Here is a 72,089-nt window from a genome sequence, read left to right as displayed (position 1 = left end):
GAGACAGAATCAGATGATGATTCTGAAGCCACCCCATGATCATCAGACCTTTATGTTTGCTTTTACTGTTATTAGTTAAAGGGGCATGTCCCTTTGAACAATTTGTTTACTATGGGTCTGTAATATTTGCACATTAATTTCATGCATCCTACTTTTGCCAAATTTATGTCTAAAAAGGGGGAGTAATAGTATTATGCTTGCTATTATGCATGATTATGTTGAATGTATGATGTATGGCAGTAGGATAGTAGGATACGATGTATGCATGATTCATGATCTTGAGGATACGGTGTATGCATGATTCATGATCTTGAGGGGGAGTTGTATGAATATGATTTTTGAGGGGGAGACTGCTGCTGATGATGAATGTTGTAAGCTACTAGAAGATGCTGCAGTAAGAGCATGAAGACAGGGGGAGCAGATAGCGGATGTCACATGAGATGTCTCGACATCCTGGAAAAGACTAGTAGCTGATAGAAGATGCTGCAGTAAGCATGGAGACAGGGGGAGCAGTAGCAGAAAGCTGATGTCACGAGAGATGCCTTGACATCCTGGAGAAGACTTGTAGATTTGCAACTTGAAGAATTTCCGCTGTGCTTGATTACTCTGATAATGAAAGTTGCTGATCCCACTTGCATAACTGCTCGCACCTGCTCAGGAAGTGTCTAAGTATGTTTTAGACAAAATTTGCCAAAGGGGGAGATTGTTAGTGCTTAGCTCTACTGAGTGTTTAAAAGGTTGGCTAAGATTTTGTTAAAACATAAGCACTTAGACAATGAAGGAAAGCTGGAGTTGCTGCACATGATGTCCAACGTTATGTCAAGGAATAAGATCGGGCTGCACAATGCACAAGGCAAGATAAAATGTCAAATGAAGAATTGAAGTTGCAGGATCCACGATGTCGGATACAATGTCCTGACATCCTGCCCGAGAATACTGGAGTTGCTGTACAATGCAAGATAAAAGTCAAGTGCAGAAGTGAAGTTGCAGGATCCACGATGTCGGATACAATGTCCTGACATCCTGCCCGAGAATACTGGAGTTGCTGTACAATGCGAGATAAAAGTCAAGTGCAGAAGTGAAGCTGCAGGATCCACGATGTCGGACACGATGTCCTGACATCCGGCCCGAAAATACTGGACATATAAATCTGTTATATCTTTAACAGATTATTGTGCAGTTAGCAAGAGATTAGAAGATCTATCTTTAGGAACGAATTAAAAGATCATTAAAGTTCGAATTTCAAAGTAGAAGAGTTCGTTCAGGGATTAAAGATTAAAGATTAAAGATTCAAACTAAAAGATCAAAAGTTATCTTTTAGTTCTTTAACTGCAGATTTTTCAGAAGAAGATAGATCTCCTCCAGCATCAAGGAGTTGCAGTCCAAAAACGCAAATTGCTATATAATCATGGAGGCTGCACGAGTTCTGTACCAAGTCCGGGATCGAAGAGTTATTTTGTGAGTTTTGGGACTTGAGTGATTTGTGAGCCACCTTGATGGTACCCTAACATCAAGTGTTGGACCTATGTGTGTAGAGTTGATCTCTTGTGTCTAGAGTTGATCTCTAGTGTGTAGAGTGGATCTCTTTTGTTCAGAGTTGATCTCTGGTGTGTCTTTGACATAATTGTAAACACGGGAGTGTGAGTGAGAGGGAGTGAGCAGAGGTTCTCATATCTAAGAGTGGCTCTTAGGTAGAGATCGCACGGGTAGTGGTTAGGTGAGAAGGTTGTAAACAGGGGCTGTTAGACCTTGAACTAACACTATTGAGAGTGGATTTCCTCCCTGGCTTGGTAGCCCCCAGATGTAGGTGAGGTTGCACCGAACTGGGTTAACAATTCTCTTGTGTTATTTACTTGTTTAATCTGTTCATACGGACACATATAAACTGCATGTTCTGAAGCGTGATGTCGTGACATCCTGTACGACATCTGTCCCCTGGTATCAGAATTTCAATCACTGATGTGATAAAACCCTCCAACTTAAGATTAGCCACATTGATTAGCCCTAAGAACAATGGCCTTCTTGATTAAGATAAGATCAGTAGTTTCAGCTCTATTTTTCAATATTCAAATATTTAGGACCTATAAAATGCTCCAACTACATCAATCTATTGTTTTTTTCACATGATTTTGGTTTCCTTTGTTATTATTCAAAGAAAGAAAGCATCTAAACTAATTTACTACTTTCCCGTATGAGTAAAGAATAGGCCTACCTCGTCCCCTATATATGAACAATATATTCCTTGTTTAATTCCCTTTTAAGTTGGCACCAAGTAAACTGTGATTGTTTGCAACTACTAATATAAAAGACCGATGGTTTCAAAGTTGTTTGTAGTGGAAAGACAATTCTTTGAGGACAAAGAAAACTCTAAGACAGGGAGTATTGATAGGTCTGTTATAAAATTAAGGTCTAATGTGGAAGGAAGGCCCAAACGTAATTAAAGACTACCAACCAAGTTTAAGGGATTTGAACTTAAATGAATGTTTTTTTTATTTAAATGGAGAATTTACAATTTTGCTAGTTTATGCCAGTTGTCTTACTCCTTTGTGCTTGCCAGCTGTGTAGGAATGGCATCTTTGACCAATTTCCTTTTATTTAACTATAGATGGCTTGATGAAATAATACATTGGACAATTCCAATAATTTTATAGCATAGTGTTGTTTTATAGCTTATTCTCTAGGTTTTGATAGATCTTTAATCTATTAGAAGCTCTTATGGAAAAGATTACCAACTTGAGAGGCATTGTTGCATAATGGAATGGTTGTTAATCATCCTGGTTGTGTGCTTTGTCATCATGAGCTAGAGAGCTTGAATTATCTTTTTGTATAGTGTAATTTTTCTAATCTGTTGTCCAAGGTAGTTTTTATGTGGTTGGGGTTTTAACATGGTTCAATCGAATCTGGTGTAGCAACACTTTTCTGAGTTTGGTTCTTTATTTCATGGAAAGAATATGTGAACTGCTAGATTTCTTTTGTGGCATGCAACATGTACAGACCTACAATATGTGAAAGCATGTGTCTCAATCTGCCCTCTGACGGGGGCGCGATCCGAGACTCGATGGGTGCGTCTTCCAAGGAAGGAAAATGCACGGAGTTGTCACCAACGTTTATTCGAAGAAAACGTCGGAAAAACCAAAATGGAAAAGGTCGAAGGTCTGCGTATTTTGAAAATGAGGGTTCAAGAGTTTTTTATGCATGGGGAAGGTATTAGCACCCCACGTGTCCGCCACAAGGTATGACAACCTTTAATCAAATGTGCAAAATCATGACTTCAAATTTGTTTTATTTTCCCTTTTTACGTTTTCTTATCTTTTTGGGTCGACAAGAGCGGGGCTCTTGCTCCTACGTATCCTCAATTGTGATGAGGAACTCAGACCTACGTAGTTTTTTAAGTCAAAAAATTTGTGGTTTACATTGTTTTTATCTTTTTTGAAAGATTGATTTTAATCGAACAAAAGTCATTTTAAGGCGTTGGATCTTTGAAACAATCTTTTGATTTTTGAAAAGAGGAGAGAGTCGTTAAGGCGTTTGACCTTGAAACGACTTCTTGATTTTTGAAAGGAGAGAATCGTTAAGGTGTTGGACCTTGAAACAACCTCTTTATTTTTGAAAGGAGAGAATCATTAAGGCATTGGACCTTTGAACGATCTCTTGATTTTTTTATGAAATGAAGAAGTTTATGAGTTAGTTTTATTTGGTTTTGGCTCACTAATCTTCAATCCCCTTTTTAAGATAACTTGCGGCATTAATGACCGGTTAGCACTTATTTTACATTGATGAAAAGAGTTTACGACAAACGATCGGTCAAAATTTATTTAAATGGTGATTAAGTGAGATTACAACACAAACGATCAGTTAAAATTCATTTAAACAATGATTAAGTCAGATTATAACACAAACGATCGGTTGAATTTTATTTTAACGGTGATTGAACAAGATTACAGTATGAACGATTGGTTGAAACTCGCTTTAAACAAAGAAAAAGATCACCAATGATCGAAGAAGGAGATGAAGATGCATAAACAATAAAGGGGAACCCTAAGGGTTCATAAATCAAATTCAAATCCTTAAAGCAAGCACTAACTGGATGAAGAATGAAGAATGGATGAAGAACAAATAAAGAACGACTGAAGAACGAACGACGAGCGGTGTAGGAATCAATCACGGATGCGATTCGGAAGCGTTTCAGCCTTGTTTTCTCTTCATTCTTCTTCCTTTCTCTTCTTTCTTCTTCCTTTCTCTTCTTTCTGGACCTCTGGACCTCACGGAACTCAGGGGCCCTTTACTTCAGCCTTCCTACGCCTATTTATAGCAAAATGAGGGGAAGAGGTTGCACAGCAGCTCGCCCAGGCGAGCTGGTTGCTTCAGCATTAAGCCTTCTAGTGGGCCCAAGGGCTGAAAAATGCCCCAAAAGTGACCCTTTTGCCGCTCTTTAAATATTTTGCACATTTCCTTCCAAAACGTCACAAAACCCTAGGAATTGCATGTCAATTGGTGTTAAGCAGCTCAATTCAGTTGGCAAGAATCCAAATGTTTGCAAATGATCATCCTCGGACGAAATTAGGGTATGACAGTTGCCCCTCTTTACTTATCTTTTATTGAAAATAAAAGGGAAGTAAAGATAAAGTCACTAATTTCATTCGAGGGATCTTACCATCCTAGCAGCCACTAGCGGAAGTTCAAGCAGTAAAACCTGTGAAAACATAAAGACCTTGGGGTTCTTCTTTTTCTTTCTTTTTCTTTATATCTATTTTTTTTTATTTTTTTACTTTTTTTAAAAGCATAGAAATAGAGGACGTCGAGTCCTATGAAGCACAAGGACAAAAAATGAAGACATTGTCGTCTTCAAAATGTAAAGGAGGGCATTGTTGCCTTTTGAAGGCATGCAATGACTGAAGACAATGTCATCCTCGAAATGTAGATGAAGGCATTGTCGCCTTTTGAAAGCATGCAATGATTAAAGACATTGTCGTCTTCGAAATGTAAATGAAGACATTGCCGCCTTTTGAAAGCATGCATCGCCTTTTGAAAGCATGCAATGACTGGAGACAATGTCGTCTTCGAAATGTAAATGAAGATATTGTCGCCTTTTGAAAGCATGCAATGACTGAAGACATTGTCGTCTTCAAAATATAAATGAATACATTGTCGCCTTTTGAAAGCATGCAATGACTGAAGACATTGTCATCTTCAAAAAGAGGCAGATGACCATAATTTGTCTCTGTGTGCCAACGGACTTGATTGTCTCTGGAAGGCAAAGGAGACTGCAATAGTCTTGAAAACAATGAAAGCGAATGACCATGATGGTCTCCGTATGCCATCAGACTTGATTGTCTCTGGATGGCAAAGGAGAGTGAATGACCATAATTTGTCTCCGCGTGCCAACAAACTTGATTGTCTCTGGAAGGCAAGAAAAGCAGATGACCATAATTTGTCCTCGCATGCCAACAGACTTGATTGTCTCTGGAAGGCAAAAAGGGTGTGGATGACCATGATTGTCTCTGCATGCCAACAGACTTGATTGTCTCTAGAAGGCAAAAAAAGGTGCAGATGATCATAATTTGTCTCCGCGTGCCAACGGACTTGATTGTCTCTAGAAGGCAAAAAAGGTGCCGATGACCATGATTTTTCTCTGTATGCCAACAGACTTGATTGTCTCTAGAAGGCTAAGGAGAGTGGATGACCATAATTTGTCTCCGTGTGCCAACGAACTTTATTGTCTCCGGAAGGAAAAGAAAGCGGATGACCATAATTTGTCTCCGCGTGCCAACGGACTTGATTGTCTCTAGAAGGCAAAAAAAGGTGTGAATGACCATAATTGTCTCCGCATGATGAAAGTCTACGATAGTCTTTGAAAATGTAAATGATAGAGGACTTTGAGTCTTATGAAAACAAGCCAATAGGTACTAGTACCAAAGGGCTCGACCTTATGAGAATGCAAGAGGTTGACTCTTTGAGAGGGCCTCTCATCCTCAAGAGAAATCTATGCACTTATGAACATGTTTTTTGGGGATGCAGGTGCATGCCACCTTTATCTTGAAATGCAGTAAATGCAAGCTTTGTATGCAACAATGCAACGCAAATGGAAAATTGTACAATGCTCATGACATTCTTTCCTATTTTTGGGATTTTGATTTTGATTTTGATTTTGATTTTGATTTGATCCTTTTTGTAGAGAACACAAATTGACTGTCTCTCATTTTTTTGAAAGATGTGATAACTCATGTAACCTCATCCTATCTTTTGCAAATCGCCTCGGGGACTCCCTTAGAGTGTATGTTCTGTTTGATTTAGTTACTTTACAATTTTGGGTGACGACAGTGGAGTCATTTGACATTTAACCAATCAATCGAAATATGGATCCTAGGGTTTTCCCCTGTCTTCTTTTTTGTTTTGTTTAAAACATCGATTACTCTGCAAAGCAAGAGAAATATAAGGCCTTGGGATCAATCGCATGCACCATTGAAGGATGGCAATGGATCATTGCACTTTGGTATATGACCAAGTGAAACTTTCTTGATTTAAGGTTGTCACACCCTAATTTCGTCCGGGGACCATCTGTTTGTTGGGATGCGAACATCACTTGACCGCTTCGAGGAACTTGACACCCATCGTTAGGCAATCTGTGAAGTTCTGCGACATGTCGGGAGTCGAAAGGAAGCATTATTGCGCAATCTGAAAAGTTCCGTAACATTCCAGAAGCCAAAGAAGGGATGATTGCGTAATCCGTAAAGTTTAGTGACATTACGGAAAGAAAACAAGTATCCTTACGTAATTCATGAAGTTTCGTGTCGTTACGGAAAAAGAATCAGCAAAGAAAGGGCAAAGGGGGTGTATTTAGTAAAATGGGGGGTTGCAAAAAGCAATTATCAAATCTGGGCCCTTCTTGAGGATTCTGGGCATTTCCTTGCTTAAGGTGGAAGCAATCTAGCTCGCCTAGGCGAGTTGAGCTCGCCTGGGCGAGCTGGGCGGCAACCACCACCCCCGTTTTGTTAAAAAATGGCTTCCGGGGCTTCCTGGACTCCCGTAATGCTTTCGTAAAATTCCCATAACCCTAAATAAGCATATTTTCACTTAATATGGGTGAGAAGGAAGAGAAAAAAAGAATAAAGTCAAGTCCTATATGCTTCCGTAACTTTTCCGTAAATTATGAAAGAAGGGGGGTGAACTTATCGAAATGGGGGGTGCAAATAGCAATTTTTGAAATTTTGAATTTGGGCCTTCTAGAGTATTTTTGAAGCAGGGTTGCTTCTGGAGGAAGCAACCCAGCTCGCCTGGGCGAGCTTGGCGGTAACCTCCTCCCCATTTTTCCTATAAATAGGCGAAAGGGGTTGTTTTAAGGATCCCTAATCCCCTTGGCTATGCATTTCAATTGTTTTGGGTGAAAAAAAATTGTTTCCGTGAAGAAAATCCAAGGCGAGATGCTTCCGTAACGCTTCCAAGATGTTTTCGTAAGCAAATCCGTGAAGGTTTTCCTCCGTTGTTCACCGTTCTTCATCCGTTCTTCGTTCTTCAACGGGTAAGTTTCCAAATCCGAGACTTTCAATTCATTTCTTGTTTTTTGGCTTTCATCTTTATTTCGTTCACTTTCGGTTTCTTTTCTTCCGTTTTTAACGAGCTTTAACCGATCGTTTAAGCCATTGTCTCGCCTAATAAATGATAAAATGAATTTTAACCGATTATTTGCGTTGTAATCTCGTTTAATCATTGTTAAAACAAAATCTAACTGATCGTTCACGCTGTAACCTCGGTTAAACTAAAAAGGCAAAATAATAATAAAATAATCAAAATATCTTTAAATAAAATAATCAAAAAATCGATCGGACATTTTTCTTTGGAAGTTTCCTTGAATGAATTGACTAATAATCAAAGTGAAACTAAAGTTAAAATCAACTCACGAATCAAGCTTTGTCCGCAAAACCGTTTATCCAATTGTTTTATTATTAAAAATTTCCAAGTTTGAAAGTCATGTATGATTATGAATATCAGGAAATGAAAACCGTTTTCCCGTTTCCCACGTGTGATCCAAAACTAATTGATTGGCGATCTCGGTCAAGTCTGTACTATGTTGACTGAAATACATTTTTCATTGACCATAAATGAAGCCAAATTCTTGGTTGTTGGAATCAAGACCACTAATTTTCATTGGCCATAGGAAGCCAAATTCTTGGTTGTTGGAATCAAGACCACTAATTTTCATTGGCCATAGGGATTATCTGCATTTTGCAGTACAATGGGTGAATCAAGACCACCTTTTTTGTGTAGTTTAATTTTGGTTTGTCTATTGATTGTGAATTCCTAACTTTGCTATGGTCCCTTTCATGGATGACTTATGCTGTATTTCTTTTCATTGTGTTCATTAATTGATTGCCGGGTAGGGGCTTTATCCACCATTCCGAAAAAAATAAAATAAAAATTCAAGTAACCTAAACTTGTAGATGCGTCATAAACACGATGGTATGGTTATTTTAATATAATATTTCATTGTTATTTTACAGTTAAATGATTTTGGGTAATTATAGTTTTTAAACTTTAAAATTGTTTTAAGGTTGAAAAAATCATCTAAATTATGAATATTGGTGTTGAAAGTATCCCATCATGAATAACCGCAAACAAATGGAGACATGTTAGTTTCATATTGAATAAAAAAATTGTCCAGATAAATTATATAAATAAAGAGTAATTCTTATTTTATAAATTGTGGTTTTACAACTAGAGTTAGCCTCATAATTTTCTTTGTCTATATCTTAAATGGATCCATTAAAATAACAACATAAATACATTTTTCATTGGCCATAAACTGAGTGAAGCTAAATTCTTGGTTGTTGGAATCAAGACCACTAATTTTCGTTGGCCATAGGAATTATCTGCATTTTGCAGCAAGACCACATTGTTTTTGTAGTTTAATTTTTGGTTTTGTGAATAACTTTGCTATGGTCCCTTTCATGGATGACTAAGGCTGTATTTCTTTTCATTGTGTTTATTAATTGATTGTCGGGTTGGGGTTTTACCCACCATTCCGAAAAAAATAAAATTAAAATTCAAGTAACCTAAACTTGTAGATGCGTCATAATAAACACGATGGTACGGTTATTTTCATATAATATTTCATTGTTATTTTAAAGTTAAATAGCTTTAGGTAGTTATAGTTTTTAAACTTAAAAATTGATTTAAGGTTCAAAAACTAATTGTGGATATTTCTAGACAGAGAGATGTGTTAAAAGTCTCACATAATAGGTTACCGAGTATAAATTATAAGAACATGTTAGTCCCACATTAAATAAAAATAATGTCAATATAAATTATATAGATGAGAAATAATATTTACCTTAAAAATCGATTTTATTGAGTTAGTTTCATAATTCACTTTTTGACATAGTGTTAGAATATATCCTAAACGGACTTCAAGTTATGGTCAACCTATGCCTTCCATTGGAGCTTTATGAACCACTTTGAATAAAGAGTGTAAAAGTTAACAAGACAATATTTTTTTACTATAGTTTATTTGTTGGTCCTATAATAAATTTGTTTATTTTATGGGAAAAAACATCTTTAACATAATAATAAGGATATTTTAGTAATTATAATTTATATTTTCAAGAAAAATTATTTAACCAAACATACATCTTAATTATTCTCAGGAATAACACATTCTTTATAATTAATCAAACACATTCTTTATTAAATACTTAGGAATAACATTCTTATATTTTATTCTTAAGAATAATATTTTTAGCAGTAAAAAAGTTATCTCTCAAACGAACACCCCTACAATTAGTAATTGGTAGAAAAATATGAAGCACAATTAGGGGACTAAACGTAGGTCATAATTGATGCTAAACCAACAAATTATTTGTTGGTTTTATAATAAAGTTGTTTATTTAATGAAAAAACATCTTTAACATAATAATAAGAATACTTTAGTAATTGTAATTCATATTTTCAAGAAAAATAATTTAACCAAATGTATATTTTTTTTAGTATAGTTTGTTTGTCATTTGTTGGTATTAAAAGTTGTTTATTTTATGAAAAAAACTTTAAGATAATAATAAGGATATTTTAGTAATTGTAATTTATATTTTGAAGAAAAATAATTTAACTAAATGTATATTTTTTTAAGTACAGTTTATTTGTCATTTGTTGGTCTTATAATAAAGTTTATTTTATGAAAAAAAACTTTAACATAATAATAAGGATATTTTAATAATTGTAATTTATATTTTCAAGAAAAATAATTTCACCAAACATATATCTTAATTATTCTCAAGAATATAAAAAATAGTACCCACTAATTTTATAATTAATCAAACACATTCTTTATTAAATATTTAGGAATAACATTCTTATATTTCATTCTCAACAATAATATTTTTGGAAGTAAAAAAGTTATGAGTGAAACAAACACCTCTACAATTAGTAATTAGTAAAAAAGTATGAATCACAATTAGGGGATTAAACGTAGGTCATAATTGATGACTAAACCAACAAATTCTTGGAGCACTCTTCTCTATCCCTCTAAACTTTTTATTAAGTGTTAAAGAAAAAAATTGTTGCAAGTGTATAAAATATGTGCTGAGTACTGTTCAAAAATTTCTACAAAGTGTTAAGAAAAAAAAATGTTGCAAGTGTATAAAATATGTGGTTGTTCAACATTTTCTATAGGCCATAAAGCAAGTAAAGCCAAATTCTTTGTTGATGGGACAATTGTTGGTAAAGTTAATGTTATGGAGTTTTAGGGCTTGTATGTTCGTTCTGTAATGCTTCAACAAGACATTATATTCTGATTTGATACATCATTAATTACGTGTGCACAAACCAATTAAGTAACCTAAGATGGGTATATTTCCTTGCGATCTTAATTATATAAGAAAATAATTTTGAATTAACATTTATTAAAACATAGTTAATTTTATTAAATTATATTAGTTATGATTAAAAACATTTTTTTTCTTAAATCACCATTGATTAAAACTTCATATCAAACATAAACCTTTTGTTAAAGGAATGGTATTTTAATAATAATTTTATTAAATAAAAAAAATTAAAAAAAATCTATATTTGAAACCAAGATACAATAATTTTTTTTACTTATATGTATAATCCAAAAGAGTACATCATAAACTCAATTGTATGATTTTTTTCGTATAACTGAATTACTTTTTGTTTGTCAAGTGATAAAACTTCATTTTGTACTTATACACAAGTTATTCATGACTTGGCTATGCTAGACTTTTACCTAATACTATTGTACTTACCAAAATTTAGAGTGGGCCGACATTAGGGTTGATGTGGCCAAGGCGGGTTTCATGATCTAACACGTCGGGCTATGGGTATCCTTTGTTAGCAGGACAAGAGGAGGGACCTAAAAAATACATGACTCCAACACTCAAGTACTAAGTTTGGTGAGAATGAGAGATAAAAAGGGTGAGATAGAACATGGTACCTATAGAGTAAAGTAGGAGATTTGTGTCCTTATGTTGTAGGATTGTTATGGTGGTGTAACAACCCTTGAAAATAATTACTAGCTTGTAGATAATAGCTACTAGATAATTGTAGCTTATACATAATGTGTATCTTATAGATAATTGAGTACTTGAAACATAATAAGGAGGTTGTAACATTATCGACAGCCAAATAGCCTGACTGCCAAGGGCGAGGTGTCTATACTCCTATGCCAGGGCTGACATGAAGGGTTGATGTGTTATTGGAGTGCCATGTCACTTGTCACATGTATTTTGTGGGACCTGGACTGTACATAAGCCCCCCAATCTCTGAGCCAGCTTGTGGGCAAAAGAGGTTGTCTAATGTCAATGGAGGTTATCTAGTGTCGAGGGCAGTAGCCTTGACAAGTAGAAGGGTCACAAGTTTATCAAGCCCCCAAGCGTGGCTAAGTGTTGTCTAATGTTGAGGATGGTAGCCTTGACAAGTAGAAGGGTCACGAGTTTATCGAGCCCCTAAGCATGGACAAGTGTTGTTCGATGTCGAGGGTGGTAACCTTGACAGATCCAAGGTTTGCAGGTCTGTCAAGCTTGTCAAGCCCCCCAGCATAGACAAGTGTTGTCCAGGCTACATTTGTTAAGTTGTCTAAGGTGGTCGTACAACTGCCCTAGTTAATGAGGACCTTGGACACCATGAAATTGGCGACCACAATGGAGATAATCATGGGGTCTTCCTCGTGGATAGGGTTGATGCCCTTGAAGTCTTTATCAATGGAAATGGTGGGAGGGAGACTTCATAGTGATGGTATGTTAACACAGTTGATGTCGATGTCCTAGATGACATGGAGGTGATGCCTACGAGACTAACTGGACTGCCCTCCATAGGAAAATCTTCCCGTAATGGTATTGATTACACCTATAATTAGTTGGATGAGCTCATTTTCCTATTCTTGAGGAGGTTCATGCTCGTGTCTTTGCTGGTGATGCCTTTGTCTCCCTCTATCTTATGCTCGATCCCTCCTTCTGTCGACATGTTGATTCCTGTGCTAGTCCTCATGTTGTCCTCTAGATCTTGCTCCTATTGGGTGATTGTCAAGTCTATTCACGAATTGTGCTAGATACCAACCTATATGAGCTTTTAATTTTATCTTTCAGAGCCTAGCATTCTTCTGTATTGTGACTATAATTGGGGTAGTATCTGCAGTGTTTGGTTTTGTCTAACCCCTACCTAGGAGGAAGTTCCAGAGGTGGCTTTATGGGTTCTTTCCCGTTGAAAGCCTCCTTAAGAATAGTACTTCACGGTTGTGATTTTGGATCTAGACAACAATTCGTCCAAACTTTTCCATGAACTTTCTAAGGGATTCATCACCTGCTTGTCATAGACTGGCCAGAGCAGCGAAAGTCATGCGATGTGACCAGTTGGTGGCATATTATAAACTGAAACTCTAGACAAAGGTGTCAAAGTTGTTGGTGGACCTTGGAGGGAGTCCATCGTACCATGTTAGTACTGCCCCTTTGAGGGACATTGGGAAAACGCAACATAGGACTGCATCGTTGTTGGTGTAAAGATTCGCCTGGGTGAGGAATGAATCTAGATGTTCATCCGAATCGATGGTTCCATCATACCTCTCTAGGTTGAGCGGTTTCCAACCTAAGGGTATGTCAACTTCCATGATGCAGTCGACAAAGGGATGTCGACAAATCATCCGTTCTTCATGGCGGTGTACGTGTGAGAGACTGGGATCATCTTGGGTGCTGATGGTGTGTTTGGGGTATGATTTCCCTTGAGTACGTTCATGCATTGTGTGAGTAAAGTGCTCGTCGCCTTGGGGGCGACTCACACGAGCCTCCAGTTGATCATGGTCAGCCTTCTGAATTCCTCCCCATGGCATTGCTCCATCTCAACAATATGTGTTTGGAGTTGCAAGAGAGTATTGGTGTCTGTAATAGTTGGTGGGGAGGATTGGAGGTCTCTAGAGGGGTCTCGTGTCTGAGGCCATATCGTATGCTAACCATTAGTGAAAAAAGGCCATGGGGGTAAGTTTTATCGTATCCCCACGGTGGGTGCCAAATGCACTTACCAACATTTGGAGTTGGTTGATATCAGGGTAGACGTGGCCAAGGTTGGCTCCATGATCTCACACGCCGGATTGGGAGTACCATTCGTTAAGAGGACAAGAGGGGAACCTGCAAAACAAATGACTCTGATGTTCAAGTAATTACGTGAGTTAGGTGCAAATGAGAGATAAAAAGGGTAAGATAGAATCTGATACTTATAAAGTGGAGTACGAGCTTTAGGTCTTTTTTTGTAGGGACTATTATGGTGGTGTAACAACCCTTGCATTATAGATAATGTGTATTTTATAGATAATTGAGTATGTGCCACTTGATAAGGAGGTTGCAACATTATCGTTAATATTTAAATAATGAGGTATTAGAGATAACTTGTTCGGCCCAGCAGTCCGACTGCTAAAGGCAAGATGTCAGTACTCCTATGTCAGGATTGACATTAAGAATTAACGTGTGTATTGGAGTCTCATGTCACTTGTCACATGTATTTTGTGTGCCCTGAAACAGTACAACTATAATATTTTATTTTATCATCATATCCATTTTAGTTGTCTTTGAAAGAAGAAAATTGTGTGTTCTATTTTCCATTTCTTGACACATTGTACTATGTTTCTATTTGGATTATATGTAACAAGATTATATATTTAAGACGTACTATTTTATTTCACTGATATTTTATGCTTCATAAAGGTCAAATTGTGAACACTATTTAAGACATGGATGACCAATGTTTAATGTTCTTTTTCATATTGATGTATTAATCTTGTAACATTTTTCTAATTATTCATTTGAAATGACAATGTAATAATCTTGCATTCCGGTTAACATACTCCGTGTACTTTGTTTATTATTAGTACTATTTTTCTTAGAAAAGGTATTTATAGTTTTTAATTAAATTTTAAATTTTAAATTTAAATTCAAATATTAAATATTTTATTAAGAAATCAAAATCAATAGAATATTGATTAAAATTAAATTCTAATATTATAAAAATATTTCAAAAAATTGTAAGAATAATATGAGAATTAAAATACATATTTAAGATCCTTTTGAATATATTTCTTATGATATCTATAGACAGTGGTAAGTTAGGAGAGACAATCAATTTAAGAAATAAAAATTAATAATTATTATTATGAAAGGAGTGAAAAATTAGAGTGAACAAAATATATATTTACTATATTTATTTGCAATTTTTTGAAAAATAAGGATTCTCCACACGACTACAAAAAAGGCCTTTTACATCGGTCAAAAGCGAGGTTCAATGACGGTGGAGGCCCGTCTTTGATTACGATGTCGTTGTAGACCCTACCCCAATCTATGATGGTCGTGAAAACACCATCTTATAAAGCGCTGATTCCTACGACGGGACTGATGTCGCGACCGTGGTTGAAAGTTGACTTTTGAAGACGTTGATTACGTCAACAATGACGTCGAAACAAACCATTTCTAGGTCGGTGCTTACGTCAGCACCGACATAGAAATACACGGTTTCAAAGACGGTGCTTACGGGTATTAATTATTTTTTTTTATAAATTTAGTTTTATCTAATAATAAACTATTTAAAATGTTGGTAATTATATAAAAAATTTAAAATAAACATAATAATCTAATATTGCGTTAACTAAAACCTAAGTATAAGCTGAAAATTTATAAATTATTATTGTCAATTAATTAATATTATATATAAGTAAATATAATTTTTGTATTGGTTTTAGTTAATTTAATATTATATAAATAAGCAACATAATGATAAATAATTATCAACCAGTATTTGAAATGTAACTTAATTACATTAATAAATAACAATAATTAAACATAATATAAGCTGAAACATTGAAAATGATTATTATAAATAATAACTACATATAATTTGTGTACTATATATTATGGTTTTAGTTAATTTAATTTTATATTCTTAAGCAACAAAGTGATAACTAATGATTATCAATAAAAATAATTATTTAACAGTTGTTCAAATGTAAGTTAATTATATTAATAATTAGCAATAAACAAAATTATATTCAATTAAATTAAGTAAAACCTATGACTAAAGACTAATAAATTATGATAAGTATTATCAATGTTATTTTACTGAAACTAAACTTATTCATGAAACAATTTTTTTTTCATTTAAAGTAATTATGTACAACAAATTAAGTAATAACACTATATATATAAATTCATATATAACAAAATTTAGATAATTACAACATGGTTAAAAAAAACAATGCAATAAGCAGAAGATGATTAATTAAATAAGGTTATCCAATTTCAACTAAATTTCAATTTTGATGTCAAAGTTATCGAACTTTAAGTCCTCATTTCGATCCATGTAATGAACAGAAACAAATATATACCTCATATCTGTCCTGTTGCAAAAATGGGTTCCTTGATCACTAACAATTGCTTTAGGTACTCCAAACCTGTAAAACAGATTAGACCTGACAAAGTCTGCAACAACTTTAACATCATTAGTTCTAGTGGGCTTGGCTTCCACCCATTTTGAAACATAGTCAATTGCAAGGAGAATGTAAACATAACCAAAAGAGATAGGAAAAGGGCCCATGAAATCTATACCCCAGACATCAAACACCTCACAGAATAGCATAGGTTGCTGAGTGTCATACCCTAATTTCGTCCGGGGATTATTATTTGATGACATACAACCTTTGATTGGCCGCTTCGAGATACTTGGCACCCTTTGTTGCATAATATGTGAAGTCCTGGGACGTGCCGAAAATCAAAAGGAAGCAGGCTTACACGATCCGTGAAAATTCCGTAATGTGACGGAAATCGAAAGGAGGTGTTTTTTTCGCAATCCGTGAGTTTTCGTAACTTCTTCGAAAGCTAAAAAAGAGTAAATACATAATCCGTAAGGATTTTTAACCTTGAGGAAGGAAAATAAGTATCGTTACGAAATTCGTAAAGTTTCGTAACGTTACGGAAAAAGAATCATCAAAAAAAGATAAAGGGGGGGGGGTGAACTTATCAAGATAGGGGTGTAAATAGCAATTCAAATCTAGGCCCTTCCGGAATATTTTGAAAGTTGGGTTGCTTAAGGAGGAAGCAACTGGGCGGCAAGCTCCTCCACGTTTTTGAAAAATGGTTTCCGGGGCTTCCCCAGCTTCTGTAATACTTCCGTAAAATTTCCGAAAACCTTGGGTAAGCATATTCCACTTAACATTGGTGAAAGGGAAGAGAAAAAAGATGAAAATCAAATTCGAAAAAACTTCCGTAAGGCTTCCGTAACTTTTCCGTAAAATACGAAAAGGGGGGTGAACTTAGTAATTCGGGTGCGCTTAGAAATCTTCTTCATTAAGTCTCTGGGCGGCAAGCACCTCCCTTTTTTTCTATAAATAGGGGAGGGGGGAGCTGTTTCAAAATGTTCAAGACCCCTTTGGCTATGCATTTCGTCTATTTTGGGCAAAAAACACGTTTTCGTGAAGAAAAATCGAGTCGAAGTGCTTCTGTAACGCCTTCGTAAGCGATTCTGTGGAAATTCTTCATCGTTCTTCGTCGTTCTTCATCGTTCTTCATCCGTTCTTCGTTCTTCAACGGGTAAGTTTTCGAATCCGAGACTTTCAATTCATTTCTTGTTTTGTGTACTTTCACTTTAATTTCGCTTACTTTCAGTTTTCTTTTCTTCCATTTTTAACGTGCTTTAACCGTTTATTTAAGTCGTTTTCTCGCCTAATCTAAAAATAAAATAAATTTCCACCGATCATTTGAATTGTATCATCCGTTAATTTCAGTTAAAATGAATTCCGACCGTTCGGTCGTGCCGTAACCACGTTGGAAATAAAAAAAGAGGTAAGATAATAATATAATAATAAAAAAATATCTTTTAGTAAAATAAACAAAAAAAAATCAATCAGAAGTTTTCTCTTTGGGATTTCTCATTCTTAATTGAATTGACTAATAACTAAAGTGAAACTAAGGCTAAAATCAATTCGCCAAGTCAAGCTCATCCACAAAAAATCACTAAAAAAGGGTTTGAAAGTTTATCATCTCAGTTTTCCTTATCAAGTAAATGGATCATTTTTTAAGGTCCAACGCCTTAAAATGATCACCTTTCAAGTAAAAAGAATCGCTTGATTCACGCTTAAGAAAGAACTATGTAGGTCTGATTTCCTCTTCGATGGAGGGTACGTAGGAGCAAGAGCCTCGCTTTTGTCGACCTCAAAAAATAAAAAGAACTAAAAGTTAAGATAACACAATTTCCACAATTCTGAAAAATAGGCTGTTGTCCTTTGAGACAAACGTAAGAGGTGCTAATACCTTCCTCAAACGTAAATACAACTCCCGAACTTAGAATTTTCATTTCGACCGGTTTCCTTCGGTTTTTCCGACGTTTTCCAAAAATAAACGTTGGTGGAGACTCCGCGCATCTTTCCTCCTTTGGAAAGCGCACCCGTGAGTCTCACCTCGCTCGCCCGCAAAAGGGCATGTTGCGACAGTTGGCGACTCCACTGGGGACCTTTTTGTGAGTTAGGCCTATTTTAAGGAATTGTGGATTTGTGAAACTTCGTGTGTGCATTTGTTGAACTGTGTAAAATGTAAATAACTGTTGTCTATTTTGCATTCTTTACACTGCATTCTAAGCACCCACGGGTTTGAGTAAAAAAGGGGCCCTATACCTGGGTTCATGGGAATTTAAGGAGTGGAGGTGAATCTATCATCATGCTAGGTCTCCGACTTGCTTGATAATAGTGAAACCTCGTCTAGAGCTTTCTCTCTTTATAATATGTTGTCGCTGGTATTCCATACCGCCACAATATTATTATCTTGAGTGATGATACCTCTAGAAAATAGTCGTGTGAGTTATGAATCATTGGGAGTAGTTATTAGAGACCCTAGATACTATCCTGTAGGTCCCTAAAATAGGGGCACGGAGCAAACACGCTGCGTGCCATTTTAAACACTGTCATGCATATAACCTAAAGGTCATATACGCCTTTGTTGTATGATTATTTGAGGATATTGCCATGCTGTGTAAATCCCCCTGTTGCGCTTTTGCGCATCTGCATCATGCCGTCACACATGCGTTGTATGTGGGTCTCATCTTTTGTCGGGGGAAGTCGGAAGATCCATATTGTCTTCTTAACTGCACACATGGGGCACTGCGCCCCCAAATGCGTAGTAAGGAGAGATGATTTTCCGGGCCCTCGTGTCCGTAAATGCATTCATATCATGCACCGCATAAACATCTCTTCAGCATCATAATGAACATATCGTTCCTGCATTTGTCCATTATCACATTCCCATTTTGCATGGGTCATTGCATCATCATGCATATGCGTTCAACATACTTTTTGTTCTACATGTTTGCTCATACATGATCCTTGTATTTTCCTCTACAAGACAAAAACAAAAAAGAAAGCGCGAAAATTCACGCTGCATTCTTAGTTGCATATATTCGGTACCATGAGCCAACCATGTTGGGATCATAAAACCCATTTCACTTAAAAACAAAATGATTGAACATGGTACCTAATGCATGGTTAACTAAGAAAGGATGTTTCTTCGGGTATCTTGATCTCATAATTACATTTTCCATGCATAGCATGCATATTCCCGAGTCTTTCATCCCTATGAATTGTTGATGAAGTATTGGTGATCAAAATTGCCATTCCCTGGGTTATGGGGTTGAACCAAGCTCGTGCTTTTACGAAAAGGTTCATCGAGTCAAGTTGAAGTATAGAAGTAACCATCTTGAAAAAAATTGGGGCAAAAGATGGATCGTGTTACATCGCTGCTTCGTCTACTGCCAAACACATTTAGGGCTGTCGATGTCCCTATTACTTCCAGTTTCACCTTGACAAAGATGTCATGGACCAAGTTGGAAATCTAAATTGATTCAACCCCATGTAAAAATTCGCAATACTTCAACTATGCATCATTCGCATACATCCATGCTTTTCATTGGTTGCATTGCTCATTACATTCTTTCCTTGAAAAAAAAATAAAAAAAAAGAGAGAACTTAATCATTGTTATAAAAAAGAAAAAAAACATGCTTTACGGTGCCCTTACCGAACCCGTGCTAGAGCTAGAGTAATGGGTAAAGAGGAGGAGGTACAAGAGTAGATGGAGGCCGACATGTAGGCCATGAAAGAGCAAATGGCCACAATGATGGAGGCCATGATGAGCGTGAAGAAGATAATGGAAGCCAATGCGGTTGCAATTGCCGCTACCAGCGTTGTTGCTAAGGTGAACCCGACGTCCCCATCCGGCATCAACCAAATGAATCATCCAGCCTTAGATATGGTAGGCAAAGATTTAGGAAGTACGGGCGGCCCCCATGATGTGCAAATTCAAAACGAGCACGCCTTCCCACCATATGGTTTGCCTCTCAACTATACACCACTCAATGTGGCATACACTCCCAATAAGGATGTCAATAACTCCACTCCTATACCCATTGAGAGCCAACAACCCCAAACTGATCATGCACATGTCTCTTAAACCGTGGGGGGGGGGGGACACATGAAATTCCCCACCACAATCTAGCCGACTTCGAGCCTTGCCTCGGATATGCCATTGAAGGGCAAGTAGTTGGTGGTATACCCCTTGAAAACACTTCGGAGGGCCCTCAGTATCATCCCCAGCTACACCTCTTGCATTCCACAACAAGTAAAAACCCTCATGCTATGGAAGAAATGGGAAAGTTGGATCATCTAGAGGAAAGGCTCAGGGCCATTGAAGGAGGTGAAGATTATGCCTTTACTAACCTAGAAGAGTTGTTCCTAGTACCCAATATCATCACCCCTCCCAAGTTCAAGGTGCTGGACTTTGACAAGTACAAGGGGACTACTTGCCCCGAGAACCATCTAAAGATGTATTATCAAAAGATGGGGGCATACGCAAAAGATGAGGAATTGCTGATACATTCCTTCCAAGAAAGTCTTACTGGGGTAGCTGTTACCTGGTACACTAACTTGAAACCTTCCCGAGTCTATTCTTGGGAGGACCTAATGGTTGCCTTCGTTAGGCTGTGTCAATATAATGGCTTCGGATAGGATGCAACTACAGAACATGTGCAAAAAGAGGGCACGGATCTTTCAAAGGATACGCCCAAAGATGGAGAGACTTGGCAGCTCAAGTAGCGCCCCCAATAACAGAGAAAGAGATTATCACAATGATAGTAGACATGTTACCAGTGTTCTATTATGGAAATGGTGGGTTACACACCTTCAAGCTTTGCGGATTTGGACTTCGCCGGCAGAAGGATCAAAACGGGTATGAAAAGAGGCAAATTTAATCATCCCACTTGGACGAATGAGAAAACTGGGGCAAATGAAGAGGGTGTGGATGAAAGAGAAGCCCGTGCTGTGACTACCATTCCTATACAACCAAGTTTCCCACCAACCCAACAATGTCATTACTCAGCCAATAACAAACCTTCTCCTTACCCATCGACCAGTTATCCACAAAGGCCACCCCTAAATCAACCACAAAGTCTGTCTACCGCACTTCCAATGACGAACATCACCTTTAGCACAATCCAAAAACACCAACCAAGAAATGAATTTTGCAGCGAGAAAGCCTGTAGAATTCACCCCAATTCCAGTGTCTTATGCTGACTTGCTCCCATATCTACTTGATAATTCAATGGTAGCCATAACCCTAGCTGAGGTTCATCAACCTCCATTTCTCCAAGAATACGACTCGAACGCAACGTGTGCTTGTCACGGAGAAGCCCCGGGGCATTCCATTGAGCATTGTAGGGCTCTGAAGCGTAAGGTGCAAGGTCTAATTGATGCGGGCTGGCTGAAATTTGAGGAGAATCGTGTGTAAATCCTGACATTGACAAGAGATGCCACACAATGGACAATTTTGAAAGCTGTTGTTAGATGTCTCTAATGACTCATCAGGATTTTCAACTTTCACCGGAAGTGGGTGCAAGCCATTGGTCTGTTTGCTCAAGCGACCTGTGCTCCTGAGTTTGGACTTCCAAGACCGTTCAATCAGAGATTATTCGTCTTGCGTGTTGGTGGGGCTGCCGTAAAACAACAAATAAAGTTCAAAACAATTAAGTTTCAGAATAAAAAAAAAGGTTAAAAAAAAAATAAAAATAAAAAAGGGGGCATTTGATTGACTGTGTTTTCAAGACGTTCATGTGACCTCATTTTATCATTCCGGAAAGTTTGTCTTTTTAGAGAGAAGTGAGTTATCAAGAATAGGATGTTGGACAAATGGCCTTAGTTACCTTAAGAAAAAAGGGGGGTTGAATTAAGATACAAAGATTATTCCCCAATTAAACTTTCACTCTGTCTTTTCAGATTAACAATGCACACAGGGACAACCCTTCCCTTGTGTTCAAGAATCCCCTACAACAAGAGACCCACGGTCTCTTAATCCCTTTTCAGAAATAAGAAGAAGAGAAGAAGAGATCTCTCTTAAAAGAGATAGAATGTACAATGAAGATCAATCAAAATTCCTTATTGAATATGCAAGTGGTTGACCAAGGAATCTTTTTGAGAGGATAAGACATTTCAGTTCAGAAAAACTCTTAATCTTTTGAGAGGATAAAACTGTTTGGGCAACGAAAAGTCTCTTTAAATTCGTGTTTCCAAGTCACATATAAATAGACCTTTGATGGCCATTCATAAACCATTTGAACAGATGTGACTCTTAGAAATTATGTTCTGAAAATCCCCTCTGGTAATCAATTACAAGACTTGTGTAATCGATTACAGGTTTTAAAAATTTGAATTAAAACATTTTCAATTGCTGGTAATCGATTACCAGAGAGCAAATCTCCATTTGAAGTAATAGAACTCTTTGGTCAAACCTTTTGTTTGTTTTCAATTTGGAAACTTCTTCCTAAAGATTCTAGAGATCAACTTGATCATATATCTTGATTTTCTTGGATTCTTGTCTTGAATAAAACTTAGAAGCACTTGATCCTTTAGCATCATCAAGACATCAAAACATCTTGCTTCTACATAGGAGTCATTTGACTTAATCCGTCAACTGAAAGATCCTTCAACTATTTCTCGTCCTTGGAAAATTCTTTTTGCAAGAATCAGCTGCTTCTTCCTCACTACGAGGTTGTGAAAACAAGACAACAATTGGTACCTCTAAGCCTTACACTGGGGCAACGAAAGGCACCATGCAAAAACCTCAAACGAACCTAGGGGCAGATTAGAAGTTTTCACCCAATAGGTTCCCAGCTACAAGGTCATGACGAAAGATAACAATTGGTATCTCAAAGCCTTACACTGGGGCAATGAGGGGCATCATGCATAAGCCTCAAGTGAACATAAGGGCAGATCAAAAGTTCTCACCCGTCGATGTTTTTAAACAAGAAAAAAAAGGAGACAAGCCCTGGAATTTCGATAGATTGATTAAACGTCAAACGGCTCCATTGCCGTTACTCCAAAATGGTCAGAAGATGACAGTGTCATACAAAGATTGGCATGAGATGTTGCCTTTCGCCCTGCACGGATATAGAACCTCGGTACGAACTTCTACTGGGGCAACGCCGTATTCCTTGGTTTATGGGATGGAAGCAGTACTCCCATTTGAGGTAGAGGTTCCTTCTCAGAGGATAATAGCGGAGTCAGGCCTAGAAGAGTCAGAGTGGGCTCAATCTTATTGAAGGTAAGCATTTGACAGCCATGAGTCATGGGCGTCTAAATCAACGAAGGATAAAGAACGCATTCGACAAGAAGGTACGCCCGCGCAAGTTCAACGAGGGGGACCTCGTGCTGAAGAAGATGTCCCACGCTGTTAAGGATAATCGACGCAAGTGGGCCCCGAATTATGAAGGACCTTTCGTGGTGAAAAGAGCTTTTTCTGGGGGTGCTCTGATACTCACCCACATGGATGGCGAGGAGCTGCCCTCGCCCGTGAACTCCGATGTAGTTAAACGATATTACGCTTGAAGTCTGGGGCAATCGAGAGGACCGTTGCATGTTTTTATTTATGAGTTTTTCTCGTTCTTCTTGGTTTCCTCTAGGGATTCCCATTCACTGTATTTGTCTCGTTTCTTTGAAAAGAAAAGATGGGCGAGGTTTCAGTCTTCCCTTTGGTTTCAAACCTTGTGTTTTAGTTTTGTTATAACCTGAGCCCTCTTCGCTCGGTTCATGGGGTGCCCCAAACGCTTATTTAAAATTGAATCTAACCAGCCTTCACTAAGAAAATCATCGCATTAGGAACATTCATACATGCACATACACATGCATATCTTGTGGTAACAGGGGCAGAATTATCTTAGACCACGGTCAGAAGTCGAGACAAGTTGACGGCAGAAATCAACCAAGGTAAGACAATGACCCAGTCACGATTGGCCGCACATTGTTTGTTTCCTACTTGCAGGTACAAAGGAATGGATGCAAGTGGGGGATAGGGTGACCACCCTGACCGATCGTTGTCCCTTCCCGGCGCTAGACAAGCAGAGAACGTCACTGCATGGCAGCCCAGTATCCTTTGAATTCACAGTATTTATTACTATTATTTGTTTTAAATAAAGTAATCGACGCCTGATTCTAACTTAAGTAGGTTCGAGTAGGCAAACGCTAACCCATAAGGGGGGAGGCATGGTTAATGTTTCCCAAAAAAAAAAAAAAGTACAAGTTAGCTCACCTGGGCGAGCTGAGCTCGCTTGGGCGAGCAACCCCTGTACGAAACTATAAAGGGGTGGAGGGGGAACGTTTTCTTCACCCAAAACTCTTCCCCCTCACTTCAAAAACCCCCAAGCTCACGGGAACTACGAGAACAGCAGCCCCCAAGCTTCCATTGTTGAGTTTTTGCTTCCCTTTTCACGCTTTAATTCACTCCCCACAAGTAAGTGCAATTTCCCTTGGTTATTTGGCTCTCCATCGATGTGTTTTGGTGCTTTAGTTGCTCATTTTTTGCAAAATTCGTGAAGCAATTCGCATCTGAATCCATGCTTGTTTTGTTGAGTTGAGGGTTTGTGTGAGAAGGCATTAGGCCTATGTTGTATTCTGAAGCAATGGGGCATGCCACATTGCTCCCATTCTCCTGCAATTTATGTCCAAACGTGCGCCCACCAAGTGCTCGGTGAAATGCCCCAATGATATATGGATATGATTTTGCAAAATTGGGATGGTGGGACTGCTTTATATATGTAGAGACAGCATAGGAGAGTCAAAATAGGTGCCCAAATACAATTTCAAGCTTAGGAACCCAAACTTTTTAGCTTCAATGCAAGAAGACATACTCATGGCTAGGAATCCAAAATTTGGTTTTAGAATTAGAAAAGCATGAAAATTAGGACTTGCTTGTGAGAGTTTTTATTTGAATTTGGGCTGGCCCATGTTTGATACTTTGCATAGAGGTAGCATGGAAAACACCTTGCAAGAGTGTGCATATATATGTAAATATAAGGGGCATGGAAATTCCTAGCAAAATGTGAGGGATTATCTTCCTAAATAAATATATGATAGCATGGAATTCCCTTTTGAATGCAAGTGTGTGTGCAGAATATAATTAGTTTTCCAATATGCATATAAATAAATGTGAGTGAAACAATAAAATTTGTATGATATATATTTCAAATATGTGTAAGTAGTTTGTAAATAGCAAAAATTTAGGATATAATTAGGTGTAAAGTTTGACGCAACGCCTTGAGCATGAGAATGTGTGTTCTTTTCAAGATGCACATAGATGTATGGCAATTAGAATGTGCTGGGTGTCTTTGTATGTTGACATAAATAGTAGGATATTTTTACACGTACGCATGTGCATAAATGGGTTACTTTAAACGTGCGCATGAGTTCGTTCTAAACCGGAGGGATTAGCATGTCATTTTTGTGGTAAAATAAGCATCATCTTGTAAAACTAACTTCCAAATGTTTGTTTTCATAGGAAATGGCCCCAAGGAAGCTTGCCTCAAAGAGATCTAGGAAGGATAAAGCGGCCGAAGGAACCAGTTCCGCTCCCGAATATGACAACCACCGTTTTAGGAGCGCTGAGCACCAGCAGCGCTTCGAGGCCATCAAGGGATGGTCATTTCTCCAGGAGCGACGCATCCAGCTCAGGGACGACGAGTATACCGACTTCCAGGTGGAGATAGTTCGCCGGCGGTGGGCATCACTGGTTACCCCCATGGCCAAGTTCGACCCAGACATAGTCCTCGAGTTTTATGCCAATGCTTGGCCTACAGAGGAGGGCGTGCGAGATATGCGATCCTGGGTGAGGGGTTAGTGGATCCCGTTCGATGCGAATTCTCTCAATCAGTTCCTGGGATATCCTTTAGTGCTGGAGGAGGGCCAGGAGTGCGAGTATGGCCAGAGGAGGAACCGGGCCGATGGGTTTGATGAGGAGGCCATCGCCTAATTGCTGTGTATACCGGGGCAGGATTTTGCCCGGACTACTACTGGAAGACGGGTGCGGATCATGCGCACCAATATGACCACCCTAACTCAGATCTGGATGACTTTGCTGCTCAGCAACATCCAGCCCAGCGATCGTAATTCCGACCTCCCCCTGCCAAAGTGTCAGCTGGTGTACGCCATCCTAACACAGATGAGTATTCATGTGGCTCAGTTAATCGCTGATGCCATCTATCTATTTGCAGGTATGGTGCCTACCAGGCACCCTCTAGACCCGGATAAGTCCAACAGGGCCCTGGGATTTCCCGCTTTGATCACAGGACTCTGCCAGTCGTTCGGAGTCCCCGTCGCACCTAGCAAGGTGATTCGGCCGCCCATCACCCGAGCTTTTATTGAGAAGTATTGCACGCAGAGACAGGCCCAGGGGGATGCTCCGCAGGCCGCAGACGCACCGCCACCTCATCAGGCTGGCCCAGCTGGATCATTTGATACGGAGCAGTATTTACGGCATTTGGTTCGCCAGCAGGCGGCCAACCACCGAGCGCATGTACAGACCCATGATTGTCTTTACCAGTTGAGCCTCAGCCTGTAGAGCCAGGGTTTTACTTCTTTTCCGTGCCCTACTCCGGATCAGTTTAGGGCAGAGGTCGCATGGGCCGGAGATTGGCCTGAGGCCCGGGCAGGAGAGGCACCAGCAGAGGCTCCCGACGAGGCAGATGAGGCCCGCGAGGACGAGGAGATGACCGATTTACTTGATTTATTGGGAGGGAGCTGAGCCACATGATTGGGAGATCCCTAGATCCGTATTTCTTTTTTGTTTCCATTTGTTCCTGTTACCTATCATCTTATTTTTGTTTAACTAAGGGACTAACGTTTGTTTCGTGTTGATTGACTTTTGTTTTGTACATACATATCGTTTGAGTTGTTACGTCAGTACTTGTTTCGTTGTTGTCAATAGTGTTTGTAGAAATTTCGGAATCGCGTAGAATGGATGACGCTAAGAGTTTATTTTCCGGAATAACCGAGATAAGAATGGATGAATTCATTGAACTGATGAAAGAACATAACTTGGAAACGTTGGGTCTATTTGTGTAAATTCCCAACCATAGTATCACAATGCCATAAACGGGATGCTTGAGTGCCCACCTGGCTGTAGCCATGACTAATTTTGCACGTTGTTTTCAAATCATCATTGTCATGCGTGCCTTGTGGAGTAATATGGGAGTTCGGCCCGAGACCGACACCTTGACGCCCAAATTTGTTTTGCCCCAGATATCAAGATTGGGTTCCCACGATAAAAGGCCCCATTGAAACACAACCTTAGACTTTTTTGAACCTTGGCCTATCAAAAGAATCCTCATCCTTTCCCCCGAAGCAAAGGGTAGCGGAATCTCCTCAAGGGAGAGCGAATAGAATGCTAAAACCCGATTTCCCGAAGAAAGGAATGGAGAAGGAGAAGTGAAAAGAAAGAAAAGGAAGAAATAGAAAGAAAGAAAAGATGAAAAGAAAGAAAAAGAACAATAAAAAAGAAAGAAAAAGAAGGATTCCCGATCGAAGATCGAAAGGAAGTGAAAATGGAAAAGATCGGTGGAAAACAGAGTAATTCTCGATCAATGAAAGAAAGGGAAAGGAAAATCTTCAGACCAGATAAATTTTCGGCAAAATAAGTGACTGTCGGCAAAGGAAAACCCATTTTTGGTGTCTCTTGCTTTCGAATTGCCATTCAAAGTCATTATCGACTGGCGATATCCCACCCCACATGAACAAAGAGGAAAAGACCGAAACACCCAGCTTCCTCTCCAAAAAATACTACCCTCGAGAAAATCTTATTGGTCCGTAATCGTACGTTTGATCTTTGATTCGATAGGATGAAACACTTGCCTGTGTGAGTTTTATACACTATGAGTGATTTATTTTCAGCTTAGCTCGATGTTTCCCCCGCATGTTCATTTAAAAGCTAAATGTTGACATCCTGCCCTTCATTTTCAATTACAAGGAAGATTACCCTTGGCACGAGTATATTGTTTCTCTAAGATATGGTGCTCTCGCGAATGATTTATTTTTTTCTTTTGCAAAAAGCATGTTCGCCTTTTTAGGTGGAAAAACCCAGTGGACCGTTCGGTCCTGCCAACAAATCTTATTCGGAGACCCATGAATTCATTGCCTAGCGCTGTTCATGTGTCCTCCACCATCGAGTCTGGAGCCCCGCGAATTCATTGCCTAGCTCTGTTCGCCAATTCTCCATTCTCCACTTTTATTCAGAGACCCATGAATTCATTGCCTAGCGCTGTTCATGTGTCCTCCACCAACGAGTCTGGAGCCCCGCGAATTCATTGCCTAGCGTTGTTCGCCAATTCTCCATTCTCCACTTTTATTCAAAGACCCATGAATTCATTGCCTAGCGCTATTCATGTGTCCTCCACCATCGAGTATGGAGCCCCACGAATTCATTGCCTAGCGCTGTTTGCCAATTCTTCATTCTCAATCTTATTCGGAGACCCATGAATTCATTGCCTAGCGCTATTCATGTGTCCTCCACCAACGAGTCTGGAGCCCCGCGAATTCATTGCCTAGCGCTGTTCGCCAATTCTCCATTCTCAATCTTTCGAAGACCCATGAATTGATTGCCTAGCGCTGTTCATGTGTCCTCCGTTATCAAGCGCGGAACCTCCGGTGACTGGGAAATATGGTTTTTTGCTATTTTCCCGATCGGTTCCTTCGCCAAACATGTGTATATGTGTATATTATGTTTGTATTTTGTTTTGTGTTGTATAGAAAAAAAAGAGAAGAAGGAGTAGAGACGAGAGTCGTCATAGACTAATCACGGGAAGGGCAAGACGGACGAAATCAGTGTCTTATCTTTGCTTTCCTCTTATCTTCGATAAAAGGTAAGTAAAGAGGGGCAACTGTCATACCCTAATTTCGTCCGGGGATTATTACTTGATGATATGCAACCTTTGATTGGCCGCTTCAAGATACTTGGCACCCTTTGTTGCATAATATGTGAAGTCCCGACACGTGCCGGAAATCAAAAGGAAGCAGGCTTACGCGATCCGTGAAATTCCGTAATATGACGGAGATCGAAAGGAGGTGTTTTTGCGCAATCCGTGAGTTTTCGTAACTTCTTTGAAAGCTAAAAATGAGTAAGTACATAATCCGTAAGGATTCGTAACCTTGCGAAAGGAAAATAAGTATCGTTATGAAATTCGTAACGTTACAGAAAAAGAATTACCAAAAAAGGTAAAGGGGGGTGCATTTAGTAAAAAGGGGGTACAAATAGCAATCGGGCCCACTTGGGCCTTCCAGTTTCTTCCTCCAGAAGGCGGTTGCTTCTGGAGGAAGCAACCTTGCTCACCTGGGCGAGCTGGGTGGCAAGCTCCTCCCTTATTTTGCTATAAATAGGGGGAGGAATGAAGGGGGAAAGGGTTCAGCCTTCTTGGCACTTCTTATTCTCTCGAAATTGCTGAGGAAAATTGTTTCCGTGAAGAAAATCCAAGCCGAGGCGCTTCCGTAACGTTTCCGTGAGTAATTATGCGAAGGTTTTCAACCGTTCTTCGACATTCATCGTTCGTTCTTCGTTTTCTTCAGTCTTCAACTGGTAAGTACCTCAAACCGAGCTTTTCAATTCATTTTATGTACCCGTGGTGGTCCCCATTTGTTTCATGTATTTTTATTCTCGTTTTCATTCGCTTTCTATACCCCCTTTCGACGTGCTTCAGTCATTTATTTAAGTCGTTTCTCGCCTAATCTAAAAATAAAATAAATTTCCACCGATCATTTGAATTGTATCATCCGTTAATTTTTCTTAAAATGAATTCCGACCGTTCGGTCGTGCCGTAACTATGTTGGAAATCAAAAAAGAGGTAAAATAATAATATAATAATAAAAATACTCTTTTAGTAAAATAGAGCGAAAGAATCAATCAGACGTTTTCTCTTTGGGATTTTTCATTCTTAATCGAATTGACTAATAACTAAAGTGAAACTAAGGCTAAAATCAACTCGCCTAGTCAAGCTCGTCCACAAAAAAAAAGGGGGTCACTTAATGGGGTTTGAAAGTTTATCATTTCAGTTTTCCTTTTCAAAGTAAATGGATCATTTTTAAGGTCCAACGCCTTAAAATGATCACCTTTCAAAGTAAAAAGAATCGCTTGATTCACGCTTAAGAAAGAACTACGTAGGTCTGATTTCCTCTTCGATGGAGGGTACGTAGGAGCAAAAGCCCCGCTTTTGTCGACCTCAAAAAATAAAAAGAAATAAAAAAGGTAAAATAACACAATTTCACAATTCTAAAAAATGGGCTGTTGTCCTTTGAGACAAACTGAGAGGTGCTAATACCTTCCTCAAACGTAAATACAACTCCCGAACTTAGAATTTTCATTTTGACCGGTTTCCTTCGGTTTTCCCGACGTTTTCCACAAATAAACGTTGGTGGCGACTTCGCGCATCTTTCCTCCTTTGGAAAGTGCATGCGTGAGCCTCGCCTCGCTCGCCCGCAAAAGGGCACGTTGCGACACGCATACTTAGTCCATGGGCCCGAAATCTACCCTAAGGCTCAAGAGAACCTTAGGGCCTTCTCTTGCATCTTTGGCGCAATCTTCTTAGAGTCTTCTATCCAATTCCCTTGGGGGGTAGGATTTCATCAGCGCTCATGAATCAAGATGTTGTATCCCTTATGAAGAGAAAATTGCACATGAAGTTAATTATATAGGGAATCAGCCCAGAGGCAACTTCAATTCAAGTGGATTTCCAGGATTTTAGAACAACCAGTAGTATCAACAGCAGAGACAATGGAAAAATCACCTTGGTAACCAATTCAGTAGAGACAAGGGTGGTTCATCTACAAGGCCACAACAGCAGATACCAACTCTCTATGACTGAACCACAAAGTTGGAAGAGATTCTAGCTCAATTCATGAAAGTGTCAATGTCTAACCAAAAGAGCACTGAGTCTGCAATTAAGAATCTGGAAGTCCAGGTGGGCCAGCTTGCAAAATAGTTAGCTGAAAGACCATCCAACAACTTTACAGCAAACACAGAAAAATCCTAAAGAAGAGTGCAAAGCTGTGATGACTTGAAGCAGAATGGTGATTCAAGTAGAGGAAAGTAGAGCTGATCAGAAGGTGGAGGGATTTAAACCACAGTTGGCTAATGAACTGGCGCTGGAACTGGTTGATGATTTAGTTGAACTTGAAGAAATTGTTGAGGAAGCAGAAGGTGATGAAGAAGAAGAGACACCAATAAGAGACCGTCAAGAGAAAATAAAGAAGATGGAAGAAAAAGAAAAAGAAGAAGAAATAAAAGAAGAAGAAGAAAAAGAAAAAAACTTGAAAAATGAAAAACAAAAAGAGAAGGTTGTTGAGACTAAGAAGAAGAAGGGCAAGAGTGAGGCTAACTTAGAAAAGAAGAAAAAGGCTACTCCTATTGAATGCAAGGAGGTACCTTATCCGTTGGTACCCTCCCAGAAAGATAAAGAGCGACATTTGGCCAAATTTCTTGATATCTTCAAGAAACTAGAAATTACCTTGCCTTTTGGAGAAGCACTTCAGGAAATGCCCCTCTATGCCAAATTTTTGAAGGATATGTTAACCAAGAAGAACCGGCACATCCATAGTGACAGAATTGTTATGGAAGGTAACTGTAGTGCTGTTATTCAACGCATTCTTCCACCCAAGCATAAAGATATGGGATTTGTCACAATACCATGTTCTATTGGTGAGGTCGCTGTAGGCAAAGCTCTCATAGACTTGGAGAGACAGAGATAATGCCCACATGCATGACCCTCCAATTAGTTGACCGCTCCATCACAAAGCCATATGGAGTGATTGAGGATGTGTTCATTCAGGTCAAGCAACTTGTTTTTCCTACAGATTTTGTGGTTATGGATATAGAGAAGGATCCTAACATTCCCATAATATTGGGCCGCCCTTTTATGTCCATGACCAACTGCATAGTAGATATGGGGAAAGGCCAGCTAGAATTGGGTGTGGAGGATCAGAAAGTCTCATTCGGCTTATTTGAAGCAATGAATCATCCAAATGATCTGAAAGCTCGCTTTGATCTGGACAAGGTAGAATAAGAAATAGAAATAGCAACTACAGCTATGGCACTGCATTCTCCTTTGGAAAAAACATTGATTAATCATGTAGAATGTCTTACTAAAGAGGTGGAACATGAAGTGCAGACTTGTATTAAAGAATTGGATAGTGCAGGAGAAAATTCTAAGGGACATTCTGCATTTAAGGAATTGAAGAACGATGGGCAAATAGGAAAACCAAAAGTAGAATTGAAGACATTGCTTGCACATTTGAAGTATGTGTTTTTGGAGGACAATGACTCAAAACCAGTGATTATTAGTAGCTTGTTGAAGAAAACAAAAGAAGATCAACTGGTGCAGATGTTGAAGAGGGACAAAGCTATAATTGGATGACACATTTCTGACTTGAAAGGAATTAGTTCATCTTATTGCATCCACAAAATCAATATGGAAGCTGATTACAAACCTGTGAGATAACCTCAAAGAAGACTTAGATGAGTTAATATCCACAAGAAAGGAGGTATGACAGTCATTAAGAATGACAAAGATGAGTTAATATCCACAAGGACTGTCACCGGGTGGAGAATGTGCATTGACTATCGGAAGCTGAATCATGTCACCCAGAAGGACTATTATCCACATCCTTTCATGGATCGGATGCTTGAAAGACTTACAGGGCAATCCTATTATTGTTTTCTTGATGGATATTCTGGTTATAATCAGACTGTTGTAGATCCCAAAGATCAAGAGAAGACTGCTTTCACCTGCCCTTTTGGTGTATTCGCATATCAGTGCATGCCTTTTGGTCTGTGCAATGCCCCAACTACATTTTAGAGGTGTATGATGGCTATTTTTTATGATATGGTGGAAAAATGCATCAAAGTCTTCATGGACGATTTCTCTGTTTTTGGGCCATCTTTTGAAGGGTGCTTATCAAATCTTGAAAGAGTATTACAGAGATGTGAAGAGTCCAATTTAGTTCTCAATTAGGAGAAATGCCATTTCATGGTTCAAGAAGGAATAGTGCTGGGGCATAAGATTTCAGTAAGGGGAATAGAGGTGGACAAGGCACAGATTGATGTAATTGAGAAACTTCCTCCTCCCATGAATGTCAAGGGCGTGAGAAGCTTCTTAGGACATGCAGGGTTCTACAGGAGATTCATAAAAGATTTCTCAAAAGTTGCCCAACCACTTAGCAATCTGTTGAATAAAGATGTTGCTTTTGTGTTTGATGAAGAGTGTATGGATGCATTTAATGATTTGAAAACCAGATTAGTGTTTACTTAATGTAAGCTCCATTAAAGCTTGTAGGCCTAGGATCTTCTTCATCAATGGATTCCTTTGCTTCTTGGAAGATGAATGGCAGCGGAATGGAGAAGGAAGAGAGAGAGGAGACACCACTTCAAGGAGAAGATGAGACTAGAAGAAGCTCACCACCATAGGAGGCCATGGATAAGAGCTTGGAAGAAGAAGGAGATGAATGAAGGGAGAGGAAGAGAAGAGCACGTAATTTTGTGCTCTAAAAGAGCTCTGAAATCTGAAGTTTAATATTCAAAAGATCAAAGTTGAAAAAATGCACACACATGGCCTTTATTTATAGCCTAAGTGTCACACAAAATTGGAGGGAAATTTGAATTTCTATTCAAATTTCACTTGAATTTGAAATTGAGTTTGTTGAGCCAAATTTTGGAGCCAAAATTTCACTAATTATGATTAGTGAATTTTAGGTATGGTTCAGCCCACTAATCCAAGATCAAGTCCAAAATTCTCCACTAAGTGTACTTAGGTGTCATGAAGCATGTAAAGCATGAAGGACATGCAAAAAGTGTAACTATATGATGTGGCAATGGGGTGTAGCAAGCAAATGCTCACCTCCCCCTCTAAAATTTAATTGGATTGGGTCTCCCAATTCAATTAAATTTATTTTCAACTACACACATCAAATATTCACTTAATGAATATGAAATTACAAAACTACCCCTAATACAAAAAAACTAGTCTAGGTGCCCTAAAATACAAGAGCTGAAAAATCCTACATTTCTTAGGTACCTTAACTATATTATGGAGCCCTAAATACAAGGCCCAAAAATAATGAAACCTTAATCTAATATGTACAAAGATAAGTGGGCTCATACTTAGCCCATGGGCCCGAAATCTACCTTAAGGCTCATGAGAACCCTAGGGCCTTCTCTTGCATCTCTGGCCCAATTTTCTTGGAGTCTTCTATCAAATGCCCTTGCAGGGTAGGATTGCATCACTAGTCCAGTAATTACAGCACCAGATTGGGTGCAAGAATTTGAGCTGATGTGTGATGCAAGTGATTACGCCGTAGGTGCAGTGCTTGGACAAAGGAAAGGAAAAAAATTTCATGCTATATACTATGCCAGCAAGGTTCTAAATGATGCACATGTGAACTATGCTACCACAAAAAAAGAAATGCTGGAAATTGTTTATGCACTTGAAAAGTTCAGATCTTATCTGGTAGGCTTAAGAGTTATCATCTACACCGATCATGCAACTATTAAATATTTGCTCAACAAGGCTGATTCCAAACCCAAATTGATAAGATGGATCTTGCTGTTACAAGAATTTGATTTGGTGATTCGGGATAAAAGGGATCGAAAAATGTTGTAGCAGACCATTTGTCTAGATTGGTGAATGAGGAAGTCACATCGAAAGAAGCTGAAGTTAGAGATGAATCCCCTGATGAATCTTTATTCGTGGTGAGTGACAGACCTTGGTTTGCCGATATGGCCAACTTCAAAGCTGCAGGAATCATCCCAAAGGACTTAAATTGGCAGCAGAGGAAGAAATTTATACATGATGCTCAATTCTATATTTGGGATGATCCACACTTGTTCAAGATAGGAGCTGGCAATATTCTAAGAAGATGTGTGACACAAGAAGAAGTCAAGCGTATATTATGGCATTGCCACAACTCTTCATGTGGTGGCCATTATGGTGGAGATAAGACGACGACCAAGGTTTTGCAATCTAAATTCTTTTGGCCCACACTCTTTAAAGATGCTCACCAGCATGTGCTACAATGTAATCAATGTCAGAGGATGGGGAGTATATCAAGAAGAAATGAAATGTCTTTACAAAACATCATGGAGGTTGAGGTATTTGATTGCTGGGGGATTGATTTTGTAGGTCCCTTCCCTTCATCTTTTAGCAATGAATATATACTAGTGGTTGTTGACTATGTCTCTAAATGGATTGAAGCAGTGGCTACCCTACATAATGATGCTAGACTGTGGTGAAGCTTCTGAAGAAGAACAATTTCTCATGATTTAGGGTGCCCAAAATTCTGATTAGCGATGGAGGCACACACTTCTGCAATAATCAGTTATAGAAGGTTTTGAAAAAATATAATATGACACACAAAGTAACATCACCTTATCACCCCCAGACCAATGGGCAAGCAGAAGTATCAAGCAAGGAGTTGAAAAAGATTTTGGTGAAGATTGTAGCTTCTACTAGAAAGGACTGGTCCATTAAATTAGATGATGTTTTATGGGCATACAAAATAGAATTCAAGACTCCAGTAGGACTATCCCCATTTCAGATGGTGTATGGCAAGTCTTGTCATTTACCAGTGGAGATGGAATATAAAGCATACTGGGCCATGAAATTTTTGAACTTTGATGAAGCCATATCCAGAGAACAAAAGAGGCTGCAGCTCTTGAAATTGGAAGAGATGAGATTGACCGTTTATGAATCTTCAAAGTTGTATATGTTGGAACGAGTGGCCTCAGAATAATTAAGAAGGGGGGTTGAATTAATTATTCCTAAACCTTTACCAATTAAAAATTTACTCTTCTAAGGCTTTTACTAAATTGTTAATAGAATGAGGAGTAGAAGAGAAACTTAACAGAAAGTAAAAGCAGAAATTAAATGCACAGCGGAAAGTAAAAGAGCAGGGAAGAAGGAGACAAACGCACAAGATTTTTTATACTGGTTCGGCAACAACCCGTGCCTACATCCAGTCCCTAAGCGACCTGCGGTCCTTGAGATTTCTTTCAACCTTGTAAAAATCCTTTTACAAGCAAAAATCCACAAGGGATGTACCCTCCCTTGTTCTCTTTGAACCTAGTGGATGTACCCTCCACTAGAACTGATCCACAAGAGATGTACCCTCTCTTGTTCTCAGTCAAACCCAAGTAGATGTACCCTCTACTTGTACCACAAAGGATGTACCCTCCAATGTGTTAAGACAAAGATCTCAGGCAGTTAAACCTTTGATACTTTGTGAATGGGGATACAAAAGAATTCTCAGGCGGTTAGTCCTTTGAACACTTTTGTATAAGGGAAAGGGAAGAATCAAAAGAATTCTCAGACTGTGTCGTTTTGAATTCTTTGACATGGGAGAATGGAGACACAAAAGAATTCAGGCGGTTAGTCCTTCGTTCTTTTGGAAAAGGGAGAAGAGAGACACAAAAAGAATTCAGGTGGTTAGTCCTTGGCGAATTCTTTTTGGCAAAGAGAGAAGAGATGAAAAGAATGAATAGCACAAGTTTTCAAGATTTAGAAAACCAGAAAACTTTGGAAAGCTTTTGGCACAAAGAAGAAGAAGAAGTTCAAAGAGATTCAAGGCTTGTAAAGGATTGTATTAAAAAGATGTGATTAGAAAAGATTGATTGAATGAATGATTGACAAGCAAATCAAAGCCTTGTTTTCATAAACTCTTCATGTTTGGCCAAGAGGACCATTTAGAAGAGTTATAACTTTTAGAAAAACTTAAAACCAATTTGAAAAAGTCAAAAACCTTTTGAAGAGTTACATATTTTGATTTATTCAAAAACAAATCACTGGTAATCAATTACCAAATCAGTGTAATCGATTACACAAGGCTTTTATGTGAAAGGATGTGACTCTTCACATTTGAATTTGAATTTCAACGTTCAAAGGCACTGGTAATCGATTACCAAAACATTGTAATCAATTAAAACTTTTTGAAATCAATTGGAACGTTGTAAATTCAGTTTGAAAACTTTTTCAAATCCATTTTGCTATTGGTAATCAATTACAATAATCTGGTAATCGATTACCAGAGAGTAAAAACTCTTTGGTAAACATGTTTTGTGAAAAATCCATGTGCTACTCAGTTTTTGAAAAGTCCTTTCATACTTATCTTGATTAAGTCTTCTCTTGATTCTTGAATCTTGAATTTTGAATCTTGATCTTGATCTTGATTCTTGAAGCTTGATCCTTGAATCTTGATTCTTGAATTCAACTTTCCTCTTGAATCTTGAAGTGTTCTTCAACTTTTCCTCTTGAGTCTTGAATTTGTTATTGATTCCATCTTGAACATCTTGAACTCATTCTTTGATTGACCTTTGAGCTTTTTGTCATCACCTTTGTCATCATCTTTTGTTATCATCATTGTTATCATCAAAACATCTTTGAATCACTCTTGATTCACCATGAAGCTTTGCTTCTACAGTATAAAGAAAGCGTTAAAAAGTATCATGACAAAAATTTGCTCAAGAAGGACATCCAGCCAGGACAACAGGTGTTTCTTTTCAACTCAAGACTTAAATTGTTCCCTGGAAAGATAAAATCAAAGTGGTCTAGACCATTTACCATCAAGAAAGTCCGACCATATGGAGTAGTGGAGCTTTGTGATCCTCAATCTAAAGATCCTGACAGGACATGGGTAGTGAACAGACAAAGGTTGAAGGAATATCATGGTGGAGCTATGGAAAGATTGAACACTGTTCTACGCTTTGATCCTAGATAATAGGATGATGCGTCAAGCTAGTGACGTTAAAAGAGCGCTTACTGGAAGGCAACCCATCTTTTCTTTCCCTTTTCTATTTTTCATTCTTATCTCTTGCATGTAGTTTGGATACCTTGCTTGTGATTGTGATTAATTTCAGCTTGTTTAGTAATGAACAAGGGGTTTTAAGCTTGTGTGAAGAGATAGACAGAACAAGACTTAGAAATTTTTTTGCAATTGTCTATCTGCTAAGCACAGACCTTGCACTAAGCTCTCAGTCTTCACGCGCTAAGCCGAGCTTGCTTGCGCTAAGTGCATCGACCCCTGATTGGTTAGCTGAATAGTTCAGCTAAGCGCACATCACTGCACTAAGCCCAACATATTCACTGTAGTTGAACCTTAATCAGTGGGCTTAGCGTGGATGATGCACTAAGCGCCATCCTCCTAAGCTAAGCCCCAGATCCATTCTGTAACTTGAGCTTTTAAGCTGGGCTTAGCAGGGCAGGATGCGCTAAGCACCAATCTCTTTCTGTTTTTGAATACTTGGAAGTGCGCTTAGCGCGCCTGTTGCACTAAGCCTGAACTATTCTCTGTAAGTTGAAGCTTGATGGTATGCTAAGCCTCGCATCTCAGGCTAAGCGCATATTGCAAAAAATTTTGTGTTGCAGAAAGCACTAAGCGCAGCCTGCTGCGCTAAGCCCTAGATGCTCACTGGACTTTACAACTTCAAGTTGGGCTTAGCGCGAGGCTAGGCTAAGCGCTTGGGTTTTTAAACTCAAACATCATATGGGCATGCTAAGCGCAGCTATGTGTTAAGCGCGCCATACGAATTTCAGTTTTTAAAAAAACAAAAGGTTGAGGCACTTGGGTGTTACCCCAAATACCTTTAGCTTCTGCCTTTGTTAACCTTGAGCAAGTATGTATTTCTGTTGCGTGTGTACTGCTTGTCTGCATCTTCTTTGCTTCATTTCAATCACAACCCAAGTAAGTGGTTACATTTCCATTCTTATTTTTCATCCTTCTAACCTTAGGATAGATGACTTCTCATTTTCTTAGTTGTATGTTGTTAGGTTAAGGTTACTAGCTTTAGGGTTAGTCATTTTAGGATTTCTGGTAACTTAGAAGCCCATTAGGGGCAATGTGGCTGAAAGGGGTGAAGACCCCTATGGTTCTATTTGGAAATTGCGATGAACGCGCTAAGCGAGTTTGCTGCGCTTAGCCTGTTCATCGCAACAATTAAAATTTTGGATTTCCAGATGAACGCACTAAGCGAACCATGTCGTGCTAAGCGCGTTCATCCCCACTGATGAATGAAAGTGATGAGCCCACTAAGTGCATCTGTGCGCTAAGCATGTCTAGTGTTCAGACATTAAGATTTTGAGAATTTTTGGTCAGCGTTAAGCTTGACATGTCAGGCTAAGCACCACTATGCTTCTGTAGTTTTCCTTTGAATAAGGATAAGCGTAGCTGCTGCTCTAAGCCCTTGTTGTGTGTTGAGGAGGTTGAGCTAAGCGCCATGCAACGCTAAGCTCAACTCTCTCATTGTATTTTAAGTTTTTGCAGTTAGGCTAAGTGCGCCCTGTGCGCTAAGCCTGAGTGTCATTCTGATAACGTTGAGCTAAGCGCGCCATGCTACACTAAGCTCCAACTCTCTTCTATTTTGAAAATTGTGGACCTAGGCTAAGCTCAGCTTGCTGCGCTAAGCTTAATCTACAGAAAAAATATTTTGTGTATTCAGGCTAAGTGCGAGTCTACTGCGCTTATCCCCTAAGTAAAATTTTATAAGGCGCGCTAAGCGCGACATGCTTCGCTAAGCACCTTATCAAAATTTCAGTTTTATTTTTATGTTTTTGTTGAAACTAACCTGTGCTAATCTCTTGCAGATGGCATTTAAGAAAAGGAAGGCTCCTACTACACCTTCCCAAGTTATAGTTGATCGATCTAGGTTCACATCTCAAGAAGCTTGGGAGAGGTATACCGATATTGTTGTGCCTAGGAAACTACTACCAAAAAGGAATGTGGTAGTTTATTACACTGAGTTTGATGAGTTCAAGGAGGAACTCGAGAGAAGACACTGGGATGAGGAGTTGACTGATTTTGCTGACGGCAGCATAGATATTGCCATTGTGAAGGAATTTTACGCGAACCTCTATGACCCCGAGGATAAATCACCTAAGCAAGTGAGGGTGAGAGGTCATTTGGTGAAATTTGATGAAGATACTCTGAATACCTTTCTAAAGACCCCAATGATTATGGAAGAGGGGGAAAATTTGTGTGCTTATTCTAGGTTTGCACTCCTGAGACCTGATCCTAAGGAGTTAGCTGTTAAGCTCTGTATCCCAGGGAGGGGATTCGAGCTAAATGCTGATGGTTAGCCGTTGAAGATATTAAGGAAGAACATGACCACTTTAGCTCAGACATGGAGTGTTCTTTCTTTCTCTAATCTGATTCCTACCTCCCACACATCTGATGTCACATTTGACAGAGCCAAGTTAATCTACGCAATCATTATGAAGATGGATATGAATGTGGGGTACCTCATCTCCCACCAGATCTCTCAGACTGCACAACATGATTCATCCAGACTTGGATTCCCTGCCTTGATCACAGCTCTATGCAAGGTCAGAGGAGTCCAATCAGATTCTAGATCCCTGGAGAGCCTGAGCCCTGCCATTAACTTGGCATATATTTAGAAGAATTGTTGGAATCTAGAGGATCCAACAATGACATTTAAAGGGCCAAGAAAGGCCAGGGGTAAGAGATCAGAGGTCCCCACTACTTGAGCACCACTAGAGACAACAACTCCTTCTTCTTCCACAACTCCAACACCCTTTATTTCGACTCCATCAGAGACCCCAGTCATTCCTACTCCATCTACTCAGATACCATTTCCTGCTCCATCTCCATTCCAACTTCTAGCTTCTTTATCTGCAGGACCATCAGACTTTGTATTTACACCATAAATGCTTCATTCCATGCTCCAGAGCTTACGCAGGGGGCAAGCCATTATCATGCATTGTCTTCAAGGCTTGGGCCTGCCATCCATCATGAGCATGAATGAGTTTGACGCACAGGTGGCCTGGCCAGGAGCCCAGCCTTTTCCTTCTAGAAGGGGTGGGGCCTCCACAGGCCAGGAACCTGAGCCAGAGGAGCCAGCTGCAGTAGCAGAGGGGGAGGATGAGCTCACTCCTCCTGAGCCCTTTTATTTTGATGCAGGTGTACACATAGCTCAGGAGGAGGAGACTGGCACAGACCAGATTCCAGAGCCATCTCCAGCACCCATACCTGATGATGCCATACCATCTACATCAACATCAGAGTTAGAGCAGCCTATCTCTCAGGATTCACCAACTACTCAGGTGTTGGATCTCAATGAGCATGCACAAGAGCAACCACAGGAGCAGAACATTTAAATTTGTGCATTTTGAACATTTTAGTTTATTTTAGTTATTTTATGATTTATATTTAGTCATTTAAATTTCAGTTTTTATGTTTCAGTTCTTTAAATTTCAGTACTTTGAGTTGATTGCTTGTACGGACAGCTAGTTTTAATAGTGAGCTGGTTGAATTTGATATGCAGTGGATTGTTTGGTATGAAATAAGTGTCTACGAATGATTTGAATGAGAAACTGCATGATTTGAGTGGATTGGAATGATTAGCTAATTGTTTTGATCAAGCTTGTAGCCATTAAAAGAGAATGAGCATGTGATTAGAATTATGACTGAAAATGTTAGTTAGTTTGTCAGATTGATTGTGAAGGAATGCATTGACCGTATCTCGGTGAGAGTGTGATCCTTAAATTTTGAGAGAAAAGACTATCATTTAGTACTGATTTTTGCATGAATCTCTAAAGTATGGACTGAATGCATGAAATTGAGGATGATGAAGGCCATGTTTGATTGTGATAGCCACTTAGCGTAAAAGTTGACCACGGGCTTGAATGATTTATCCTTTGTACCCAGTTTGAGCTAAGTGAATTATTGATTGATTGAACCCTAAGCCTATACAGTGTTATCTCCTGCTACCTTGACTTAGGTTGTAGGAGAGCATCATCCATAGGAAGCGTGGTTCAAAGCAAATTTGTCCCAAATTTGGGAGAGACACTAGGTAAGAATTGAATGGTCAAAGTAAATAGCATACACACACTATGTCTGTATATACACATAATGTTTGTGTAAAAAAAAAATTGTACGCATGTTCGAACCCAGCAAGTGCACCGGATCGTGCAAGTAGTATAAAACGGTAAGAACTGAGTATCAAACTCTCGGGGAACTTGTGTTACTTGGTAAAGCTATATTTAGTGAATAGGTGTCTGGTTTGAAAAGATATGTGTGGACTATGCACAGGTATGTAAACTAACTATTAAAAGGAAAATCACGTGAGTCAAGATGCCTAAAGACAAGTAGACAACATGTTGGTCTTCCTATTAAGTGCCTGATGTTAAAAGGATATTGTCTACTTAACAATGCTCATGGGTTCTATGGTGTCTCCTGAAATGCTAAACCTCGATTCCTCATGATAGTCTAGCCTAATCCTGATCAAGCATCATCCTTAGATTCCTCTTGTTGGACTAAACTCGACCAGAACTGCATTAAGACAAACATACAAACAATTAGGTTACTATACCCTGATCCCTCGTGATAATACAATAAACTAGCCCTGTCCTATAAGTTCTAAGAATCAGACCAGTTTCCACTGTTGAATGATCCTAACAAAGCATGCATCTACGTGATCAAGGCAAAAGCACACTGAAAAGACATACTGATAGCACAGAGAACACATAAAACATCATTAAATAGATATACAGGTATTTACATCAAGTACCTACAAAGAAGAACCCACAGAGGATTTAGCTCTCCATAACTGGGAAGCTTCCTTTACAACAAAGAGAATAGAAAAATGAAGGATTGAAGAAATACAAGTAGTGGGGATGTCTCATCCACCTCTAGAACCTCACAATCACTCACAGACTCATCTCATGCTCTCAAGATGGCTTCCTCTTCTCGCTCAGTTCTCTATCATTCTTCGCACAACAAAAGCTCTCAAAACTCTCTTAAACTTGGACCTTTCTCTCTCTAGAAATCTCTAAACATTCAAAAGCTTCGAGAATTTCCCAAACTCCCTCTCTATTTCTGATTTCAGGCTTCAATAGGTGGCCTTGTTGGTGCTTGCACGCTTAGCGTAACTCTGGACCGCTTAGCACGCATTAGTGAATTTAGGCTTAGCACGCGTCTTCTCGCTGAGCGGATGAACTCAAGCAGTGCGCTTATCGGGATGAGCCCTCGCTCATCAAACACGCACAACTCATCCTTCTTCAAGATTCCTCCTCACGCTCAGCCAAAGGAGTGTTGCGCTCAGCAGATGGCTCGCTATGCCAGTAGATTGGCTTAGCGAGCGGATGAAAATAAGCTCTTCACAAACTTGCCTAATTAACCTGAAATTGAGAGGAAATGATTATTAAATACACAAAATGGGAGTACTAAGTATTTATTACCTATCTATAACAAAATGTAATTACAACACTACAAAATAACCATAAATTGGAGGAGTTTAATACAATTTACACAGGTTTTATACACAAAAGTTAGTCGTATTTATTGACTAACAACTCCCCCAAATTTATAGTTTTGCTTGTCCTCAAGAAAATAAAGAACACCTCACTGGTCCCCAAGTGACAATAACATGCAGTGACTATGTACAAAGGTGTATGCAACAAAAACTATTGATTGCATGATAAAAGAATGAAGCAAAATGACCTCATCACTTGTCTTTCACAAAGCGTGCAGTTATTCAAAGAAAAGAATAAAATGTAACCTGTACAATTAGACGAAGTTAGGCTTACTCACTAGCTTTTCACTTTAATTTGCTTACTCACTAGCCTTTCACTTTAATTTGCATTTGACCTTATTACACAGCACACATTTTCATTGATTGCTCTTTTTTTTAACACAACTTATTTGTTGTGTGTGCTGATGTGCTTTACCTTTTACTTTACATCACAATTAACTCCCCCAAATTTGGGTTAAATTGTCTTGAACCAACTGCTCTCCTAGAATCTAAGCAAGGTATCTAGAGATAGTCATTTAAGATTAGGGTTCAATTTTGAAAATGTAATTTAGCTCACAAAGGGTGCAAAGAATACAATTATAATTCAAGGTAAGCTTTTTGGTCAATTGGCTTGTATATACAAAATCATGGCCTTCATCATGTCCTTATTCATACATTTCATTTTAAAATTCAGAGATTAATGCAAAGACTATTACTCAAAGCTAGTCGTTCACTCACGGTTTAAGATCACCCTCTCATCAATTATGGTTCAAGCTTTTCTTTCTCAATCAACCTGTCTATTGACTAACAATTCTAATTGGAAGTTCACATTCTTGTTCTTTTTTTGTCTAACATACATACTTGCTCAAACTTATGAAAAGAAACACAACTCCATCACAATTATGCATTCAATCCAAAATCAATTCATAACACCAATTTTCACAAAAAGATAAAAGTGTTTCACTGCATAATCATCAAAGTCAAGTTAAACTGTTCCATATGCTTCAAAACAAGCATACCAACTGTTCACAAAAAGTATAAGTTTATAATTATAAATGGAAACCAAAATTACTCAAAACAATGTACTGAAACTAATATAGTTATAATTAATATCCAAAAAGCAAAATAATCAGGAATTTAAAAGTCCTGAGATAGATCCTGGGTATCTTGACTTTGAGCATCCTCCTCATCTGTCAAGTGAAGTATTGGAGTAGTTGGAGGAGAGGTGTTCAGTGCCAGGACTAGTGTGTTCTAGTCCTGTGGTATGTCAAGTACAGGAGTGGAAGGGTCAGCTGCAAGCTGTGGTGAGGAGAGGTCTGCTACTAGAGTAGAAGGCTCTGATGTGCCCTCCAGTGATCTCTCAAGAGTAGCAGCAGTCTCTGGTCTCGCCTGTTCTTCCCTTGCCTCAGGATGAAGAGTGAATGGCTCTAAAATGGTGGTCTCAGAGGAAGTATCCTGTACCTGTTGGGGTACCTGGGTTGTGGGACCTTCACCTTCCCTATCAAGAGAAGGTTGGGTCCCAAGTCAGGATAACCTCTCTAAAAACTGCTTCACTGATAGGATGGATCCTGGAGAAGCTACCACCTATAGACTCTGCAACAATATAATCTGACCCTGATGGATACTTTGAAGCATAGCTTCAAAGCGCTGTGAGTCAACATGAGTTGGAACTGAAGGAGCTACAGAAGTAGATGTTGGAGCTACAGAAGAAGATGGAATATCAGCTGGCCTCGCCCTTGCTGCCCTAGCCCCCCCAGAAAGCAACTGTCAGATCATCAAGGTTCCAACAGTTCTTCCTGATGTAGGCCAAATCAATGACGGGGCTCAGGCTCTCAAATGTGAGGCTGTCAGAGACAACCCCTTGAGCTCGGCATAAGGCGGTGATCAAACCAGGAAACCCAAGTCTGAAAGAGTTAGACTGGGCAATGAAGATCAACTTGGCTCTGTCTACTGTGAGGTCTGAGGTGTGAGATGTAGGGGCCAGGTTGGAGTAAGAAAGAACACTCCAAACCAAGGCCAAGGTAGTCAGATCCTTCTTGAGAATCCTCCCTGGATGGCCCTCGGCATTCAAAATGAACACCCTCCCTGGTATGCAAAGAGCAGCCTCAATCTCTCTGTAGTCTGTGGGCAACTTGCAGTAGCTAGAGTAGGTGGGTAATGTCTCCCCCTCCTCTATGACTACAGGAGTCTCTAGAAATGTGTTGAGGTTTTCTACGTCTATCTTCACCAGGTGGCCTCTAACTCTGGCTTGCTTTGGTGAAGGACCCTCAGAGCTGTAGAGATTAGCATAAAATTCCTTCACCAAAGCAAGATCAATAATCCCATCAGCCAAGTTGGTGAGGCATTTGTGAAGATTACGCCTCTAACTCTGTCTTGAAGTCGTTGAACTCTGTGTGGTATATCTCAACCTTCCTTTCTGGCAAAATATTCCTCCCCAAGACATTATCTGTATAACGATTCCAAGCATCAAGCGAATGGAACCGTCTAGTATCATATTGAGCAGTTGGCCTTGCCCCAATGCTCTTACGTTTCCTGGAGGCCATCTGTAACACAAAGGAACCCAAAACGTTAGTTAGACCACAAGTTATTCAAATTGAAAAACAGAAAAATAAGATTGAGAAAAACACTGGCGGCTTAGCGAGACATGGTCCATTTAGCTCGCCCTCACAATATAAACACTACCGCTTAGCGACATGTGGGGCCGCTTAGCGGATGTTTCAGAAAATTCTATTTCGCATAATCAGCTTAGCTGGCAACTGCCCGCTAAGCCAAACAATTGCCGCAATAGATGTGCGCTTAGCGGCACCATGAAATTCAGAAAATTCATTAAGTACATGGGCTTAGCGGGCTAGGCTCGCTTAGCGCAATGGCTATCGCAACAAAATACGCTTAGCTCAGGTAGGCTCAGCTTAGCGCGCGGCTTTCAACAAAAAATTTGACTAAGTTACCTGGGCTTAGCGAATCAGCCTCGCTTAGCCACAGGTATCTCAACAGGAGGATGAGTGTTCATCCCCATAAGATGAACTCACTTAGTGCGGTAGGTGCACTTAGCGAGTTTGTCTAGAATCGCATATATTCAATGAATTTTGATGAACTCGCTTAGCGCACCATGCTCACTTAGCGAGTTCATCGCATTTTCCAGAAAAAACGCAAAAAATGCAGTTCGTTTTCTTCCATTTTTGAGCCTCTAAAAGGTATATCAAACATGTAAACCAGTTAAAACTATATACACAACACAATCATTCACAAAATCCTAATCTTTAACTAATCTAAAATCATTCAAACCCTAGCAATCAAAAGCAAAATCTATGGTTTTCTAACCTAAGGTTCAACAAAATAAAAGAGAAAGAAAAGGAATAAGGAACTTACTTGGATTGTTGTGTGCAGAAGATTCGTAGAAGATGCAAAAAGAAAGCAAAAATGTAGGTTACACAGATTTGGGCGAGACAGAAAATGCAGGATATACTCTGAGAATTTTAGGCAAATGTAAGTGTAACTGATGTTACACTCACTTAAGCAATTTTTGACCCTTTCGCTTAGCGAACCCCAGCACTGAGTGAACCAGAGAGACATTTGGTTTCTCAAAGCGGGTCACTTAGCGGAGCTGCACGCTTAGCCAAGGTTTGAAATTCAAAATCTTTTTTTTTTAACACATAGCTGGGCTTAGCACACAGAAGTGGCACTTGGCGAATTCTGCAGGTCATAAAACCTGCAACTCTCGCTAAGCCTGGCTCTGGCCGGCTTAGCTAAAATGATGCATCTTGAATACAGAGGGGTATGCGCTTAGCAGATAATGGATCACTTAGCGCTGCCATGGCCACAGGGATTTAGGCTTAGCTGGCATGAGTGGCGCTTAGCTCAATGAAACCTAGTTTAGGCCGCATCAAAATGGGCTTAGCGGCGACATGTCGTGCTTAGCCATTGAATACAATGCGCTTAGCGAGCAGGCCATTGCTTAGCCGAATTCAAATCGAATTGAAATGGGCTTAGCTCAGCCTTGGCCAGCTTAGCGGACCAAATCAGCCTGAGATGCAAGGGTTGAGCGCTAGAGACTCTCCGCTTAGCGCATGAGCAAAGATGCGCTTAGCTCGAGGCTTGCGCTTAGCGAGAGGACTGATTTTCAGAAGAAAAAAAAATTTCTAAGTTATTTTTCAGTCCCTTCCTTAAGAAATTGAAACCCTTATATCTATCATTCCAAAACAAGCTGATATACCCCAATGTAATGATTATGAAGCAAGTTCAACATTATGCCATACATAAAAGAAAAGAAAAACAGAAATTAGAACTGGGTTGCCTCCTAGGAAGCTCTTCTTTAACGTCATTAGCTTGATGCTTTTACCTCAATGGGCGAAATCACGTTTTGGTTCTTACTTCCAGAACCTCCTTACCCACTTCCATTACCTGTAAGCAAACATTTTGTTCTGGAGCAGGCTTGTCTTTGACAAATAAATCAAAATCAATTTTTTGATCTTCAAAGCCCAGCTCCAGCTTCTTTCTCCCCATATCAACTATGCAGCTCGTAGTTAACATGAATGGCCTTCCCAATATTACAAGAATGTCATTATCTTCACAGATATCCATTACCACAAAGTCTGCTGGGAAGATAAAATGTTTTACTCTGACCAGCACATCTTCAGTTACTTAATATGGTCTGGTAATGGAGCGGTCAGCAAGTTGTAAAGTCATCTTTGTGGGCATGATCTCCAACTCTCCCAATCTTCTACATATGGAGAGTGGCATTAAGTTAATACTAGCTCCCAGATCAATAAGAGCCTTTCCCACAGTGACTTCTCCAATTGAACAAGGAATGGTTACACTCACAGGGTCTTTATGCTTGGGTGGAAGGATCTTTTGAATCACAGCACTACAATTTCCATCCATAACAATGTTTTCCTGGTGAATATACTTGTGTTTCCTTGTTAACATATCTTTTAAGAACTTGGAGTAGAGTGGCATCTGCTGTAAAGCTTCTCCGAAGGGCATGGTTATTTCCAGTTTCCTGAAAATATCTAAGAATCTCGCCAAATGGCAGTCCTTCTGCTTCTTGGAAGGTACCACAGGATATGGTACTTTCGCACCTTCATTCATAACTTTTTCTCTTTTCTTCTCTCTAGCTTGTTCACTTCTAGTCCTCTCTTCATTTTTATTTTTTTTTTCATCTTTTTCATTTTCTACTTCTTTTTCTTTTTCTTGGTCATTTAATTCTTTTTTTCTTGACCATTATTTGTTTTTCCTTTTCCTAGTTGCTTTCACTTCTCACATCATCTTTCTTTTCATTAGTACCTTTCTTTTCAGCAGCTTTCTTCTTGGATAGAACATTATCCTCATCCTTCGCCTCCACAAACCTCTTACTCCTTGTCATCACAGCTTTGCATTCCTCCTTGGGATTCTTTTCTGTATTCGCCACAAAACTGTTGGATGACTTGTCAGCTATTTGCTTGGCTAGTTTTCCCACCTTAACCTCAAGGTTTTTCAGTGTTGACTCAGTGTTTTTATAATTTGACATTGTTACCTGCATAAACTGAGTCAAAGTCTCCTCCGGCTTAATAGTCCTCTGAAAGATGTTAGGCCCTTATTGAATTGGCCTGTTGGAAGGTCCACCCTGGTCCTTGTCGAATTGATTGCCAGGGTGTGATCTCCACTGTCCTTGTTGGTTATAAGGACCCTGTTGGAAGCCTGAGAATCCTCCTTGAGTATATCCTTGTCTCTGTTGATTTCCCATATAGTGAAATTCTTGAGTGTTTTCTTCAATGAGAATACATTGGCCTGTTTCATGAGCCTTACCATAGATGGTACAACTTGTAACCTGCAAAATAGAAGAATGTGTAGGTTGACCAATAGACAGTTTAGTTGCCAACCTACCAAGTGTTTCTGTTAAAATCTCAAGTTGCCTAGAAAGCAACTTATTCTATGCCAATAAAGCGTCATGTGATGATAGTTCTAACAAGCTTTTCTTTGTGGGTTGATGAACTCTATCGCACAGAATGGCATGATCATTGGCTGACATATTCTCAATTAGCTCAGTTGCCTCTTCAGGAATCTTTAGCTTTATTTTTCCCCCTGCTGAAGCATCTAGCAGTTGCTTGGTTTGTGGTCTCAGTCCATCTATAAACATATTCAATTGAGTTGGCTCAGAGAACCCATGGGTGGGAGTCTTTCTCAATAAACCTCTAAACCTCTCCAACGCTTCACTCAAGGACTCGTCAGGGAACTGATGAAATGAAGAGATAGCAGCTTTCCCTTCTGTAGTCTTTGACTTTGGGAAATATTTCTTCAGAAACTTTTCAACAACTTCTTCCTAGGTTTTCAGACTGTTACCTTTAAATGAGTGGAGCCACCTTTTGGCTTCTCCTGCCAAGGAAAATAAAAATAGACTGAGTCTAATGGCTTCATCTGGCACGCCTACATTCTATATAGTGTTACGAATTTCAATGAATGTCGCCAAATGTGCATAGGGGTCCTCATTTGGTAATCCTTGGAATAAGTTCCCCTGTATTAAATGAATCAAAGAATGAGGGTAGTTTATGTTGTAAGCTTGCACTTCATGACGTGCAATGCTGGTAAAGAATTGCGGCACTGAACTGCTTGAATAGTCCTTAAGGGTAACTCTTTGTTGGTGTTCATCCGCCATGGAAACGGCTTCTGGTAAATAGGTCGCGGATTCCCTTGATGATGGTGAGTCAGATGATGTAGAATCAGAAAAATGAGTTTCTTCCTCAAGAATGGACGCTACTATCCTGTCTTGCAGTAATTTTCTTCTCATATATGCTTTATTCCTTCTTAACGTAGCTTCAATCTCTAAGTCCAGAGGAACTAAATTGACTGTGGGAGATCTATGCATATAAAACACTAACAGAAATAGCGGTTATCCAGTTCAAGAGGAAAACAAATATGAATCGAAAGTAAATATTCACAGTTTAGCAAAGAATAAAGAATAGACACCTAGAACTAAACTAACTTTCCAAATAGAAAGAAGTTCCCCGACAACAACGCCCAAAACTTGTTCGCACCCGGCAAGTGCACCAGATCACGCAAGTAGTTTAAAAGGTTAAGAACCGAGTATCGAACTCTCGGGGAACTTGTGTTACTTGGTAAAGCTATATTTAGTGAATAGGTGTCTGGTCTGAAAAGATATGTGTGGCCGATGCACAGGTATGTAAACTAACTATTAAAAGGAAAATCACGTGAGTAAAGATGTGTAAAGACAAGTAGACAACACGTTGGTCTTCCTATTAGGTGCCTGATGTTAAACGGATATTCTCTACTTAACAATGCTCATGTGTTCTATGGTGTCTCCTGAAATACTAAACCCTGATTCCTCATGATAGTCTAGCCTAATCTTAATCAAGCATCATCCTCAGATTCCTCTTGTTAGACTAAACTCGACCAGAATCGCATTAAGACAAACATACAAACAACTAGGTTACCGTACCCCGATCCCTCGTGATAATACGATAAACTAGCCCTGTCCTATCAAGTTCTAAGAATCATACCAGTTTCCACTGTTGAATGATCCTAACAACAAATGCATCTACATGATCAAGACAAAAGCACACTGAAATGACGTACTGATAGCACAGAGAACACATAAAACATCATTAAATAGATATACAGGTATTTACATCAAGTACCTACATGGAAGAACCGACAAAGGATTTAGCTCTCCATAACTGGGAAGCTTCCTTTAAAACAAAGAGAAAAGAAAAATGAAGGATTGAAGAAATACAAGTAGTGGAGATGTCTTCTCCACCTCTAGAACCTCAAAATCACTCACAGACTCATCTCATGCTCTCAGGATGGCTTCCTCATCTCGCTCAGTTCTCTGCCAGTCTTCGCACAACAAAAGCTCTCAAAACACTCTGGAACTTGGACCTTTCTCTCTCTAGAAATCTCTGAAGATGCAAAAGCTTCGAGAATTGCACAAACTCCCTCTCTATTTCTGATTTCAGACATAAATAGGTGACCTTGTTGGTGCTTGCACGCTTAGTACAACTCTGGACCGCTTAGCGCGCATTAGTGAATTTCGGCTTAGCAGGATGAACTCAAGCGATGCGCTTAGCTGGATGAGCCCTTGCTCAGTGAACACGCACAACTCATCCTTCTTTTAGATTCTTCCTCGCGCTCAGCCAAAGGAGTGTTGTGCTCAATGGATGGCTCGCTAAGCCAGCAGATTGGCTTAGCGAGCGAGTGAAAATCAGCACTTCACAAACTTGCCTAATTAACCTGAAATTGGGAGGAAATGATTATGAAATACACAAAATGGAAGTACTAAGTATTTATTACCTATCTTAAACAAAAAGTAATTACAACACTACAAAATAACCATAAATTGGAGGAGTTTGATACAATTTACACAGGTTTTATACACAAAAATTAGTCGTATTCATCAACTAACAACTCCCCCAAATTTACAATTTTGCTTGTCCTCAAGCAAATAAATAACAACTCACTGGTCCCCAAGTGACAATAACATGCAGTGACTATGTACAAAGGTGTATGCAACAAAAATTATTGATTGCATGATAAAAGAATGAAGCAAAATGCCCTCATCACTTGTCTTTCACAAAGCATGCAGTATTTATTACCTATCTTTAACAAAAAGTAATTACAACACTATAAAATAACCATAAATTGGAAGAGTTTTATACAATTTACACAGGTTTTATACACAAAATTTAGTTGTATTCATCGACTAACAAAGTACAAATGAAATTAATAAGTGTGTATGTTGCAAAGTAATGAAATGAAGTTGAGTTCCTATATAAAAGGCAAGTATTGGGGTGAGAATGAATGAAAAAGTGAAGGTTTATCTATGGATGAATGCTCTCCTAGAACCTAAGCTTTTGAATCCGAGAAAAACCATGATTTTGTTGGCATCCTAGCCCCATTACAAGCCTAGAAAGTCCTTCGGATTCATTTTGTGTGTTCATTGTTGTATGATATGAGATGAAATGCAAAGGTTGGGACTTGTGTTAGTTGTTTATGATGGAATGAGCCTAAACACTTGAGATTGAGTGAAACAATGATTGTGAGGTTTTGTTTGATGATCCTTCCTTGATTTCTGCCATCCTTACTAGCTTATTTCAGTTGTGACTCTAATGTGTATGTTCATATCTTTGAAAAGCTGCATGTTTATGAAAAGCAATTGATTGAAGCAATCCATGATATTCAGTTCATATGGTTGAATTTCTCTATGAAGCAAACACCATTTTGAGTAATCACTGTAGTTTGCCACTTGAGGATAACTAAACTATTCTTTCTTTGCTTGAGGACAAGCAAAAATGTAAATTTGGGGGAGTTTGTTAGTCGTCTTATACGACTAACTTTTGTATAGAAAACATTTTCCAAAGCTTGTATAGTTCCCCAATTTATGCTTATTTTGTAGTAATTTTGTAAATAAATCTTGTTTTATTATTAAAGTTGTCTCTAGAATATTTCCATTGGATTTAATGATGAAATATGTGCAATTTCAAGTGAAAAAAGGCTAAGTCATGAAGTGCTAAAAGTGACAGTTGAGCTTAGCTCATCAGTTGGGCTAAGCGCGCATCCACCGCTAAGCGCAGCATCAGCGCGATAGAAGAATCTAGCAGAGCATCAATATCAAGGCCGCCCACTAAGCGCGTGATCAGTGTGCTAAGCGCAACAACTATCTTTAGCCAAGCTCAGCGCACGACTGGTGCTAAGCTCAAATCCACTTACTCGCGCTAAGTGCGAGGGTGGTGCTAAGCGCAATGTCGCGGGTTCAGAGCCTATTGAAAGCTCTTTTGTGCAGAATTAGAGTAACAATCCAGAGAATCACCATCACACATAGAAGTCAAAGCCCACCATAGTGCCTATTTTCGAGAAAAGAGCTCTGGAGGCAGCAAGCAAGAGGAGCAACTTTTGCAAAGATACCTAGGTTTTGTAATTAGAGAGATTAGTGAGTTGTAGAGTGATTATGAAATGCTGAGAAAAGGAGGAGGGATCCCCCTTCTTATGTAAGGAGCAGTATTCTCTACTTTGAATCTTATTATTGTTAGGGTTTTTCTGTAATGGCTGGCTAAACACCCTTGTTAGGGATTTCTAAAGAACAACTGATGTAATTACTTTAATATCTAATTGATTGTGTTTCTTGTGCTCATTGCTTCTTTCAATGCTTAAATTCTGTATTCTCTTGGTCTGATCAACCAGTTGTATGCATAGTTAGGTGACTTTAACATTGGGAAATGTATTGTTGCCTTAAAACTTGAATGAAGCAGGATTGAAACTTAGTCTTAAACGAGGGATCTGCGGATTAAGTTTTGGTTTTAAATATGTTGTTACAATAATGTTGTTTGGTCTAAGTCTAGTCCAACATGAGGGATCTGAGGACAATGCTTATGCTAAATTAGTCTAAACTTTCGTAAGCTATTTAAGCTGAGTCTAGTCCAACAAGAGGGATTTGAGGATGAAGCTTAGTTTAAGTTAGTCTAAACTTAGGAGGGCTGTCTATATTAAGCCTAGTCCAATAAGAGGGATCTAAGGACATAGCTTGGATTAATTCAGTCTAACTAGGGATCGAGGTTTAGTAATTTAGGCTACAACATAGAACACAAAGGCATGATTGATTAAAGAAACATCTTTGTATACATTAGCTGGTTAGTTAGAAAGACCCAACACCTTTACCTAATGTTGTCAATCTTACTTACTTGCATTGTTATTGTTTTTAGCCTAGACTTAGTTTAATTTTGTTCTAAACCATCAATTATCAATGTTTCCTTCAACAATGCCTTATTTCTGAATTTAACCTTGTCTAATACTAGTTCCCTGAGTTCGATACTTGGATTTATCCGTTTTAATTTTAAATACTTGACGACCCGGTGTGCTTTCCGGCAAACCGAATTTCCCTTTAACATATTTGTATAAAGAAAAAGTTGACCAAAAAGTAACTATAGGCGAAATCCAACAAAAACCTACATGAAAATTAACCATACCTTAAATTTGGCGCTTCATATCCTATAAAATAGCGAATGCAAATACAACACTTATTCTCAAGTGTTTTGGTGCATACAAGAATAAAATTAAGACATTTATATTTTTATTGGCAGATAATAAGCATTAAAGGAGCAAAACTGTTCATAACACTTAAAACAAATACATGAATAAAACAAAGTTCATGTCCACATGTTATGTAATTACAGCTTTGTACATTGGATGGTTCTAAGTTTTAAAAAATAAGCTGCCCATTTTTTACGTAATGTTGTGATCGCCTCCGTGTCTAGTGTCGTGCCTTTACCGAACCACTACACATTGTCAAAAACAAACAATTCATGATAATGACTTTAAATGAGTCTACATATGGCCATTTGCTATCAATGTTTTGGGACTACACTATTTACCACAGTCCAATCACTCTTCAACTCTGCGCCAATTATGTTTCACATCCAATGCATCACATAATACCCACACTCATAGCCTATGCATTGAACATTAGTCTACATTAAAAAGGATAAATTAAAAATGTAGGGCTTAACATGATTAATAACATTTCGACAAGTAGCAAACATTGTATGAATTTGGACTAACCTTCAGTTCAATCCACTGGGGTGCAGTTTGAGGAACTATCCCATCAGCAGTCGTGTTTAATTTCTTAAATGCATTGCATTGGAAGATTAATATCATTTAAATATAACGCTGACAATTTAGGTATCCAACTTTAAAATAGGCTGAATGACTTAAAATATAGTACTTAACTTGTTAATTGCAGTTTTTATATGAACATCAGGCCTTCTACGCACCGAACAAAACCAGACCACGACATTGTCTTTAGGACACAACACAACCATTTTCCAATGGGCCCTGCAATTGATACAACAGTTATGTATGAGTAAGACAAAATGAGTTACAGCATAGCCAAAATTAATTTGACTTTCTGATTCAAATAAGCTCCTGAGTACAATTGTCGTTGTGATTCCTTAAGCCATTTTTCAATATATTCTTCACATTGCCCACGTCTGTCATTTGCATTGTGTATAGTGAAATTCTGATACTGGGGACAGATGTCGTACAGGATGTCACGACATCACGCTTCAGAACATGCAGATTGTATTTGACAGTGTGCACAGTTTAAGCAAGTAAATAGCACAAGAGAATTGTTAACCCAGTTCGGTGCAACCTCACCTACATCTGGGGGCTACCAAGCCAGGGAGGAAATCCACTAAAATAGTGTTAGTTCAAGGTCTAACAGCCACTGTTTACAACCTTCTCACCTAACCACTACCCGTGCGATCTCTACCTAAGAGCCACTCTTAGATATGAGAAACCCCGCTCACTCCCTCTCAAACACTCTCCCGTGTTTACAATCAAATCAAATACACACCAGAGATCAACTCTGAACAAAAGGGATCAACCCTACACACTAGAGATCAACTCTACACACTAGAGATCAACTCTACACACTAGAGATCAACACTACACACTCAGGTCCAACACTTGATGTTAGGGTACCATCAAGGTGGCTCACATAACACTCAAGTCCCAAAACTCACAAAATAACTCTTCAATCCCGGACTTGGTACAGAACTCGTGCAGCCTCCATGGTTATATAGCAGTGTGCTTATCTGGGCTGCAACATCTTGTGCTGGATGAGATCTATCATTCTTCCTGAAAATCTGCACTTAAAGATCTAAAAGATGCAGTTTGATCTTTTAGTTTTTATCTTTAATCTTTAATCCCTGAACGAACTCTTCTACTTTGAAATTCGAACTTTAATTATCTTTTAATTCGTTCCTAAAGATAGATCTTCTTATCTCTTGCCAACTGCACAATAATCTGTTAAAGATATAACAGAATTATATGTCCAGTATTATCGGGCCGGATGTCAGGACATCGTATCCGACATTGTGGATCCTGCAGCTTCACTACTTGACTTTTATCTTGCATTGTACAGCAACTCCAGTATTCTCGGGCAGGATGTCCTGGACATTGTATCCGACATCGTGAATCCTGCAGCTTCAATTCTTCATTTGACATTTCATTTTGCCTTGTGCATTGTGCAGCCCGATCTTATTCTTTGACATAACGTTGGACATCATGTGCAGCAACTCCAGCTTTCCTTCATTGTCTAAGTGCTTATGTTTTAACAAAATCTTAGCCAATCTTTTAAAACTCAGTAGAGCTAAGCACTAACAATCTCCCCCTTTGGCAAATTTTGTCTAAAACATACTTAGACACTTCCTGAGCAGGTACGAGCAGTTATGCAAGTGGGATCAGCAACTTTCATTATCAGAGTAATCAAGCACAGCGGAATCTGTAGTTTAGACAAGTTGCAAGTCGTTTCCAGGATGTCAAGACATCTCACGTGACATCAGCTTTCTGCTCCTGCTCCCCCTGTCTCCATGCTTACTGCAGCATCTTCTATCAGCTACTAGTCTTTTCCAGGATGTCAAGACATCTCTCGTGACATCAGCTTTCAGCTCCCCCTGTCTTCATGCTCTTATTGCAGCATCTTCTATCAGTTACTAGTAGCTTACATCAGTCATCATCAGCAGCAGCAGTCTCCCCCTCAAAGTCATATACATACAACTCCCCCTCAAAATCATGAATCATGCATACATCGTATCCTACTGCCATACATCGTATCAATCATGCATAATACGACTATTGCATACATAGTATCCTACTGCTCAAAATCATGCATAATAGCAAGCATAATACTACTATTACTCCCCCTTTTTAGACAGAATTTGACAAAAGTAGAATGCATGAGCTTAAGGTGCAAATATTACAGACCCATAGTAAACCATTGTTCAAAGGGACATGCCCCTATAGCTAGTGAAAAGCAAAAAAAATATAAAGGTCTGATGATCATGGGGTGGCTTCGGAATCATCATCTGATTCAGTATCCTCTGCTGCATCTTCCTCTTCCTCAGCAGCTTCTTCTTCTTCCTCGGCTGCTTCATCTTCTTGCTCAGCTGCTTCTCCATCATCAATGCCACTTTCTGAAAGCCTTTTGACCAGCCGTTCCAGCTCCATCTTCTTCTCTGTGGTGGCTTTGATGGTTGCTTCCAGCACCTTGCATGTGTCCTTGAGTTCAGCAATCAGAGCATCCTTGGACACAGCACCTGAAGCAGCAGCTTTCCCTGATGTCGAGACAATGTCTGGGACATGTGTCCCCTCAAACAATTTGTAATGCAGGGATAGAGGAGATTCTCTCTTCATCACAGAGTCAGTGTAGTTTAAAATATTGGGATGTTGACTCAACATAATGCCACACAATACAGTTGGGAAGGCAATGGGTAATTTGACAGCAAAGGATTCTGAATGCTTAACAGTTTGATCAAATATATAGTTTCCAAAATTAAATTTGGACTTGGTTCCTACAGCATACAGAAATTTACCCAAACCTGTGGCAACAGTGGAGGTATGGTTGGTGGGTACCCAATTTGCAGCTCCAATCCTGTGCAGGATTGCATATTTCACACTTAGCTTCCCTGCAGAAAGCTTCCCTTTCTTTGGCCAATGCTGGACTCGTTTGGCAGTGATTTCCTTGGCAATTTGATGCTCAGAAACATCAATATCCACCACTCCTTCAGTAGGTCTGCCCAGGTATTTGTTGATCACAGCAGGGGAGAATCTAACACACTTTCCTCTGACGAACACTCTTTGATAATCATCACTTTTTCTGTTTGTTATGTCAGAGGGAATGTTGACAATGAATTCCCTGACTAGACTCTCATAGCAGTCTCCCAACTTGGTGACAGTTTTCAGCAGTCCAGCAGCCTTGATGAGTTCCATGGTCTCCTTGCAATCCAAGGCATTTCTTCCCAGTTCTCTTTCTAAAGCAAGTCTGCGTTGATACACGTATTTCCACCTTTCAGCATTGCCAATGGAGTGGAATGAGATGTTGTCCAATGGTGCATCAGGGACATTTTCAGGCACCTTTTTCCCAGATTTCTTGGCCCTCTTTGATGTCGAGACATCTAGTTTGACATCATCATCAGAATTAGATGAAGAAATTTCTTTCCTCTTCTTGGAAGGGATTGCAACTTTGCTCCATCTGGATGTGGTAGGAGTGATTGGTGTGCTTTTCTTCTGTGCCATAGTCTTGATTCGTCCAGACCTCTTGATGGGGGTTTTTCCCTTTCTGCTTTGTAATCTTTCTGCAATGCCAGGTGCCAACTTGTTGGCAATGGGTTCCTCATCGGATTCTACCTCTTCTAGATCAATGAGGTCACCTGGAGCAGGTTCTGGTGCCCGTGGTGCAGGGGTCTCCTCTGTGGCTTGATCATCTTCCTCTGTTGATCTCTCTTTGCTGGGGGAAGAGAGTACTTCAGCATTTGGGCCGGAAGATGTTGGAACATCTTTCTCAACATCAGGCACAGAAACATTCGGGGTGGAAGATATTGGGACATCTTTATCAGCTTCAGGGACAGCAACATCTGGGGTGGAGGATGTTGGAACATCTTTCTCAGCATCAGGAACAGAGGCGTCTTTCAAAATGCTACTCACAATACTGCGGATTTTCTTGTCCATCTCCGTGTCTACTTCCCTAGGACTTGTTGCAAGGCTAGGGTTTTCAGCAATCTTCACTCCCTGTTGTCTTCTGGGAACCAGTTTCTCAGGGACAGAAGCTTGACCAGGAATTATTTGTATCGGTTGGATGTTGAATTCTGGTTGTTCCTGGTGCGGAGATGATGGTACAGAGGGTGAACCAGGAGCTGAAGTTTCTTTTGGTGAGGTAGCCATGGAAAAATAGAGCGTTTGGAATGATTTCGTAAATTTCTGAGAGCTGTTGGGGAATGCAGAAAACGAGATTAACACGAAAATATAAGTTTGAATGAGGAATGTAGAGGGACGTGTGAAGCAACGGTCGAATTTGCTTTGGTTCAGTAGTGAACGTGCTATTAATGTTAAGTGATTCGTTTGGGCACGTTCAGATATCAGTAGTTGCTACAATTCCTCTAGCAGACAAATGCCCAGCTTGCCCCTCAGTTTTTCAAACTGTTTTGCATCCAATGCCTTTGTGAAAATATCTGCTATTTGTTCCTCAGTGTCAACATGCTCCAGTGTGATAACTTTATCATCAACAAGCTCTCTAATATAGTGATGTCTAATGTCAATGTGCTTGGTTCTGCTGTGTTGAACAGGATTTTTAGAAATATTAATAGCACTCAAGTTGTCACAGTATAATGTCATGACATCTTGTTCGACATTGTACTCCTTCAGCATCTGCTTCATCCAAACTAGTTGTGAACAGCTGCTTCCTGCTGCAATATACTCTGCTTCTGCAGTAGATACGGACACACAGTTCTGCTTCTTGCTGAACCAAGAAATAAGATTGTTGCCCAGATAGAAGCATCCACCAGAAGTGCTTTTTCTGTCATCTGCACTTCCAGCCCAATCAGCATCACAATACCCAACTAGCATTGAATCTGAACAATGACAGTACATAATCCCATAGTCACTGGTGCCATTTACATATTTCAGGATTCTCTTTACTTGAGTCAAGTGACTTATCTTAGGATTGGCTTGATATCTTGCACAAACACCTACTGCATAGGTGATGTCGGGTCTGCTAGCTGTTAAATATAGTAAGCTCCCAATCATGCTTCTGTACAGACTTTGATCAACACTGGTGCCAGCTTCATCTTTTGACAGCTTCAAGTGAGTAGGTGCAGGTGTTCTTTTATGGCTGGCATTCTCCATCCCAAACTTCTTGACAATGTTCTTTGCATACTTGCTTTGTGAGAGGAATATGGAGTCTTCCATCTGCTTCACTTGAAGTCCCAGAAAATAAGTCAGCTCTCCAACAAGACTCATCTCAAATTCAGATTGCATCTGTTGAACAAAATGTCGAAGCATCTCATTCGACATCCCTCCAAACACAATGTCATCAACATATATCTGTGCTATCATCAAGTTTTCAGCATCTTGCTTGACAAAGAGAGTCTTGTCAATTCCTCCCTTCCTATACCCTTGCTGAGTAAGGAACTCTGTTAGCCTTTCATACCAAGCTCTTGGAGCTTGCTTCAATCCATAGAGAGCCTTCTTGAGCCTGTATACATGATCTGGATGAGTTGGATCTACAAATCCCTTTGGCTGCTCCACATAAACTTCTTCATTCAGGTATCCATTCAGAAACGCGCTTTTCACATCCATCTGGTACAGCTTGAATTTGAGGATGCAAGCTACACCAAGTAACAATCTGATGGATTCAAGTCTAGCAACAGGAGCGAAAGTTTCATCAAAGTCTACACCTTCAATCTGAGTGTAGCCTTGAGCAACAAGTCTGGCCTTGTTTCTGGTTATAACACCTTCTTCATTGGTTTTGTTCTTGAAGATCCACTTGGTGCCAATCACATTAGTTCCCTCGGGTCTCGGAACTAGCTCCCAGACTTCATTCCTTTTGAATTGCTCCAATTCTTCTTGCATAGCATTGATCCAGAACTCATCAGTCAGTGCCTCTTTCACATTCTTGGGCTCAATTTTGGAGACAAAACATGAGTTGGAGACAATCTCAATCTCCCTTGATCTTGTAGTGACTCCTCTGTTTGGATCTCCTATAATCAGCTCCTTGGGGTGCATCTTCTGGATTCTAGTGGAGGGTCTCTTGTCAGGTTGGTTGATGTCTGGTTCATCTGTAGCAGAATCAGAGTTTTCTGTATTTTCTGCACTTTTAGCTGTATCTGCTACATTGTCTCCCGATGTTCTGACATCTTCTTCGACATCCTTCCTTCTTGCTGGAGTTAGATCATCAACATCCACATTGATGGATTCCATCACAGTTCTGGTTCTGGAATTGAATACTCTATATGCTCTGCTGTTTGTAGAGTATCCCAGGAATATTCCTGCATCACTCTTGGGATCCATCTTTCTCCTCTGCTCTCTATCTGCCAAAATGTAACATGGACTTCCAAAGATGTGGAAGTGCTTGACAGTTGGCTTCCTCCCTTTCCAGATTTCATACAGTGTGGTTGGAGTCCCTCTTCTCAGTGTGACTCTGTTGTGGATGTAGCATGCTGTGTTCATGGCTTCAGCCCAGAGATTATAGGGAAGTTCTTTGGCATGAAGCATGACCCTAGCAGCCTCTTGCAAAGTCCTGTTTTTCCTCTCAACTATGCCATTCTGTTGTGGTGTAATGGCTGCAGAGAACTCATGAGTGATGCCTTCAGATGTGCAGAATTCAGTGAACCTGCTGTTTTCAAACTCTCTGCCATGGTCACTCCTGATTCTCTTGATGACACAGTCTTTTTCTCTTTGAAGTCTTAGACTCAACTCCTTGAATACTTCAAAGGTGTCCGATTTTTCTCTGATAAAGTTGACCCAGGTAAATCTGGAGAAATCATCCACAACAACATAGGCATACCTCTTTCCTCCAAGGCTTTCAACTTGCATAGGCCCCATCAAGTCCATGTGAAGTAGTTCCAGCACCCTGGAAGTGGTCTGATGTTGAAGCTTCTGGTGGGACATCTTGACTTGCTTTCCAATCTGACATTCACCACAAATTCTGCCTTCTTCTATTTTCAGATTGGGAATGCCTCTAACAGCACCTTTGTCGATGATTTTCTTCATGCCTCTTAAGGGCAGATGTCCAAATCTTTGATGCCATATTCTGACTTCATCTTCTTTGGAGGATAGACATGTGGAGGAGTAACTGGTTTCTTGAGGTGTCCATAGGTAACAGTTGTCCTTTGATCTGCTGCCCTTCATTAGAACTTCACTCTTCTCATTTGTCACCAAGCATTCTGACTTTGTGAAGTTTACATTGAATCCTTCATCACACAGCTGACTGATGCTGATCAAGTTTGCAGTCAGTCCCTTCACCAGCAGTACTTTGTCCAGACTAGGAAGTCCATCATGGACTAGCTTTCCCATTCCAGTGATCTTTCCTTTAGAACCATCTCCAAATGTCACATAGCTAGTGGAGCAAGGTTCAATGTTCACCAGGAATTCTTTGACACCTGTCATGTGTCTGGAACAGCCGCTATCTAGGTACCAATCTTCTTTAGCTGATGCTCTAAGTGAAGTATGAACAACAAGACTAACAGTCCTGTGTTTTGGAACCCACATCATCTTCCTTCCACTGCTGCTCCCTTGAGTTCCATGATGTGGATGACCATGTAAATGATAGCAAAAGGGCTTTATGTGACCATACCTGCCACAGTAGTGACACCTCCACTTCTTTCTTTTGCTCCTTTTCTGCTGCGTTCCATGATGTCGAGACCGATGTTGTGACATCGTGGCTCCAGTGCTGTTTTTGGCAGGAACAAATTCTGTCATGGTTGTTCTGCCAGCAGACTTAGGATTAAATCCAAGTCCTCTCTGGTTTCCAACATTCTTTCCAAGCTGTAGCACCTCATCAAGCGTATCTGAGCCTTTATTCAGCATCTTTATTGATTTTGTCATGTTTTCCAGTTTAGAGTTCAGAAAACCAACTTCTCCTTTAAGCTCAGAGATCTCCTCTTCATGTCCCTCCTTCTCAGCCTCCAGATTTGCAATGACCTTCTTCAGTTGTGCTTCTTGCTGAAGAATCTTCTCACTTTTGATGCATAGTTCTCTATAGGATGCAGCGAGCTCATCAAAAGTGATTTCACTGTCTGTATCACTTGAATCTTCAGCAGATTCAAATCTCCCAGTGAGTGCATTCACATCTCTGTCAGAATCACTTTCTTGTTCACTCTCTGTATCAGATCGACATACAGAAAGTCCTTTCCTCTGCTTCTTGAGATGAGTGGGACATTCAGCTATGATGTGTCCATAGCCTTCACACCCATGGCATTGAATTCCTTTGCTGTGACTGGGCTTTTCATCTGACCTTTTCTGGTATTTACTGCCTTTCCTGATGTCGAAAGGGATGTTCTGGACATGTGGTTTCTGCCTCCTGTCCATTCTGTTCATCACTTTGTTGAACTGTTTTCCAAGGAGCACAACTGCGTTAGTCAGATCAGTATCCAGGTCATACTCACCTTGTTCTCCTTCATCATTGGACACGAAAGCCAGATTCTTGCTCTTCTTTTCAGCCCTATCCGAGAGTCCTAGCTCAAAGGTTTGAAGGGAACCAATGAGTTCATCTACTCTCATGTTGCAAATGTCTTGGGCCTCCTCTATTGCAGTGACTTTCATGTCAAATCTCTTAGGCAAGGATCTGAGGATCTTTCTCACCAGCTTTTCATCTGTCATCCTCTCTCCCAAGGCAGTGCAAGCATTGGCAATTTCAAGAATGTTCATGTGGAAGTCATGAATACATTCTTCCTCCTTCATCTTCAGATTTTCGAATTTTGTAGCCAATAGTTGCAATCTGGACATCTTCACTTTGGAGGTTCCTTCATGAGTGGTTTTCAGGATCTCCCATGCATCTTTGGCCACTGTGCATGTGTTGATTAGTCTGAAGATATTCTTGTCAACTCCATTGAATAGAGCATTCAAAGCTTTGGAGTTTCCAAGTGCCAATTCGTCTTCTTCTTTAGTCCAGTCTTCTTCTGGCTTCAATCCATCAGTGGGCTTTCCTTCTGTGTCCAGCATCTTGGGATGTTCCCAGCCTTTGATGACAGCTTTCCAGGTTCTGCTATCCAGTGATTTGAGGAAGGCCACCATCCTTGCTTTCCAGTATTCATAGTTGGTTCCATCCAGAATTGGTGGTCTGTTCACTGGTCCTCCTTCTTTCTCCATGTTCATCAGAATTTATCTTCCTAGATCTCACTCAGTGATTTCGAGTGCCTGCTCTGATACCAATTGAAATTCTGATACTGGGGACAGATGTCGTACAGGATGTCACGACATCACGCTTCAGAACATGCAGATTGTATTTGACAGTGTGCACAGTTTAAGCAAGTAAATAGCACAAGAGAATTGTTAACCCAGTTCGGTGCAACCTCACCTACATCTGGGGGCTACCAAGCCAGGGAGGAAATCCACTAAAATAGTGTTAGTTCAAGGTCTAACAGCCACTGTTTACAACCTTCTCACCTAACCACTACCCGTGCGATCTCTACCTAAGAGCCACTCTTAGATATGAGAAACCCCGCTCACTCCCTCTCAAACACTCTCCCGTGTTTACAATCAAATCAAATACACACCAGAGATCAACTCTGAACAAAAGGGATCAACCCTACACACTAGAGATCAACTCTACACACTAGAGATCAACTCTACACACTAGAGATCAACACTACACACTCAGGTCCAACACTTGATGTTAGGGTACCATCAAGGTGGCTCACAAAACACTCAAGTCCCAAAACTCACAAAATAACTCTTCAATCCCGGACTTGGTACAGAACTCGTGCAGCCTCCATGGTTATATAGCAGTGTGCTTATCTGGGCTGCAACATCTTGTGCTGGATGAGATCTATCATTCTTCCTGAAAATCTGCACTTAAAGATCTAAAAGATGCAGTTTGATCTTTTAGTTTTTATCTTTAATCTTTAATCCCTGAACGAACTCTTCTACTTTGAAATTCGAACTTTAATTATCTTTTAATTCGTTCCTAAAGATAGATCTTCTTATCTCTTGCCAACTGCACAATAATCTGTTAAAGATATAACAGAATTATATGTCCAGTATTATCGGGCCGGATGTCAGGACATCGTATCCGACATTGTGGATCCTGCAGCTTCACTACTTGACTTTTATCTTGCATTGTACAGCAACTCCAGTATTCTCGGGCAGGATGTCCTGGACATTGTATCCGACATCGTGAATCCTGCAGCTTCAATTCTTCATTTGACATTTCATTTTGCCTTGTGCATTGTGCAGCCCGATCTTATTCTTTGACATAACGTTGGACATCATGTGCAGCAACTCCAGCTTTCCTTCATTGTCTAAGTGCTTATGTTTTAACAAAATCTTAGCCAATCTTTTAAAACTCAGTAGAGCTAAGCACTAACATATAGATTGAGGCTCAAGGAATCCATACACCGATCGTTGACCCAAGCTATTACTCCACTTATTCATATACCTAATTTGCATATTTCATAAAATAGTTGAACATGACGTAAATGACTTACCAATATGGATTTAATGCGGACAAATGGATTTTACTTACATGGTCCACAGTTGAAGTATGGCTATGTTCAAGCATTTGTCGCCTTATGTTATTTCACTGACATCAATATATGTTAAGAACAACGATGAATCTACATTTGGAATCCCAAATTGACTAACATCCCACACAATGTGGGGAATGGGACTTCTGCTTCACCGAACTTTTTCAACGCTAACCCTTACGACATCATATGCATACACCACGCAATGTGTGGTAGAGGGTTCATCATATATTTTTCCCAACACCACTAGCTTTGTACTATTTTGACATTGGACATACAACCCCATAGGCAGTGTTACATGACCAACATGTTCTTCCCCAGACAGGTTCACAACAATTTCAGTATTGCTCTCCTTAGTGCTCACGCGTGCACCTAGCACATTTAAATCAAAATGAGTCAGTGCTGAGACCTTATCTCCCTTTTGCGACATCTCAATAACGATGGCGTCCTTCAGCTCCTTTTTCCAAGCCTCTCTACTTCGGTTATTTTCTTCTTCAATCTCATTCCTGACTTGTTCCCTAAGGGTTCCTATTATTTCAGCCATCTATTCTTGGGTGAATGATATGGATGAGGTACTTGAGGCACGTGATGTCCTCCCATAGTATTGACTAATGGTCACCCCAGACCCGGCTGCACGAACACGACCTCCATGATCTGGTCTCCCTATGGTCGTGTTAAGTATGTCTTCACGACCCTGGGGGACAAACTCACGATGTCTCATTTGTTCTTCCAACGAGTCCTACATGAAGGAAAAATTTGACATCCTTCAACTTACGTGCCATTGTAAACAACATAACAAGTAATAGTAATTATATGTAAAACACAAATAACCATTTAAGCCGGAATTAAAAAGGGCCTCAAGTTTGAACAAATGATTTATAAACTCAGAATTAGTGCTCAACTCAACTTTCTGAAAATAATTTATAAACTCAGAACTATTTATCACTTGTTTAACTAGGCTTGTCAACAAAATTAGACTAATATGGTTTCAACAATCGTATCCCTTCATCAATCGCACATTTAACAAGTTTGCCACTCTAGTCTAGGAATTTGGAGTTCAAGCATTTTCATAAAGTAATAATTACTAAATTAATGGGTTTTAAGGAATTGATTTATGTCTCAATAAGTAACTAGAAACTCACACATGCAAAGATGGATATAGGACTAGTAAAGCATCTAACAAGTATACTATTACCTAGCATCACTTGGTACAAGCAAAATCTATTTTGTATTTATACCGGGTGTTTTTGTTAACAATGTCAACATAAGGATATAAAAAAGTGGAGCTACTGCCAAAATCATTATAATTTAACCATAACCAGCTACAAGGTGTGTATGTTTTGTTTGCTCAGTCAACTCCTTTTTAAGCCCCCACCTAACACATTAAGCTTTGAGGATGATTTTGTTTTTTTAATAAGATATTAGATCCTCTGTGACCAAATGATCAGAAATTTGATCATGCCATTCTTTATGAATTAGTTTATCTGATTGATCCTGTGCTTTGTGTACACTTTAAGTTGTAAAGGTCAGATAAAGAATGTTAGAGACAAAACATGTTTTGGTCTTGAGCTTTGACCTAACATGTCTAATATTATGTAGTTCTTTGTGTTATAGACTTTGAGAAATCGGATGCATAAGTCTGATTTGGTAGAATTAGCTAAGTTGATTCGCTCCAATACTCAATTAGTAAACTTCAGGATCATGCTCAATACCTTGTTTATCTACTACCAGATTGCAACCTGATCACTTTAGTTGATCATTCGAGCATGAAAGCCTTAAATTTAAAAATTATGTTTCTTTTTTATGGTGATACTTCCCCGATAAAGCATATTAAGATACATTTCCCTATATGTAGTGCACCAGATTTCAAGCCTGTATGTTAGAACATGAAAGCTCTATAAAAAAAATTCAACTGGGAAATTTTAGGCTTGTTATTACAATCATGAATGCCTATGATTAAATATCATTAAACATGTAGTGCCCTTCATCCTTCACCATCCCTGATTAAACTATTGACTATTCTGAATTTTAGCTCCTACGTTTGTCTGGTTCTTTAACTTGTCTCTCTACCAGCCACCCTTCATTCTCTATTTTCTAGAACTTCATTTTTAATCTTTCTAATCTCTAATTTGTGCTCTTGATGTATCACATACTCCTCTTGTTTCAACAAATGATGTAGGCTTAGATCCGAGTGATGAAAGTTAGGTTTTTTGGTAGCAGAAACACTTCTTTATTCAGTGTGGAGCAATATGGGGAACACATGTGTGTTGAAAGCAGTTTTGTTCAATCAGAATACACTAGTGTGTTGTTGGCCTGCAGCCATTCCAGATTGGTAGAAGGTGGACTGAAGTACTTCAAACTATGCAAAAGGATTTTCGAATAGCTCCTATGGTAGATCTTCTTGATGGATCTTCTTGGTCGAGTCAGGCAGCTAGACTTAGCTTTAGATGCAATTCCGAGAATGCTACTGAAAGTCCAAGCTCAACCTTGGGGTCCATTGCTTAGTGCTTATAGGATTTATGCCAATGTTGAGCTGGGGGAGCATGCAACTGTTAGGTTATTAGACAGTAGTCCTAGAAGCTCTGGAAGTTATGTATTAATGACGGCTAACTTGTCTACCTCTTTGGACAGGTGGAAGGAGGCACATGTTAAGAAATCTGATAGATGGTAAAGGATTGGTTAAAGAATGTGGCTGGAGCCAAGTTGAGGTTAGCGATAGCTATAATACATTTGCTGCAGGAAAAAACTCAACAGGCTTGTTTTGTCATTATCTATAAGGCATACTCTTATCAATCCTAGTGTTTAATTTTCCACTTTTAGCGATAGCTATAATTTTATGGTTATTGTTGCAGTAGACCCCTACTCTTATCAATCCTAGTGTTTATTTTTCCAATTTTAGCTTCTATGCCTCTTTACTATTGCTACCTTATACGAAATACCCATATATTCTATAGGGACTGGGTGCTAATCCATTAAAGATTACAACAAAAAGAGAAAAAACACCATTTTTCAGCTGTTGATTAATCCTGCATCATGTTTCTACTTTCTGTTTGACACATTTGACAAATCCAATGAACCCTGTGTAGGGTCAAACTTTGTGGGTGAAACAAATAGTTACAAGCCGAACTACCTCTTTTATATTTATGCATCGATTGAATGAGTCAAGGAGGTTAACTAACAGAGCAAGCCAAAGAAGAGGTGGTGATCACAACCTATACCAAAATGTTATCTATCACGCACCTAATTAATTGTTCAATTATGTCCCATGCTGTCTATGCTCTCCATCAGGCCCCAAAGCGGCAACAGGATATTGTAGCTACCAACATACTCAGTCAGCAAATTATTAAGTAGATTACATTGATAGCAACAGCAAATCAGAGAAGCAGGACAACACCACAGGCCCTATAAAAGAAGCTAACAATAACTATAACAGGCCAACAAGAAATACAACGAAGGCCAATTACCTTCGAGAGGATATCTGAAATGCCAAAGCCGAGATAACGTATTAGCAGCCGGGAGCCATTAGCAACGCATAATTACAAGCAATTCCACAAACTTCTTAATTCCACTAGGCAGCAAACAAATTATGTCATAACAAAATTGCATTCAGTTACAATAAAAAATTAATATAAATATATAATTAAAAAATTAAATATGCATGAATCAACCTGAAAGTTATATCTATTAGCTTTCTTTTCCCCTTTAATCCTTTATCGCAGTCCTCTATGATGCATACATCAACACGTATTAAACTTTTTTAATTTACTTGAGACTATCATCATTGTATATTATATAGATAATTTGACTGTGCTCAGAGTTACTACGTACGCCAAACATGTTTAAGACTATATATATAAGTTGCAACAACTACAAAATAACAAAATGAAGTTCCTTCACTCAAAGATTCACACCCTATGTTTATGTATATTCAAAGTTCAGCACTTATACAGAAGGGGTTGAAATCAAACTACGTATAAGTCACCACAGATGCATGGTTTGAAGCTAACTGAACGTTTCAAGAGCACTGAGGTTCATGCTTTCGGTTCTTCTTCATCAAAAACAAATTGTGGCAATAGCAGCAAAGCCTTAGTGGCTGCTGCCACCAAACCACACAACTACCTTAACAGAAACAAAACCATGTTACCATCATGGTCAAAAACCAAATCCAGAACTACCAACAACAACTCAACCTCATCAGTAGCAGACCTTGCCCCTAGTGTTGTCTGCGTGGTTGAGGTTTGAGAGGAGGGATGATGAGCTAGTTGGTGTGTGTTCAATGGATTGTGCTGGTTATTTTTTTAAGTGTCCAATTTCAGAATTTGGAACATGGGTTTAGTCATTGTTCAGTTAATGATGACTGTCAGTGTCAGAAACACCCAAATCAAGAAACCTGCCTTCCTAGTGTGTGTTTGTCACACAATTAACAAAAGTGATTTTTTGTTCTGTGTTGGAAGTCAAGAAATCAGTTGGGGCACAACTCTCATTAGGAAAACTTGAATAATTATTGAAATAGCATAGTTGGGGAAAAAGCCCATAGTTATTTTCATCACTATCAAGAAGCAGCTAAAATAGTACTATCATAGGAGTTATAGTGTTATACATAGTGTGTGCAAACAAATCAATCAAATTTCAAATACACACAATACAAAATCAACATTTATATATATATATATATATACTTCCTCACTGCATAATAATTTTGAATTCTTCAAAGCTTAGGACACCATCCCCATTCAAATCAAAATGTTTGATCATAGATTTGCACTCATCAATTGGAGAAATTTAGTAAAGCAACAATTGGATATAATCAAAACAAATTAGCAGCAGAGACATAGGTAAAAAATGTTCAATACAAACACAACATCACAGCTGAAGATGCGTCTTTGAGAGCATGTACAAAGGTTCAGCTTCCAATTAAAGACGTGCCTGACGCTAACAACCCATTCAAACTCATAACTGCAGATATCTCCACTAAAGTAGAATTCACTGATGAATGTGCAGCTTGCCACTATCGCAGAGGAGGGTAGTGTCAACTTGACAGCAGAGAGAAATTTTGTTGTACCAACGCTACACTACAACAAAATCCCGGTAAACACCCAAGAATGCAATGCACTAACACTTGTTTCTTCTATCTGTTTTTCACATTTTAGGTTCTTAAATGTTTCCTTCACAATTTGTGAAACACTGTCTACTTTTGATTGATTGTCTAATGTCCAATATTATTGTTGCAACACTCACAATTAGCATGTCGTATTTCTCTTTGCATAACTTTATCTCCACACTTCAAATTTGTTTTGTTTTCTAAATTGTTTCTTCTAATTGTTGCAGTTATAAAAAAAGGGTCGAGGTTGAAACTGGGTATAGGTAATCTACTGTTCACATAACTTGATATTCCTTTTGAACATATGACTTCAAAATCACTGATCCTCAGTGTGTTGAATTCAGAGGGTCTGTTGATTTCTTTTCTTTTAATTCTCTAATTTCCCCCCTAAAAAACATGAGAACTTCTTTATAAAAAATTGTATAACTCTACTATGTCTCTATCAATGCTCATTGTTATTTATCAGGAGAGTAGCAGCAGTCATGCACTCAGTTATTTCTCATAGTATCTTCAATTGATATTTTCTCTTCGCTCATTTCCACTGATTTAGGTATTGGAAACCCAGGTATACTCTTTGTTACAGGCTCAGGGAAGTGGTATTTCATGTTAACAAATAAGTAGTAGTATAAATTTATTAACAGTTACATTACAGCTCTAATTTGTGGGCATGTACAATTACCAAGCATACTTTAGATGCATTTACAAGGATAGAAGGTCAGCACATACTCAGAAGGTTCTCTTAGGAAGCTAACTCTTATTCAAAGTTCATGTCAATTGTTGTACTTTTTCTACTCCAAGTAACACAAGCAACAGGCTGAAGAAATACTTCAAACAAGAGATTTCAATCTATCTATTGATTGAAGTTTCCAACAAGCTAAGCGCAAGTCAAATTGATTCTTAGGGCAAGTCAACAGTTCCACAACAAGTTAGAACATTCCAACTTCACTAAACCCTTAATACTAACTTCTTCAACACCAAAGAACAAAAGGCAAAGAACACTAGGGAGCATAAACACGAAAACATTATCTTAATGGGTTCCTAAACGCATACATTCAAACATTACTTTGTTAGGGCAAGGCAACAATTGCACAACAACCTAGTTACAACATTCCAACTTCACTAAACCCTTAATAATTACTTCTTCAACACCAAAGAAGAAATTTCAAACATCGACAACCTTACCTTGAAGAGCAGTTGTAGGGCACAACAACTCTGAAAAGGGAAACACCGTAGCTTGCAGTGGCGCGACAAGATGCGACACAGAGACCAAGGACGGGCGACAATGTACTACACCACCTTCCTTTGGTCGAGGTCACGATGGTGCGACTGAGATGCAGGCAAACGACAGAGCTCACGACGAGGTCACAGCAGAAATTTCAGACAAACGGGGAGGGAAGCTTGAGCGCGAGGTAGGAGTGTTCATCAATTAGCATGCAAAAGCGGCATATAAACCTCAATGTTAACGACGGTGGGCTTACAAAAACGTCATTGATATTCAAAATTTCTAAGACGGTGTTTACAAATACACCGTCTTAGATTACCTGCTCCGTAACCTACTAAGACGGTCTTCCCAATCAACGTTGTTGAATCAGTCATGCGCCGTGCACATGACACTTAAAAATGTAACATATTTACGAAAATGCCACCGATTATCCTACTACGACGGGTTTGGGTGGAGCGATGTGAAATGCGCGTCGTAAAATGGCTTTTCTTTAGTAGTGCCATTGTCTCTAGAATTAAGAAGATTGGTAAGTACGATCATTTGTCCTTAATCAAGAGCAGATAAATGAGCATTTTTATTAAAATATTAAGGATAAAAAAATATAAAAAAATATAAGTTATAAAGACAAACTTTCAGTAACATTAAA

This window comes from Glycine soja, chromosome 3 (genome assembly GCF_004193775.1).
Source record: "Glycine soja cultivar W05 chromosome 3, ASM419377v2, whole genome shotgun sequence".
Taxonomy (NCBI): domain Eukaryota; kingdom Viridiplantae; phylum Streptophyta; class Magnoliopsida; order Fabales; family Fabaceae; genus Glycine; species Glycine soja.
Note: the sequence above shows the minus strand (reverse complement) of the source record.